The sequence below is a fragment of the Callorhinchus milii genome, unplaced genomic scaffold, assembly GCF_018977255.1.
Source record: "Callorhinchus milii isolate IMCB2004 unplaced genomic scaffold, IMCB_Cmil_1.0 Scaffold2, whole genome shotgun sequence".
NCBI classification, from domain to species: Eukaryota; Metazoa; Chordata; class Chondrichthyes; order Chimaeriformes; family Callorhinchidae; genus Callorhinchus; species Callorhinchus milii.
The window spans coordinates 66,913,866-66,985,954 of NW_024704743.1; the positions used below are offsets into that span (position 1 = coordinate 66,913,866).

At 42.9% G+C, this 72,089-nt stretch overlaps 1 protein-coding gene across 2 annotated transcripts; it reads right to left on the reverse strand.

Annotated features, from left to right (window-relative positions):
* Positions 1 to 24,636: 24,636 nt before the first annotated feature.
* On the reverse strand, positions 24,637 to 51,721 carry LOC103187008 (receptor activity-modifying protein 3). 2 transcript variants are annotated; one of them, XM_007906323.2, is made up of 4 exons: positions 51,411 to 51,721; positions 50,477 to 50,506; positions 49,116 to 49,290; positions 24,637 to 26,074 (listed from the first exon to the last, which is right to left on the reverse strand). In XM_007906323.2, the coding sequence occupies exons 1-4, from the start codon at positions 51,499 to 51,501 to the stop codon at positions 25,819 to 25,821; spliced, it is 552 nt and encodes a 183-aa protein (XP_007904514.1). In that variant the 5' UTR covers positions 51,502 to 51,721; the 3' UTR covers positions 24,637 to 25,818. The 2 variants fall into 2 exon arrangements, with proteins under 2 accessions (XP_007904514.1, XP_007904515.1); XM_007906324.2 differs by lacking the exon at positions 24,637 to 26,074 and adding an exon at positions 45,708 to 45,730.
* Positions 51,722 to 72,089: the final 20,368 nt, after the last annotated feature.

Genomic DNA, 72,089 nt, shown 5'->3' on the forward strand with positions numbered 1-72,089 from the left:
CAATATACCTACAAACTACCCAGACTACACTTCATAACAAATCCTGTGTTTCCAGACATTCTCCTGACAGGAATGGCACTATATCAAATGCAAGGTTATTATTATCATGGTGAAGGGAGGAGCTGGGGAGTCTGGAAAGCAGGAATATTGGAATACGATACAATACAGTTACAATAATATAGTGCCTTTCATAGCTGAACGACATGAGGAAGAACTTTACACAGCTTGTTGGGCACCTAAACCCAAGGGAGATGAAGGGGTAAGAGGGGAGGGAGGAAGTAATCCCAAAATAAACAGAATTGGGCACGAATGTCAATTACTACTTTAATTTAATAGTTATGTGTCATAAATATGTTTTGCTCATATTCTTAAGAGTTTGTGACATTGTCATTTTACAATTAACATATTTGAATTAACACCTACCTTGTGCCAGGGCTCTTCCTTGGTCCTCTCCTCTTCAATATCTATATGCTCCCGCTTGATGACATCATCTGCAGACATGGGGTCAACTTCCACATGTATGTGGATGACACCCAACTCTATCTCTCTGCCTCCACCTTTGACTCCAGGACCACTGCTGTCCTGACAGAATGTCTGTCAGACATCAAGTCCTGGATGAGAGCTAACTTTCTTCAGTCGAACGTCAACAAGACTGAGGTTCTCCTGATTGGCGCCCGTCAGTGCCTCCTCACCTCAGGCGCCGACAGCATCACCATCCATGGCTGCACATTCCACCTCACTAAGCCAGTCTGGAACTTTGGGGTCTTGTTTGACCCTCAACTATCCTTTCTCTCCCACATCTACACCATGACCCGCGCTCTCCCACCTCCGCAACGTCGCCCAGCTCCGCCACTGTCTTACACCGCAGGCCGCCGAAACCCTCATACACACCTTCATTACATCGAGGCTCGACTATGCAAACTCACTACTTGTCGGCCTCCCCAACTCCTCCCTCCACAGACTGCAGATCATCCAGAACTCTGCAGCCCGTGTCGGGGAGGGTGGAGGGCAGGGAGTGCCCAACTCCACTGACTTCCCATCACACAGAGGATACAGTTCAAGATCCTGGTCCTCACCTTCAAAGCCCTCCATGGGCTTGCTCCCCCCTACCTCTCCGACCACCTAACCCCCTACCATCCTGCTCGCTCCCTCCGCTCAGTGGGCTCCGGTCTGCTTCACATTCCCCGCCTCGCTCACCCCATTATTGATGGGCGGGCCTTCTGCCACTCTGTCCCCACCTTCTGGATCTCCATCCTGCAGTTCCTCTGCTTCACCACCTCCCTTACCACCTTCAAGACCCATCTCAAGACTCTCCTCTTTTACCCTGCTTTCGATCTCCCTGTATCCCCCCCTACCCTCCACCCTCCCCGACCTTGACCCCCAGCTCGGGTCTGTAACTCTGTCTGTCCAGCACCTTGGGACATCCTCCCAACTTGAAAGGCACTGTACAAATGTAATTTTGTTGTTGTTGTCACCACACAAAGGTCAAAAGGCTCATTTTCTGCCTTTTAAGATTCTGATTGTTACAACTAATCTTGGATCTACATTAGATGCTGAACAGAGTAGAGAAATAAAGTCAACACAATACTTTGAGGCAAGCTAAGGCACCAGGACAAGGGGACATAGACAAGTTATGAAGGGAAATTTTATGATGGATGTCAGGAAGTAGCCCTTTACTCTGAGGGCAATCAACAACAACAACCTGCATGCATTGCATATGAGCTTATGTTCTTCTGCAGTGTAACCAGCTAAAGCAGCACAGCTTAGCATTGAGTACAGTGGCATTGTCTGGCAATGGGACATCCTCCCGACGTGAAAGACGTTCTATAAATGTAATTTTGTTGTTGTTGTTGTGGCAAGCTTCCTGCCGCTTGTCCAGCTAGGACCACCTTAGCCATTAGGGTTTTGGCTTGCAGGAGCCAAATGGGAAGAATCTTTGCCGCAGTGCCTGGTCTGCCACTCCAAGTCCTGCTAAGCATCTAGGCTTATTTCCAAGGAGACCCCTGTTTACCTTACCCCTCCCCACCAGCACCAGTGTTTTGAAGGCAATAAGAGAAGGTACAAAGCAAAAGGATTTTGGAAGCGTTCCACAGTTATTGAAGGCTTGACAGCTGATGGATGGAATAGATCAGAATTGAAAGAGCAAAGGGAATAGGCAAATAACCAACAATTGAAACAGATTACAACTTGCATTTATATAGCACCTTTCACATGGGGAGGATTTCCTAAGGCACTGGCACTGGCAATGGTTTGCACCTCAGCTGGTGGTTGGAGTCAAGAGTGGCGAAGGGCAAAGGAGGGTGGAGGTGGGAGGATGACCTCAGGCACGGTCAAAGAAGAAGGGTCTTGAGAAGAGTCTTGAAGGAGGCAAGGGAGAGTGCACAAGCCTGGTCAGTGAACTCATTTAAGAAATAGATTGATCAAGGAACGGGAAGAAGGTTGGGTGGTATTCTGGAAAGATGAGATCAAAGATCACCTCTTGGACTCATACTTACCTTCTGAGTGGCTTAACTTCCCATTGGCAGAGAATGAGTAAACAGTACCAGTGGGTGAGATAGCATCAGCTACAGATGGGTCAAAGGACTTCCTGTGTTGTATGTAAAATTCTGTGATTCTGTTTAGAAAACAAATTCATAAAAAGACTGAGCATTCAAAAAACCTCCACCAATATTTGAAACATTTTGCTCAAAATATTTATTGAAAATATAAAGATTACCAAATGTGTTTGAATATTGAAAGTGAAGGAAAGAATAGCTGAGAGGTATTAGACACAGCACTAGCTGAAATCTCCAAATTGTTACTGCTGCTGCATGCAGAAAAGGAAGCAGTAAATTTTGCAGCAAGGAAGTTTGATGTTTATACTAAATACTTTCAAGTCTTTATTATAAATCACCACAAAATAAATTCAGGGTGAATTAAAATCATGCTGGAGTCTAATTTGCGGGATTTGTAAATAACTTTCTGGAACGTCTTTGACATTGAACTGAAGTTGGACTTGAGATCCAGATGAGTTGGCCCGTGAGACACAGAAACAGAAAACATAGATATTTTCCACTCTTAAGGGAGTCATTTGGTCCCATGGTGCTAGTGCCACTGGTGTCTGTTTTCTAAATTACCATTTTTAAATGAATCCCATTTTCCAAATCTTTCCCACTCTCCCTTAATATTTGTTTTAATATCCAGAAACTCACTAGCAATAATTTAATAATCCTTGCATTTAATATAACGAGTTTCAACTTTTGAATAGTGCCAGGGGATCTTTGGTATTCATCTGAACAGACAGCTGAGACCACGGCGCAATGTCTCATCCGAAGGATGGATTTATTTTGACAAATCCTTTTGCAAATGTCAGATTTTAAATCTGATGCTGGCACATCAAAGTGGAAGGCCATTTGAGAATGAGCCTAGGTTGGTGAAAGCTGTTAGTACAAGCCTTAGTCAAGACACCCATTTGAAGAGGATAAGTTAGGGAAACTGTCAGGGGATGGACAAGTTGATGAAGGAAATCACATGGGAGCCATAATGAGAGACCCTCTGATTTGGCACATTGTAATGGAGACTGGAGCAAACTTAGTTTTATCGAAGGAAACCAGTGCAGGAAGTTAGTGATGGAAAGTCTGGAGCAGAAGGCTATCATCAGAGAAAGGCTAAAGCAGGAAACAGTAAGTGCTCCACACTTTCACATTTCATTCTTTCAAAACTAAAACTATTTAAACTAAGTCTTTATGTTCAGCCAGAACATAAATCTCTTGAGACACACGCATTAGTGAGAGGATACCTTCATTCTCCAAAGATGTAAACCCAAATCCCAGAGGAACCATTTGAAGCACATGCTCAATTCTGCTTTAAGCGAGCCACCCATTAACTAGAAAAGCTTCTGTTTATTACACCAGTGTCATTTTTGTTAACAGTGGATACTCAGTTACTAATTACATGTTTTCCAGTCTCAAGTAGTTTGTTCATTCAACTAAATTGATAGTCTTTCATACAATTGAACAATATTTTGAGATTTACTGTCATTTCGCCTACATATACTTGTGAATCCTGATGTGAAAGGCACTATATCAAATACAAGGATTATTAATATTTATTTATGTGAAATAAACGTCAAATTTATAGTACATATTTCTTGATAGGATTCCTTAAGAAGCAATTTTGTTGGAATTATCATCAACCTGCTGAAACTGTACTCCTCTGGGTGTGGATCCCATCAGAGCAGCGATCCCACAGGTCGATGTGGGCTGCATCTGTTTACCAGAAGAGTCTCCGTTTGCACGACCAGAATTACTTAGCCCGTTAGGAATTACCGCAAATTAGATATAAAATCAGAAACAATGCATGTGGTTAGTAAATCCATCACCACTTGGAAAGAAAAAGACAGATTCATGGTTTAGATATGGTCTTTTTTCAGAGATGGTATAACTAGGCTAGAGAGGTGTGCAACATGGGATTGAGAAAGCAGACTCAGAACAATACATTCAGATGCACCAAGGCAGTAAATCATGGGGACATTGATTTAGAGTTGCAAAGAGCAATTTTGTGACAGGTACCAGGAAGTTTTTTCTTTACTCAGAGAATAATTAACGACTGGAAAAGTTTACTAAGAGGCTTGGATGCTCGACTCATTTAAAGAGCAACTGGATGCTGTGAGGAGAGATCAATTTGTCTAGGGTGGTGTTCTGGAAGGATAAGATCAGATGTGAATTAAAACATATAGTAGAAATAAGATTAGTTTACTGAATTCTGGAAATCTGCATTAAAAGCAGAAATTATAGAAATGTACAGCAACTAATTCAGCATTGATTGGGGAAGATGGGTTAACATTTTCAATGTTATCAGAACTTCATCAGAACTGGATGATTGAGTTGGAAAAATGTTGACCGTTGCAGTTATTTGACCTTGGATCTTAACCCAAATAGTTGATGGTGTGGATGTTTGTACAATGTGCGGGACTTCAATGATATCATATAATAGGGTGGTAAAATAAAGGTTGGGGCCCATGATTGCCCTAATGTTGAGTTCCCAGTTTCAGCCAAGTTGGAGGAAGGGATACACTGAGCAAAGGTTACATCCCACCACCACGAGGGAGATACAATTGGTGTTTGAGTCGCCTCTGCTACATCTCTTAGCACAAGACGGAAGAGCAACACTGGTGATTGAGTTGTTGCAAACTCATCTGGGACATGACATCTCCAAACAAAAGAGAGGGCAAAAAAGTACAGTGTAATACAAATTAAATTTAAAAATATGGATATAACATTAAAATGTACATTAACTTATCAGAAACGTCTCATAGACTGAGACACTGGACAGTGTTGAATCAGAGTTAGTGGAAAGAAAAGCTCAACTTATGAGAGTGCACTAAGCATCTATGATTAAGTGTTTATATGTAGGACTTTTATTTGTTCATGGTGTGAAAAGTTCTGGCAGCTGATGGGGAAACTGCAGCTGGCAAAACCATGATTTAAAACAACAGGAAATGGCTCAAGTCTAAGAGCTGATACAAACTTTCCGAGCATCAAGGAAATCACTGTGACATTCAAAAATCACATGCAAACTGGTCTCAGGCCTGTTTAAAAACATTCAAGGATAGGTGGGTTTATTTGGGTGAGTGTTGATAATGCGCTCTACCACATAGTCTTTTCTTTTGCAATTCCTAAATCAGAAATCCAAGTGAGTAATCTTAACAGTAACCAGAAGTAGTTCACGCTGACCCAACGGGAACACCGTTCTGAAAGAATATTGCATCAGAGCGTAATTCCAATCAATTGATCTGACGTACTTCTGGTTTCCCTATAAGGAACCTCATTAGAAATTGCCACATATTGGGCCCCATTAATATGTGACAAAGCAAACAGTAATCACACTTTACAGTATATTCTAAGAGGCGCTTTGAAACGTCCTTCCAACGTGAAAGGCACAACATCAAATTTAAGGATTATTATTTTTTTCTTCTCTAAACCTTGATATTGGTTTTCAAACATCAGGAAAGTAGTATCAGAATTATAACTTTGGTTGTTAACTTTGCCTTTTGTTTATCAAGAAAGTAATGTTTTGTCAAGAAGTGTTCATGACTACAATTTGGAAACAGTTTCAAGGAGTTTCTTAAATGAATTTACACAAAACTGGTATCCACACTATGAGAAGGATATACTGTAGCAGCACCGGTTCATGAGGATTTATACTGGGCTAGTAGGTTACTGCTTTCAGGATAGACTTGGATAGATTAGCCTATTTTTACCTATGGATGTGTTTAAAATTATAAAAGGTATGTAGAATTAGATAAGGTTAACATAAATAGGCTGTTTCCACTGGTTGTGGAGTCCGTAACGAGGAGACACAAACATATGATACTGACTAGAGGATCTAAAAGAGAATTTAGGAGGAACTACTTCATGCAGAGGATAGTGAGATTGTGGAACTTGTTACCTAAAGTAGTGCTTAAATCAGATAGTGTTGAAACTTTCAAGAGGAAGCTAGACCTTCAGATGAGAGAGAGGGGAATAGAAATGCACAGGAGGGTGTAAAAAATTGGTGAAAGTTTGTGTGGAGTATAAACACTGGCACAAACTGGTTGGGCCAAGTGGCCTATTTCTGTGCTGTACATTCTTTGTAGCGTTAATAACATTGTTTGGTCTCGGTTTTATTAGGTTTAGTTCTTTGTTGATTCTCACTTGTTAGCATTTGGTCTGTGAAAAACTGTAACAATAATCATGTTGGAAAATAATAATGTGGAAATATTATTAATATTAGCACAAGAACCACCAATAACTAAACTTAAACACTTAAAGACAATGTATCCCTTATCTAAACAGGATGCTGTGCTATATTGCCAATCAATTGAGTTCAGATCCCCAGAGCCATGCACAAGCTGTACAGTATTCTGGTCAGCCTGCACCTAGAGTACTGAATATTCTGGCTGTCATAGCACAAGAAGCCTGCCCAGATCTGAGATACAAAGAAGAACGTTGAGAATGATTCTCACTGCAAGAGGATTGAGCCATAAGCGATTCTTTGACAAGTTAGGGACAGCAGTCTCGAAAGAGACATTTCAGAGGGGCCTTAATAGAGGTATACAAGGTTCCCCAAACCTTGTCCTCCCCAATTAATTATCTACTTCTCTCTTTAAAGTTGTTATCAAATCAGCTTCCACCACCCTTTCAGGCAATGCATTCCGACCTGAACAACTTGTTGTGTGAAAATATTTCTCCTCACCTTCCCTCTGTTTCTTTCAACAACTATTTTAAATCAGTGTCCTCGGGTTACCGACCCATCCACCAGGAAAATAGTTTCTCCCTTTTCATCCTATCAAATCCTCTCATAATTTTGAAAATTTCTATTAAGTCTCCTCTTTACCTTCTCTACTCCAATGAGTATAATCCTAGCTTCTCTAGCCTCTCCTGATAACTGAAGTGCCTCATCCCTGGTACCATCCTGGTAAATCTCCTTTGCACCCTCTCCAATGCCTTGACATCCTTCCTGAGGCCTAACCAGTGTTTTGTAGAGGTTCGTGATAACGTATTGACTTTTGTATTCTATACCCCTATTTATAAAGTCTAGTATTCCATATGCTTTTTTTAACAGCTTTATCTACCTGTTCTGCCACCTTCAAAGGTTTACTTATATGAACCCCGAGGTCTCTCTGTTCCTTAACACCCTTTAAGATTGTACCATCAGCTTATATTGCCTCTCCACATTCTAACTCCAAAATGCATCACTTTCCATTTCTCCACATTACTTAATCTGCCTCATGTCTGCCCATCTATGTTCTCTTGCAGTCTGCTACTATCCTCGTCACCATTTACTACTTTTCCTAGCTTAGTATCATCTGCAAACTTGGAAATTGTACTTCCTATACCCAAGTCCAGGTCATTTATATAGATCAAAAACAACAGTGGTCCCAATACCTACCCCTGGGGATACCACTGCACACTTCCCTCCAGTCAGAAAAACAACCGTTCACTACCACTCTCTGCTTTCTGTCTGCCAGTCAGTTCTGTATTCATGCTGTCACTGTCCCTTTAATATCATGGGCTTCTATTTTGCTTACGAGTCTCTTATGTGGCATTTTATCCAACGTCTTGATTGAGAAAGTAAATTTTGTATTGTTCTGAGACAGGAGAACAAGAGGAAATTGCTTTAGGGTTGCAAAGAGCAATTTCTGGACAGACACCAAGAAATATTTCTTTACTGACAGGTAAATGATGATTGGAACACGCTACCAGAAAAGATGGTTGAGGATAGGCTGCTGGATTTCTTTAGAACAAAACAGCTTGATGCTGCTTTGGCAGTATGGTAGAATGGATTTTCTGGAAGGATGGGATTAAATCTGCCGAAGGGACTTCTTCATCTGAGCCTCTCCTGGGAATTCGTAATCTGTTGGCATAATCTCCCCCAAATTCTGATCCTATTTATCTATATGTACTTGGTCGCTAAAATTAGCACAGGAATGATGGGCGGTTTTCGGGCGGGTCTGAGGGGGCAAGGCGGAGGAATTGAGGGAGAGTGTTCCAGAGTTTGGGGGCATAGTGGCTGAAAGCGCGACTTCAAATGGTGGGGCAGAGGATGCGAGGGACGAGCAGGAGGCTGGTGCCAGTCGAGCAGAGTCGCAGGGTGGTGGATTGGGGACTGAGGAGGTCGGAGAGGTAGGGAGGTACCAGAGAGCGAAGGGATTTGAACCAAAGTGTGAGTATCTTGAAGTCTATCCATTCAGTGATGGGGAGCCAGTGGAGCCTGGTCTGAACTGATGAGAGATGGGTACAGTGTTTGGTCCGGGTCAGTATGCAGGCGACAAAGTTCTGGTGGAGCTGGATCTTTTGAATAATGGATACCCAGCTGACCAATAAAATAAATAAAAACAAATAGATAGTATTTTCCAAGGTAACCCTCAGCTTCATTTACTATTGCAAACCTAAGGGAATATTAGGTGCAACTTGAACAGTCAGCGATCAATATCTGGGAACACAGAAGTGTTCAGATGATTAGGATGAGTTATATACATGAACACTTTTCTAGGTACACAAAGAGCTTTGGGGGGAGAGGGAGGGAGTGGTTGAGCAAAAAAGATTATCTGAAGATGCTAGAAGCCTGGAAATGGAAGAATGCTACAGGGGCTGAGAAAGGAACTGCAGCTGAAAGGAGAACTGAAATTGAATAAAAGGGAAAGAAAACCGGAATGAGGCTGCTGAAGACTGAAATTGAGGAAGAATGATAATAAGGAACAAAGCAAAAGGAGACATGTTACAAAGGTTTAACGGTATGCACTGAATAAAATAGTTTTCTGGTTCACATTAAATGCACTAACAAGTATTGCATGTTTTCTTCTAATATGTTTTCTTTACAAACCTTTTTCTTATTTCTCTATAAATTACTGATAAGTGCCATGGCTACAGTGCTGCAAGACCTTGCAGGATAACTTATGGCAGTGTACTAGTAGATAAGAGCTAACTATATAGAGATCTGTTGCTAGCTTCTAGTGCACTTCCAAAATATTGTACCATATATGCAGTAATTAAAGATGCTCACTTTATTCCTTACAACATGTTTTTCTCTCGTTTTTTTCAGACAAAGAGGAATGATGAATTTTAACACCAGTTCTCTAAATTGGATCAAAGTAATATAATATGATCTCTTTCATCAAAATGAAGATTAACTGATCACAAGAGCAGTTCAGTTTCTCTATAATCTGCTGAGCCCAGGATCCTAAGTGGAAAATTAAACAAATATTGTTGTTCTCTTTGCTTGCAAACTCTGCTGATCTATTCATTCATAGCTCAACATTCTCTTCATCACGGTTAGTTTATAGAAATTAAAATGTTATATATCCTAAGATTGTAATTGTCCAATTACTTTTATCCATAGGAAATTTTAAATTCTTCATATCCTCACTACATTAAAGAGTTAGTGGAATTGTATTCCATCGCTGATGAATCCTAGCTCAAGGGATTGAATGTCCAATTCTGTTTGTTTGAAATCCTGGGAGAAGGAACATTCCTTTTTGCTTTGGTGTCTAGGCTTAAAGTAGCTTGTAATTAACTGTTTTGTATATCCTGGAGTGGCCACCATAATGCTTTGCATTTTGAAGATTGACGTGATCATCACCGGCAGGCATCTTCCTCATTAGAGTACATGGGGTTAGAAAGACAGAGGGAGTAAGGGAGGTAGGGAGGGAGGCAGAGATCTGCTGCTTACCTTCATATAGCTATTATGCCGGACATTGATGTGCACAAATTGGTAGCTGCATTTGCCCATAAATATGCAGTAACAGTTTGATGCTGCAATAGGAAGATGGTAGGGGAGGTATTCCCACAAGTGAAGTAAGGTGTTGCATCTATACACATATCAATAGGTACATGTGTCTTGGTGAAAAGTATTTTGAAAGGTTTTTGAGGCACTTACTTCTGTTGCTGTGACTTCAGAAACATTATTTTCTTTGAGATGGGAAAGTTTTGTGCCGCTGCAATAGACCCGCTTGTTTTACGTGTAAGTCTGCTTATTGGTAATAATACTTGCATTGATATTATCCCTTATCACGTCAAAACATCTCAATTCTCTTAATCACTTTTCTTTTTATGGAACTGTTTTGTGGACAGATATGGCAGATTAACTACACCAGCAAGTTTGCACAAAATGGAATAAAATCAAAGACCAATTAATCTGTTTTTCAGTGAATTTTGCAAAAGGGATGAATATACCTCCTCTTTAACATAGACTGTCTCGTTTCACTCACAAGATCTACAGTTAATTCCTTTCATAGTGTATTCTGTGAAGCGTTTCGAGATAGTCTCGAAGATGTGATAAAGCGCTATAGTAAATGCAACGATTATTATTATGTGTATTTCCGCGTGTGTCAGATAAATTTTATTGGAACACAGATGGCTGCTGACCAATAAAATAAATAAAAACAAACAAATAGATAGTATCTTCTAAGGTAATCCTCAGCTTCAATTACAAGTGCAAACCCAGAGGAATATCAGATACAACTTGAACAGTCAGCGATCAACATCCTGGAACACACAACTGATTTGGATGATTAGGACAAATTATATACATGAACACTTTGCCAGGTACTAAAAGAGCTTTGGAGGGAAGGGGGGCGGGGGAGTGGCTGAGTGAAAAAGATTATCTGAAGATACTAGAAGCCTAGAAGAATGCTCCAAGAGACAAGAAAGGAACTGCAGCTGAAATGAGAACTGAAATTGAATAAAAGGGAAAGAAAACTGGATTGAGGCTGCTGAAAACTGAAATTGAGAAAGAATGATATTAAGGAACAAAGCAAAAGGAGACATGTTACAATGGTTTAACAGAATGCACTGAATGAAATATTTTCCTGGTTCATATTAAATCCATTAACAAGTATTGCATGTTTTCTTCTAAGATGTTTTTTTTACTAAACCCTTGTTTCTCTATAAATTACTGATAAGTGCACAAGTGCTGCAAAACCTTGCAGAAGGATAATTCATGAGTTATGAGTAGAATGTACTGGCAGATAAGAGCTAACTATATAGAGATCTGTTGCTTTTAGCAATCTGTGAGGAGTCAGATAAGCTAAGTGAAGAATTGTACATTACAGCAGATTTAGCAGGTTCTATGAATCAAGTATTCAATGAAATCATACTAAAGTCAAAGTGAGAAACTTCTACTCAAGTTCACATTCCCTGCTCCGCTGAATTTGTAACACAATAGAGTCTAATAGGGTGTCAGCCTTGTTCAGTTGATCGCACTCCCATCTCTGAGTCAGAAAATTGTAAGTTCAAGACCCACGTCAGGACTTTATAATAATAATAATAGACTAGGCTGACACTCCGAAATGGTACTTGGGGTACACTATCTTGTTCGCAATGCCAATGTCCTGTCCACCTGCTCAGGTGGGCATTAAAAGATACTTTTAATATCGTTAGATTTTTGACACGCGTAAAAACGGCCTTCTACTCCAACATCATCTTGGAGGCTAAACACAACCCTAAAATCCTTTTTTCCACCACCCACTACCTCCTCAATGCCCCCCCCCTCAGGCCTCCTCAATCTTCAATGCCAAGTACGAGGAGGTCATGGGCTTCTTCTCTTCTAAAATACATAACATCCGCCAGGCAGCCTCATCCACCTGCCCCTTGTCACCCACCTCCACACCCTTTCTGTTCCCCTCACCCTCCCCATCATCTGCTCCTACCACCACCCCCATCCTACATTCCTTCCTCCCCATCTCTCCCTCCTCCCTCTCACCCACCATCACCTCCATGAAATCCACCACCTGCTGCCTCGACCCCCTCCCCACCAAGTTACTGGTCACCCAGCTCCCCCTCCTCTGCCCACTACTGGCTGATGTCATCTTTCTGATCTACATGCTCCCTCTTGGGGATTCATTCGCAGATATGGGGTACATTTCCACAGGTATGTAGATGACACCCAACTCTATTTTTCCACCTCACTTTGCAACCCCCAGTACCCTGATGTTCTGTCAGTCTGCCTGTCAGACCTCAGGGGCTGGATGAGCGCAAACGTCCTTCAGCTGAACGTTGACAAGACGGAACCCATACTCTTTGGCTCTCGTAACCGTCTAAAATCTCAAGGTTTTCACCTCCTCCACCTACCCGACCTTCCCCTAAAACTCTCTGAACCTGTACGCAACCTAGGCGTGCAATTATCTTTCCTCCCCCACATCCAGTCCCTCACCAGCACCGCTTTCTTCCACCTCCGACGCATCGCCCGTCTCCGCCAATACATCACTCCAAAAGCCGCTGAAACCCTGGTCCATGTCTTTGTCACCTCTCGGCTGGACTATTCTAATGCCCTCCTCGCGGTCTCCCATCCACTACAAAATCCAGATTATTCAAAACTCTGTCACCCACATTCTCATCCGTACCAAACTCCGTTCCCCAATTACCCCAGTTCTTGCCAGACTGCACTGGCTGCCTGTCCCAGAGAGGATTGACTTTGAGGTCCTCACCCTTGTCTTCAAATCCCTCCACTCCTCTACACATCCCTACCTCTCTGACCTCCTCTTTCCTCAAAACGGTGCCCCTTTCCTTCGTTCCTCCGGGTCTGGCCTCCTCCTTGTCCCCCGAGTCCTCCACTCCACCCTCAGCGGCCGTGCCTTCAGCCACTATGCTCCGAGGCTCTGGAACTCCCTTCCTCATTCCCTTCGTCTCGCCCCCTCTCTTCCTATTTTCAGGTCTCTGCTGAAGACCTTTCTTTTTGACCGGGCCTTTGGTCACCTTCCTCCCCCTCCCCCTGGCTCGGTCCCAGGATCCGTCACTGTGAAGCGCTCTGAGACGCCATCTGGCGTGGAGGGCACTATATAAATCCAAGTTGTTGTTGTTGTACTTTATACTTTTTGGGGGTCAGCCATGTGTCTGACACACGCGGAAATCCATCACAATGCTTAATAGTATCCCAACCAAACTGAGAGTTCCATCCATCCCACTTACACATGAAAATTTCCAAGATATTTATTGGAATGGAATGCACACTCTCTCTCTGGAAGGACACATCCTGCTTCCCCAATTCCAGAGAGTATTAGGCGCAGGTTGACAAGAGCCAAGGATAAATTTACTAGTGTCTCTTAGGAAAACCACTATCGCAATTGCAGAGCTTTGCTGATTGGCTTGGATTTGAATTAATGCCTTTTTAAGTTGATTCATGCAACACTTCTAACTTGAGTTCAACATGAAAGTCGTCACAAAGCAAAGCGTGCTTTAAAAATAAGGAAATCTTTGGGTAGATTTTGCTGCATTTCTTAAACCATTCCCTTGTGTTCATTTTTAAATTCAATTATTAAATGGAAGTTGTTGTTAATTAGCAATGAAGAGTTTTGACTCAGAACTTTTGTATCCTGTGTTAAAACTCCTTATACGGAATTTATAACTGCCTCAGGAAACCAACTATAATAATTACAATCCTTGCATTTGACATAGCACCTTTCACATCAGGAGGGTGTCTCGAAGCACTTCACAGGATATACTGTAATATGTGATGAGTTTGTATTTTGTAAGCAATAGTCTTAACTAATTAAGGTTAGTTTCCTACGAAACTTTTCACACCAACAAGGAACTGGCTGATCAGAAGGAGCTAGGTGTGGAGGAATAGAGGCTGCAATCAACCGTGAGTGTTTTAAGTGTTGATTGAGGAACAGTAGCGCTGATTAATTTATAGGAACACATTCATAACGTTTCTTGACTCATTCCCAATTCAAAAAATACCACAAATGTTACTCCAGGAATTTTATGTTATATCAGAGCTTCTGATGTCCAAAGCAGGCCTAAAAACAGACCCCACTGTTCTTCAAACTCCTACTACAAAATTTCTACTATCAAAAAAAGTTCTTAATTCTAAGTATAAACTAAATACCCCTCTTTCCCCCAACATCAAACTGAGGCAGCAGTACATTCTGAATTTTAAGAGCTATTGAGCAGCATTCAAGATTCGTGCAGGATTTTGATCTGCTCTCCTTATCAGTGGCAGTGCAAGGCGTGAAAGGCAGAGTCATTATTAAAGCAGAATTAATAACAGCAGCAATATTTTATACCTGCCTGTCAGCAGTTGCCTAACACATCATGTGGGATCTTAATCTTGTTGCTGTGCTGCTATTGTCATGCAAATATTCACTAACAAAATATAGGACCTGCACAATCTGACACATTCAGTTTATCCTGGTTTTCATCAAGTTTTATTTTTCAGTCCTGCAAACGGGAAGGAAATTACCTTTTAAATTTCCTGAAACATTTCCTTCCTGCTGCTCTGTTAGAATTAGACTTGGCAAACATAAATGTAACATGTAACAGTAACCAGGTTAAAGTTGAACCAATTTTTCATGGCTTGCTGAAAATGTAAATATTGCAAAAAGAACAAAACCTTTGGCTTGATTATTGTCCATTTTAACGTAGTAATGGATTCTAGCATTAATATACAATCGGCAAAAGGTTCCCACTATCTCTGAGTGAAAATATGGTATGTAAAGTGAAGTTTCCAGAGGGTTTTGAATGCAGAGACGATTTGCAAACAGTAATTTCTTACAAACAGCCATGAAGTGAATGACCAATTTACTGTGGGCAATGTTAGATGCTAGATTTTGATTCGCTCATTTTATCAGTGCAAGACTTGAGGGGAAAGGCAGTTATTATTATTACGGAAAAATTACAGTAGCAATGTAACTCACGATATCTTATACCTGCCTACACCACCCCTCCCCATGCTCGGGCCCCAACACCTGACTGTTCAGCACTTTGGGACATCCTCCCAATGTGAAAGGCACTCTATAAATATCATTTTGTTGCTGCTGTTGTTGTTGTCAGTGATTGCCTTCACAAGCTGCAGATCATCCAAAACTCTGCAGCTTGTGTACTCTCGTGCACCAGGCTCCATGACCCCATCACTCCCACCCTCGTCTGACTCCACTGGCTCCCCATCCTCCAGAGGATCGAGTTCAAGATCTTCGTCCTCACTTTCAAGGCCATCCATGTCGTTGCCCCCTTCTACCTCTCTGACCTGCTGACTCCCTACCAACCTGCCCGCTCCCTCCATTCAGCTGGCTCCAGCCTGCTTCATGTCTCCCGCCCGACCCGCCCTACCATCGGTGGCCGGGCTTTCAGTCTCTCTGCCCCCACACTCTGGAACTCTACTTCACAGTCCCTTCGCCTCGCTTCCTCCTTGCCTCCTTCAAGGCCGGTCTCAAGAACCTTCTCTTCGATCTGCTTTTGGTCGCCCTCCCACCTCTCTGTCTTCCCTGATCCCTACACCACCCCTCCCCCATGCTCGGGTCCCGACCCCTGACTGTTCAGCGCTTTGGGACGTCCTTCCAATGTGAAAGGCACTCTATAAATGTAATTTTGTTGTTGCTGTTGTTGTTGTTGCCTAACAATGTCAACACCAGCATGGAGTGTATCAGGGGGATTGGTGGACGCTTTTTAAATAGTGCAATGGGATATTTAACGTTCACCTGAACAGGCAAATAGAACTTCGGTTTAACATTTCATGCGAAGGGACCTCTGACAACGCAACACACCCCATGTGTGGGGTGTGCTGCGTTGGGTTGAGCACTGGGTTGAAGATACTTTGACTAATAGGAATTCATCGAATGGTGTCGTGCGTCTATGCAATACACGAATACTTGAGTGCTTTCAGGCTATCTAAGGATACAAAGTTAAAAAAATTTTGGGAAAAGATGGTAGTATACTTTCTATGCTCACTATCAGCAGAAAATGTGTTACAAGAGGAAATTCTAGAACAGATTGCAAGTTCACTGTAATACATGCATGTTTGAATGTATATATATGCAAATAAATTATATCTCTAGTCCTGTTTTGTAACCTAACAACAACAACAACAACATTGCATTTGTGTAGCACCTTTCATGTAGGGAGGATGTCCCAAGGTGCTAGATAATCAGTGTTTCAGACCTGAGCTAGGGCTCAGGATTGGGGCGGGTGAAGGGGAGGGTGGGAAGGAGAGTGACTGAAGGCACAATCGAAGAGGAGGACCTTGAGACGGGTCTTGAAGGAGTAACAGAGGGGGCGAGGCTGAGGAACTGCTGGATGGAGTTCTAGAGGGTGGGTGCAGAGTGACTGAAGGCGCACCTGCCAATGGTGGGGGGGGCAAGTTGGGGGACATGAAGCAGGTTGGAGTCTGCTGAGCGGAGAGAGTGGGCAGGTTGGTAGGGAGTTAGGAGGTTGCAGAGATAGGGGGGAGCAAGGCCATGGAAGGCTTTGAAAATAAGGACCAGGATCTTGAACTGCGTCCTCTGTGTGATGGGAAGCCAGTGGAGTTGGGCAAAGATGGGGGTGATAGGGTTGGGGAGCCTGGTGCAGAAGAGGGTACGGGCTGCAGAGTTCTGGATGATCTGCAACCTATGGAGGGAGGAGTTGGGGAGGCCAACAAACAGGGAGTTTGCGTAGTCGAGCCTGGATGTTCTAAACGGGTGTATGAGGGTCTCAGCAGCCTATGGTGTGAGACAGTGGTGGAGCCAGGCAATGTTGTGGAAGTGGTGGAAGGCAGAGCGGGTCATGGCACAAATATGAGGTAAACAACAACAACAACAAGATTTCATTTATAGAGCGCTTTTCACGTCGGGAGGATGTCCCAAGGCGCTGGACAGTTGGGTCAGGACCCGAGCAGGGGGGAAATGATCAGGGTGAGGGGAGGGAAGGCAGGGAGCGAGGAGGGGGTAGAGAGTCGAGAGGGGAGCTGAAGGCACAGTTGAAGAGAAAGGTCTTGAGACCGACCTTGAAGGAGGAAAGGGAGGAGGCGGCGAAGGCACTGGGGGATAGAGTTCCAGAGCCTTAGGGCTGAGAGGCTGAAGGCCCGGCCACCGATGGTAGGGCAGTTGGGGCGGGGGATGTGGAACAGACCGGAGCCAGAGGAACGGAGGGTACAGGCAGGTACGTGGGGGGATAGTAGGTCAGAGAGGTAGGAGGGAGCAAGGCCGTGAATGGCCTTGTAGGTGAGGATGAGGATCTTGAATTCGATCCTCTAGGGGATGGGGAGCCAGTGGAGGCGAGCGAGGGTGGGAGTGATGTGGTCGCGAAGTCTGGTGCAGGACAGTACACGAGCTGCAGAGTTCTGAATGACCTGCAGCTTGTGGAGGGAGGTGCCGGGAAGGCCGGCGAGGAGAGAGTTCCCATATTCCAGCTTTGAGGTGACAAAGGCGTGGACCAGAGTTTCAGCAGCGTGAGGGGTGAGGTAGTGCCGTAGTGAGGTAGTGTCCAGCCTTTATCACCTCAAGACTGGACTATGGGAACTCTCTCCTCGCCGGCCTTCCCGGCACCTCCCTCCACAAGCTGCAGGTCATTCAGAACTCTGCAGCTCGTGTACTGTCCCGCACCAGGCTTCGGGACCACATCACTCCCACCCTCGCTCGCCTCCACTGGCTCCCCATCCCCCAGAGGATCGAATTCAAGATCCTCATCCTCACCTACAAGGCCATTCACGGCCTCGCTCCCTCCTACCTCTCCGACCTACTATCCCCCTACCTACCCGCCCGTACCCTCCGTTCCTCTGGCTCCGGTCTGCTCCACATCCCCCGCCCCAACCGCCCTACCATCGGTGGCCGGGCCTTCAGCCTCTCATCCCCGAGGCTCTGGAACTCTATCCCCCAGTGCCTTCGCCTCCTCCTCCCATTCCTCCTTCAAGGCCGGTCTCAAGACCTTTCTCTTTGACCGTGCCTTCACCTCCCCTCTCGACTCTCTACCCCCTCCTCGCTCCCTCCCTTCCCCTCACCCTGACCATTTCCCCCCTGCTCGGGTCCTGACCCAACTGTACAGCGCCTTGGGACGTCCTCCCGACGTGAAAGGCGCTCTATAAATGGAATCTTGTTGTTGTTGTTGTTGTAGTCTGGCAATATTCCGGAGGTGGCGGAAGGCAGTGCCAGTTGTGGCGCAGATGTGGGGAAGGACAGCTCAGGGTCGAACAGAACGCTGAGGTTCCTGACTGTCTTTGAGAGGTGGAGAGTGCAGCCTTGGATGCTGATGCTGTCAGCGCCTGAGGTGCAGAGGCGCTGACGTGAGCCAATCAGGAGGGCCTCAGTTTTGCGCTGAAGAAAGTTATCTCTCGTCCAGGACTCGATGTCGGACAGGCAGCTGTCAGGACATCGGTGGTTGTGGAGTTGAGGGTAGAGGAGGAAAGGTAGAGTTGGGTGTCATCCGCATACATGTGGAAGTTAACCCCATGTCTGCGGATGATGTCACCAAAGGGGAGCATATAGAGGGTGAAGAGGAGGGGACCGAGAACAGAGCTCTGAGGGACACCGCACGAGACAGTGCGAGGACTGAAGGAAAAGCCATTAGTGGAAATAAAATGAAGACGGTGGGAGAGGTAGGATCTAAACCACTCAACAACAGGGCCTTGAAGGTTTGAGGTGGGAGGACAAGCGGTGGAGGAATATAGTTTGGTTGACCGTATCAAATGAGGCCGATAGGTCGAGGAGGACGAGGAGGCAGAGGGAGCCCTGGTCGCAGATGGTCAGGATGTCATTGGTGACCTTGACCAGGGCAGTTTCTGTGCTATGGGCAGCACGGAAACCCGACTGAAGGGGTTCGAATAATGAATGGGTGGAGAGGAAAGAGCGCAGCTGGGAGGCGACGACTCTTTCAAGGACCTTGGACAGGAAGGGAAGGTTGGAGATGGGCCGGTAGCTTGATAGCTGCGACGCATCAAGGGAGGGTTTTTTCAATGTGGGAGTGATGGTGGCAATTTTTAGGGGAATGGGAACAGAGCCAGAAGAGAGGGACAGGTTGATGATGTCTGTGAGAAGTGGGGCAAGGAGGTGGATCTGAGAGATAAGGAGTGGAGTGGGGATGGGGTCAAGGGAGCAGGTGGTGGGTTTCAGGGACAGGATGAGGTTAGTGACAGAGGGTGGGGAAACGGGTTCGAAGGTGTGTAGGGGAGGATGGGTAGGAGTCGGAGTGTGGGAGAGAAGGGATGGAGGGTGGGTGGAAGTTGGAGGGGCAGTGACCGCGGAGCGGATTCCCTTGATTTTGGATTTGGCCCGCACCTGGCTCTTCAGTGAGCGGAGGTGGGTGGTGAGCCAGGGGGAGGAGCGAGAGTAAGAGACAGTGCGGGAGGTGATGAGGGCAAGAGTGTCGAGTGTGGAGGAGAGGGTGTTGTGGAGGAGGGTGAGATCAGAAGAGGGGTCAGTGAGGGATGAAGGCCAGAGGAAGAGGAGTTCAGAGGACTCTAAGGCAGCAGTTACAGATTGTGGGGGTAACTTCTTCCAGGGGCGGTAGAAGATGGTGGTGGGTCTGGTGGAGGTGGGGAGGGGGGTGGAGGTGGTGAAGGAGATGAAGTGGTGATCAGAGATGGCCTTGTCGGTAATGGTGACATCCGAGACACTGAGGCCCCGGGTGATCACCAAGTCGAGTGGGTGGCGGTGACTGTGAGTGGCGGAATTGATGTGGAGGGAGAGGTTGAGCGAGGAGAGGAGGGAGGAGAAGTCTGAGGAGATGGAGCAGGAGGGGGTGAAGTGCAGGTTGAAGGTGCCCAGGATGATGAGGCGATCAGAGCAGAGGCAGAGAAATGTTAGGAGGGTAGAAATATCGGAGATGAAGGTGGGAGAGGTTTTAGGGGGCGGTAGAGGAGGAGGATTTTGAGTGAGAGATGGGAGGGGTGGGGTGCTCAAAAGAGCGAAAGAGCCAGAGGAGTAGGGGGATAGGGCAAGTGGTGTCCTTGAGATAAGGGCTACACCACCGCCATGGCGGTTGGGGCGAGGAATGTGGTGGGAGGTGTAGCCGGGTGGTGTGGCCTCCGTGAGGGGGAGGGTGTCGCCTGGGGTGAGCCAGGTTTCAGTTAAGGCCATGATGTCAACGCTCTCATCAAGGATGAGATCGTTGATGACCAGGGCCTTGTTACAGAGGGAGCGGACGTTTTGTAGTCCGATGTGGAGGGAGTGGTTGACAGAAAGGTGTGTGGGAGGGGAGGGGGGTCCAGGTTGTGGGGCAGAGGTGGGGGAATAGAGATGAGGGAGGAGAGGTTGGTTCCCCGGGTCTGTGTCCGGGGTGGGTGGCGAGTGTGGTGGGTAATGGGGCAGTCGGTGTGGCTGCTGCTGGACAGCCAACACCGGGTGCCACGGTGAGCCCGGCGGAGGATTCCCAGGTTGGAACAGAGGGAAGTTGTGGGAGGGTCAAGTGGGGCTAGAAGGCGAGGGGGACGGGGAGAGAGAAGGACAGAACGGGAGAGATGCAGAGGGGAGTGGGTTTGGCGGGAGGGAGGAGGGGGACAGTTGAGGGTCAAACAAGGTGCCAAGGTTCTGGACTGGCTCGGTGAGGTGGAGTGTGTATCCATGGATGGTAATACAGTCAGTGCCTGAGGTGTGGAAATGCTGAAGGGAATCCTGTAGCTCAGTGATGAGAGCACTTGCCTCGCAAGCGAGAGAACTGAGTTCGATTCCCAGCAGAGCGAAACCTTGGACAAGTTTCCTTTCTCCACATGCCTGATAATAATCCTTCAAAAAACAATTGGTCACTTCAATTCACGACTGTTTGTGGGTCACTGCTGTGCACAAGTGTCTGCTGCGTTTCGCCCACAAATATACAGTGAATTCACTTTACAGTCTATTCTGGGAGGCGCCTTGAGAGACGTCTAAAAGACATGAAAAGCACTATATCAAATGCAAGGATTATTATTAATATTAATCAGGAGAACCTCGGTCTTGTTGATGTTCAGCTGTAGAAAGTTAGCTCTCATCCAGGACTTGATGTCTGACAGACATTCTCTCAGCACAGCAGTGGTCCTGGAGTCGAGGGCGGAGGCAGAGAGGTAGAGTTGGGTGTCATTTGCATACATGTGGAAGTTGACCCCATGTCTGCTGATAATGTCACCAAGAGGGACCATATAGATATTGAAGAGGAGGGGACCAAGGACAGAGCCCTGAGGAACACCACAGGGGCTAGAGGAGAAGCCGTTTGTGGAAATGAAGTGAAGATGGTGTAACCTTGTAACTTAAATTTTTACAGCAGTTATTGACATGTATAATAATAAATAATAATCCTTGCATTTGATGTTGCTCCTTATCACGTCGTTGAGACGTCTGAAAGCACTTCACAGGATAAGCAGATTGACTGTGCGGTTTGAGCCATGTCCCACAAACAGCCATGGAATGAGGAACCAATCTTATTTGTGGGATTGTTGGCCGGGCCATATTAAATATAGTAACTGAGCTATGCATTGATTGTCTCCAATAATGTTTGAACAAATTAATACCAGGAAAACTGAAATCATACTGAAAGGTGAACCGTTGTAAATTGGAAAGATGTCCAAGGCTGCATAACTGAGAGGCAATAATATATTATAGGGCGGCAAGTCCCACACTCATCTTATTGAAACATTTCAGCAATTTTGTCTGATAACTATCATGCCTAGAATCATTGTAAAGTGGGATCTCTCTATAAATAAATGGATTGAAAGGAGAAACAAATAATATCTGCATTGTCCATTAATCGGCAACAATTCACAATTTATTTCAAAACTCCATTTATAAATACAGTAATACAAAGCTGGAGTGCCTCATTTGATTGTACTACATAAGCTTATATACTGAAAATCAACGATGCACAGCATCTCTTTTTAGATAGCTCAACGCTTCCCAAACCACATGATTATCTTTTTACCAGAATCTGCTATTGAAGGTCACAGAGTTGGAAAAACACAGGGATTACTAATAGGATTCCATAATAAAGACTCCAAATGGAGACTCTTTCGAAAAGTACTTCACATGGATTACATTAAGGTTCGAAATTACATCATGTAGGAGCAGAGTTCCTATGGGTCACTGTGTCCAGTTATTGGAAAGAATTCCTATTGTGGCTTGGATTCTTTAATAAGGAATTTGGTTAGCAATCACTGTGTTTTACACTCCAGTATGCACATAGATATTTCCAATCTATTTTTCAACAACAAATCAAATTTTTCATGATCTTGTATAATATATGTAATGTGAAACATTTAACCAATTATAAGCTTTTCTTACACATCAGAGGGTGTGCTGTGCTTCAGAAATACTGTTGTTTAAGATAATGTACTGAATTATAATGCAGAAATTGGCAATTTCAATCACTTATTTACATTATAGTGCAAAGTGGAGTATATTTACAAAACATATTCTATGCAAAATAAAGGGAACCTAGTTAGTTTAAATTATATATTATCACGAGGAATTTTTGGGTGCAAGTCAGAAAATTTGTTGTTAAGAATATTGACAACAGCCTTGTTACAGGGGGATCTGTATTAATGTTTCAAAGTTTTGAGGCTGGTGGGTCATTTTGGGTCAGTGGATAAATGTAGTACATGGTGTGGTACTGAGCCATACCATCCAGTTAGATTCCAGCTAACCTGTGCTCTGCCAATTGATCTCACCTGGGAGGGAGCTGTGACTGGCCTAGGTATTCTCAGACAAGTAGGAAGGTAAAAGCTTGGACTGTAAAGGTATCCATTGCTGCCAAATGCAAATCAATAATCAGTCAGCAGGTACTGAAGTGTAAAACTCTTTGCCCCACCCCTCCCATCCTTTAGGTAGACTCCAGGTCATTTTATCCTTACTCCTGGCAAGATTTCTTCTCCCCACTAATTTCTGTACCTATATCTGCCAATATGTCTAATGGCAAAATTACTCCGGAGTTAATCTATCTTCTGCCATCTCTGATTCTGCATGTGTGAGTATCCAATTACATATGACGTGAATCAAAGACATACGCAGCAACAGCGTAGTCCTATTGGAATCACCACAACAAAGACATTGCATACTTGTGTATACGAATGTCAAACACTGGGGGTTTTGACTTTTCTACCTCAATTCAAATTTTCTGCAATTACACAATAATTTGTTAATTTTCAGACAGAATTTTGTAAACAAGCCATTGACTCTTGCACATTTGCATGTGCAAGTAGCTAATAGTTAACTGACATATATTTACATACAAAGAGAGTGGAGACATCATGAGGTGCAAGTTGTATTCATTTAAATACATGGAAAACAGTTCCTGGGAATTATGAGTTTAATCTACAAATCCATGTCATTATATTCTCATGCAAAAATGATGTCTCAATTGAGTATACTCGTTTTGTTTGATTATTCAATTTCAATTGAATATTCAAAAAGCCTGACTAGAGAATTGTATTCCACACACGTATAGTGCTTTAAATAGCCATCCATACGTCTCTGTAAGCAAATTGTCAGCGGGAAATATCTGAGACATATGCTTTCTGCTGAATTGCAGTGGCTGTAACCCACACTGAGACCCTTCATGAGTCACGTGTTTATTGGCGTCTAGGGTTTGACAATGCTGGTCAAGACTATGATCTCAAAGTCCTGATGTGGGATTGAACTGACAACCTTCAGTTTCAGAGGTCAGAGTTACCAACTGAGTCAGGCTGATACTCTTTGAATTAAAAATCATTATGTGGAATTGCAATAGTAATCAAATGGCCTACGCCAGTGAACTATCTACTGTATATAAGATTAATTTTGTGCTTTTTCTTTATTCACTGGCAAACAGCGTGAGCGCTTGGGTGTGTGGGAATAGATGCTGAGAGCAGCACTGAGTCCAGGTCAGTGTCAATTGAGGAAAGGGGGCACTAATGAAGCCATAGGAACAAATTTGTGGTGTTAGTACAAGGAGTGGGTTAAGAAACGTTACAAACTGTACCCTATATCAAATTGTTTTTTGGCACTGAACAATACTGTATGTACTCACTTAAATTCATTGTCCCATTTGTCATTTTGGGGTTGGGGAACTTTATAAAACTCAAAGTTGGTATCCTAGCATCTCTGCCCTACTCAAGTAAAACTGTCTTGTACCTGCTTCATCCCAGAACAAGTAGAGATTTTTTTTTTTTTTAAAGTATTATTATTGGTCCTTCTGAATTAAATCCAAATATCATTTGCTTTCTGGTAAGATCGTATTTGTCTTCTGTTTACAATTTTCAAAAACAATTATTTAAAAATCTCAACAAGTCAAGATCATTGAATTGTAGTTTCAAAATATGGATGTGCATTCTCTCAATCAAATGGCAAAACATACATTTTCATCCACAAAATATACAGTCACATCACTTTACAGTATACCATATGAAGTGCTTTTGAGTTGCCTTGATGACATGATAAAGCGCTATATCAAATGCAAGATTATTATAAGGATTCTTATTACTTTTGCTTCAAAACGTTGTGAAAAAGATGCAATCCTTCTTTAAGAAAGCTATCATTTGCTAAATGGGATGTTGTACATCACAGTCAGCTGATGGAGGTCAGTGAACTACTTAATGCTTGCATAGCTTTAAATGGAACAATCTAATTTCCTACCATTGTTTCAGGTGGTCAAATTATAAACAAGCACAAGCAGTTGTTTGAGACAGACAGGACATCTCTCAATAATCTTCACTTATAAATACTAACACAAGGGAGAGGGGAATAGAAGGGTATGGGAGAAGAATAGGAGAGGAATAGGATGGGCGGAGGTTCATGTGGAGTATAAACACTGGCACGCACTAGTTGAACTGAATGGTTTGTTTCCGTGCTGTACAGTATATGTAATTATATGTAAATTTTACACCACAGGAATACACTGAGAGAAAGCAAGCTGGCTGTGTTCTATTGGTCAAGGCAATGTTTTGAAATGTTTGTAAAATGACTTATGGAATTGGAGCTATAATGGCATCACATTTGTCACACAACCATCTGTTATAATTTCTCTCTAGTCACAAAATCCACTGGGAGTAGATGAGTAGCACGTTCAGATTTAGATGCAACAAAACGTTTAGGGAATGCAGAGCACTTGTCAGTTCCCGTACCACTCCTGGTGATATCAGTCAGCCCCGTTTCCTATCATTCTTCTCCCTCTCTGGAAACCACTCCCACATCCTTCCTGGAACTCACTCCATACCCTCGAGCTCCAAGAAGTCATCCTGAAATGGATTAGGAAAAATTTCTTCAGTAAGTGTCACTGTCTTTGTCACCTGAACGCCTCCAGAAACCTCTTTTCTTGCCTGATTTCATCCTTTTGTGCCGTAAGATGGGTTAGGTGGTCGTGCTTTTTTGGGTTGAGGCTGGCTTGTGAAATGAATTAGTTATCCAGTAAAGTGTACCTGACGCCTGCTCCAGCACTTTAAAAACAAATCTACTTCGCTCCATGTGCTCGCCCGCTTGTTACAGTCTATAGCAACTTCTGTGCTGATGTTTGACTTTAGAAGTGAATAATGACAATTATTGGAGGGTGTCCCTCCACCAACTGAGGCAGCTAGACAATAGGCCACAGACTTTGTCAGTGGGATTCACATTAATGTACAGCAAGACAAATACTTGCAAAGTTGTATCTTTGTGCAATATACATATATTTATATCTACACCAGTATGTCGTTTCTCTTACTGCACCACACCACTAGTGCTATCATCACTGTGGTTAGAAAGACAGGCACAGCGATGAGGATTATCAGAGTGCCTTCAGGAGGGTCCTGCAATATTACAGTCTCCAAAGTACAGTTTGAAAAGAACATTTTGTGGACTGAAATAATGTAGTTCTCCACTTGTGGATTGGGCCAATAGCAATTCTGATTTTCAGTCCCCATTTCTGTACAAAATGAGAACCGGCTGTAATGGCTGTGGAAAAAAAAGAGAAAAATTAAAATTATTTATGCATTTTTAGAATTAATATAATGATTAAATGCAAGACTTAGCAGAAGCTTGGACCGCCCGAAATAATCTTTTTCCAAATCCTTTGACGGCTTAGTAGATAAATGCACCAAAAGATGTAGAACTGAGACAAACTGATTATTTCAATCCTTTTTTTGATCTATTTTGGGTCCACCAAGTCTGCAAGTACATTTGTGGGTTGCTAACAGATAACAAAAGGGCTAGCATTGATTATGATTTCACCCCACCCCCCCAACAAAACCATATGTGTCCATTCTGGCTCAGTTGGTGGCACTCAGGATTTTGAGCTTGTACAGTCCATGCTGATACTCCAGTGCAATATTGGGGGGGTGCTACATTATCAGAGACAGCATCCTTCACCACTTTACAATATCTTCTGTCAATCCACTTTACAATATCTTCTGTGAAGCGCTTTGAGATGTCTAAACAACGTGATAAGGTGCTATATAAAATGCAAGGATGATTAGTATTATCCTTCAGATGAGACATTAAATCGCCAGCAATTTCCCAACCCCCATTGGCAATCAAACTTTCAGTGCATCTCTCGGAAACTCCATCCCCAAGTCCCTTTGACTTGTCCCTTCCCCCAGCTCAGGTGCAAACCCTGGACTGTTCAGCATTTTGGGACATGCTCCTGATGTCAAAGGTTCTATATAAAGGTAAATTTATATTGTATTGTAAATCGTCTGCCTGTTCATTAAATATCTCATGAATCTATTGGAAAAGAGGAGGGGATCCTTCTGATGCCTTGACCAACAATCCTTCAAGCAAAATTGATCATTCACTTCATGGCTGTTTGTGGGACATTGCTGTCTGCAAATTGGCTGCCGTGTTTGACTACAAATACACAGTCACCATACATTTTTGGGGGTCAGCCAAGTGTCCAACATGTGTGGAAACCAATCATCACGTTTAAGAGTATCCAAACCAAACTGAGAATTCCATGCATCCCATCTACACATGGAAATCCCAGAGATAGATTGTTGGAATGGAATGCACACTCTCTCCCTGGAGCGATACATCCTGCTTACCTAATTCTGGAAAGTATAAGGTGCAGGTTGGCAAGAGCCAAGGCCTGGGGACCCCAGAGTGTGTGGTGGGGTATTGCTGGAATCTAACCAGCTAAAACCGCATAGCTTGCCATTTATAGCTCTGCCTGGCAAGCTTTCCACATAGCTTGCCATTGTCCACCCTACCAGTTAGGGATAGAACCACCCTACCAGTAAGGACTATGCAAACATGAATCCTCCAGGCCCATTAGGGGGTGCTGTGGCCAGGAAGACTATCAGGGCACACTGCATCTGCACAGAGCAAGCAGCTGTCAGTGTGACAGAGCAACTCTGCCCTCCCCCACTCTCACCATGTTAGTTTATTCGTTAAAATTCATTTCAGTTAAGTACAGTATAAGTTTATGTATAGGTCAATGTGCCATATGTGCCATTAATTTATATGTGCCAATAAAGAAATTTTGTTAATTTTGCTCATTTTAACAACTTGAATCACTCAGACTTCAACAATCAAGCAGAACCTCACAGAAGGCATTGTCAAAAAAAAATCCTTACTCCCAGAGATCTTACCACAACTGCAAGTTTCTGCCTCAACCACGTTTCTAGATGGGTTATTCCACATTCTAACAATCCACTGTGAGTGACAATAAGAAACAAATTCACATACACTAATTACTCTGCTATGCCTCACCCAAGTGGCCAAATATCATGTTTGAGGTTGGACAAAGATTGTCATCAGGCTATTTGACTATGAGAAAAACTAACCCTTTGTCATTCTTTACTTCCTCCCATAAAAACCCACATACCTCTTCCAGCAGGGATCGGTAAAAATAATCAGCAGTGGGACTTTTCCAAACCTAACATGGGGCATAGAGAGCAACTACAATACTCTTAACGTTCCCATGCAGGTCAATAGACTCACAATTCAGTATAAGTTCAAAAGCTTTTTGAGCTATTATTGACAAGGCAGAACCAACAACCACTTACGAGTGTTGCAACCAGTCTTCAAACAATGCAATTAACATTTTCTGAATAATCTGTGGGTTTTATATAGGAATGAGCTAGGGAGTCCAGCGAGCAAAGCATTGGAATAAGCCAGCTTGGACATGAAGGTATGAGTGAGGTACTCAGATGCCTGGTGGGGGAGAATTGGTGGCAAAGGTAGGCAATATTGTGGAGGTGAATGAAAGTGAGTAAGTAAGAGCACACATGTGGAGCTTGAAAGACGGTTGGGGGGAAGCATTTGTGTAGGTGGATGCAGTCAAAGGTGTGACAGGAGTCAAGCAGGAGAGCCTCAGTCTTGTCAACATTCAATTGAAGGTAGTTAGAGCTCATTCAGGACTTGATGTCTGATAGACAATCCGTCAGAACAGCAGTAGTCCTGAAATCGAGGGTAGAAGCAGAGAGATACAATTGGGTGCCATCAGCCTACATGTGGATGTGGACACTTATAATAATAATAATAATAATAATCCTTGCATTTGACATAGAGTTTTTCATGTCTTCTAGACGTCTCAAAGCACTTCACAGAATATGCTGTGAATTGACCGTATATTTGTGGGTGAAACGCGGCAGCCAATTGCGCACAGCAGTGTCCCACAAACAGTCGTGGATTGAAAATGACCAATTTATTATTGTCTTGTTTTTTGGCGGGATTATTATTAGGCGTGTGAAGTAAGGAAACTTAGTCACTATGTTTGCAATTGATGTCATTAAGCATACAGATAGTAAAAAGGAGAGGACCGAGGATAGAGTCCTGAGGACCGCCACATGTAACTGAACAGGAGTGGGAGGAGAAGCCATTAGAAGGGACAAGATGAAGATGCTGAAATAAATAGGAATGAAACTAGGAAAGGACAGAAATGTGAAGGTGGAGCTGTGAAGAGAGAGGATGGAGTAGTTAATTGTGTTGAAGGGGCAGAAAGGTCAATGAGAATGAGGAAGCAGAGAAAGCCTTGGTCACAGATGGAGAAAGTGTCATTGCCAACCGTAACCAGGGCACTTTCAGTCGTGGAGAAGCCAGAAGCAATTGAGCCGATCCATTCAAATTTTCGGCTCAAGGAAATGTATTACCTCCTTGCATTTAGAGTTGCAGGTAAGAATGAAAGGAGCATGGAAAGGTTGGTGAAGGAAGTGGTTGGTGTAGAGAAAAAGGTCTAGGAGTGTCTTTGGTTATCAGGGTAATCTTGGAGTAGAAACAAGTTTTGGCTGAGGCGAGGGCAAAGCAATAGGCTTTGGTTTGGTCCATTCAGATTTGATAGACCCTGAAGCTGGATTTGAGCCACGTGCATTTGGTGGCACTGGTCTGGGGTTTGAGGGAGTTGAATAATAATAATAATCCTTGCATTTGATATAGCGCTTTTCACGTCGGGAGGACGTCCCAAAGCGCTTCACAGAACACACTGTAAAGTGAATTGACTGTATATTTGTGGGCGAACGCGACAGCCAATTGCGCACAGCAATGTCCCACAAACAGTCGTAGATTGAAAATGACCAATTTATTATTGTTTTTGGTTTTGGAGGGATTATTATTAGGCGCGTGGAGTAAGGAAACTTGCCCAAGGTTTTGCCCTGCCTGGAATACCAGGGATGGCTGGCAGTATGGGAAATGGTGGAAGTGTTGAGAATGACAGTGAGGGAGTTGTGCCTGAGGTTGGGAGAGGAGGTAAGGTGAAGGTGAGCAGATAGCCTGAGGAGCAGGAGATCAAAACATTCCATAGCAGGGAGGTTAGTTTGTTTTACCTTCTTCAGCTGGAGTATCCCATTACAGTACCGACCCCCAACCACCACGTCCCCATCCGCCACATAGACACACACTTTGTTTTTAAGCAAAAAACATATATTTCAAGTATCTAAATTAAAAATATATATAAGAAACAGAGGGCCAGAATCAGGAATTAGTTTGCAGGAAGTTCTTGATGGTTTTTTTAAACAAACTGTCTCAAGCAATCAAAGACTGTAGAACAGAAAGCAGGATTAAAAATATGTGTAAGAATGAATTTGCTGAGACATATGGCTAAAACCACTGGCTTTGACCAGTTTTAAGTGGAAGGAAGTTGCTGTTCTTTTCTATTTATAGAGGGCACATCCTGATGCAGGATGAACTAATGAGAATGAATGAGCGCCCTCCTCCTCTCAGATATTTCTCTTAAATATAAACATTGCAGTGAAAAATCCAAGGTTTTGATTAATGTTTTGTATTAGAATTTTCTCCACTTCATGCTTAGGTGTTAGGTACCAACAGCCCTCCACTGCCTCAACCGAGTGCTGTACTCCAGGTGTAAGGTTAGATAGTATTCAACAGCAAACTCGTTCAAATGTAAGGGTTATGACAACCAAGCCTGATTTTGTCCTCATGTGCCAGAGGTACATTTTCAGCAGGATAATTAAAATAATAATAATTTTTACATTTGGTATAGCATCTTTCACAATGGGAGGACATTCTAAAGTGCTTCACCAGTTATATTGTAAAGCTCAGTGACTGATGTTTAGTGGAAGAACGTGGCAGCTTAGTTGCACACAGTAATGACCCACAAACAGCCATGAAGCGAGTGACAATTTTATTTGGGGAAGTCAGGAGTGAGAACTCACATCAATTTTTCCAGGAACACAAGTTAATTGTATTTCGTTCAAACTTTGTTTGAAGTTCACTCAAACACATACCTCGCCGGTCTCCCCAGCTTCACTATTCAAACGATCCAGCACATTCAGAGCTCTTCCACCCGCATACTGACCGGGACCAAACTCCGTACCCACATCTCAACAGTTCTGGCTAGGCACCGGCCTCCTGCTTGTCCCTCGCAACCTCTGCCCCACCATTGGAGGTCGCGCTTCTAGCCATTTCGCGTTGAAACTCTGGAACACTCTCCTTTAATCCCTCCACCTTGCCTCCTCTCTCCCTCCTTGGAAGTCCCACCTGAAAACCTTCCTCTTCAACTGTGCTTACGGCCACCTCCCCCACCTCCCGCTCAGAGTCAGGCTCCTCCACTGTTAAGCAATCTGAGATGCTACCCTGCATGGAGGGTGCTATATAACTGCAAGTTGTTGTTATTAATTCCATTGTCACCCTTACCAAACTTAAATTACTCAGCACATACCCTGGAACAACCCCAGAGGCTTAGCTGCTCTACATGGCTCAATAATCAGCTTGATGCTGTCATGGGAGGACCTTCTTCATCCGAAATGATCTTGTGACTATTACAACCAAATCATTGTTATCCAATGGGAGGGATATAGTGGCTCATAACCTCTTATGGTATATTGACATATGCAGTAAAACTCACATTCTTTATAAAGCGTATAATTACCTAAGTCATACATTCACCCAATTTCCATTCAGTTTCCTACCAAAACTGCTTAGATTTATTTGCACTACTCGTATTAATCGCCTCCTAAATCGTAATGCAGCTCCCTTACCCTCCATTACTCTCGCACTTACCGGCTGCATTGAATCACGGGAAATGACGTCCTGACCCATCGACACATGTGCACTTACCAATAGGCTGAAATGAATTGCGGGAAACGTAGCTAGATCTGTCGATACATGCACAGAAGAACTTCATTTCCCGCGATTCACTGTGATTCCAACGGTTGCCGAAAAGTGTGCATGCAGTGACAGGTCAACATGCATTGAATCCCAGTGAATGTAGTCTTGACCCATCACTACATGTGCACTCACTGGCTGCTCAGTTACCAGGTGCAGTGACGAACTACTGCATGTGCACTTACCAACTGCGTTGAATTACACATGAGCGGTGTAGATTATTGGTTAAATTGGATTTTATATGATTTATACAGTTGCCTGCAACTCAGACTTCGCGTCACATTAAATACATTGATCCCAACTGATATAATTTTTGTGAGGTTTACTGTATATGTGGGTGATTCGCTACAATGTTTTGATATAGCATTTGATATAGCACCTTGTCACGTCATCAGTGTCCCAAACTGTAAAGTGTAGTGACTGTGTATTTGTAGGCAAATGTAACAACTTTCATTTTGCACACAGCAATGTCCCACAAAAGTCATGAAGTGAATGACCAATTCTTTATGGAATCTCTTAACGAGAACACCAGGAGAGACTCCCTTCTCTTTTTGAAAAGTATATTGGGATCTTTAATATCCATCTGAACAGGTAGATCGTATTTAACATTTTCATCCGAAAATTGCACCTTGACATAGAATCATAGAATCGTACAGCACAAAAAGAGGCCATTCGGCCCATCGAGTCTGTGCCGGCTCTTTGAAAAGAGCAATGCAATATCAATCCACTCCCCAGCCCTTTCCCCATAACCCTGCAAACCCATTCTCCTCAAATACCCATCCACCACGTTTTTAAAAGTTGTTATCAAATCAGCCTCTACCACCCTTTCAGGCATTGTATTCCAGATTCGAACAACTCGCTGCATGAAAACATTTCTTCTCACCTCCCCTCTGCTTCTTTTAGAAACTATTTTAAATCTGTGACCTCGAGTTTCCTAGAGGAAACAGTTTCTCCCTTTTTAACCTATCAAATCCCCTCATGATTTTGAAAACCACTATTAGGTCTCCTCGTAACCTTTTCTTCTCCAATGAGAATAATCCCAGCCTCTCTAGCCTTTCCTCATAATCAAGGTCCCTCATTCCTGGTACCAGAAAGCATATACAATGATGTAGTCCTGCTTATGGGATTCCCTCATACACACAGAATACAAACTGTGTTCTATTTATACCAAGACGACAAAACAAAGTGCACATTTCTGTTAGCCACACAAGTATTGAACAACTGTTTTCATTTAGACTCTCTATTGTCCCTACGGGTTATCAAATAGGCCGACTTATAAATAGTTTATTTTAATGAGCAGTCTATGAAAGCCCTGATCCAAGCATTATCTTGATCCAAGTACAACATTTCTTGGAAAAGTATTCAATTGCCTATTAGGATTTAACTGTATTTTTTTAAAAATATAGAGAAGAGGCTCCCACAGAAATGAAAAGGGGAAATGACTGGGTAGTGAGTAACAGTATATTGCTTTAGGATTTTATGAGCCTGATTCAGTTAGCCTTTTACAGAAACTGCTGTTTAGTTCTGGAGCATTCAGGAAAACTAATTGCAATACATTTTAACATAATACCTACAAGTGATTTTCAATAGGTCTATCATACACCATTTACTAAAAATGCTATCTTTCTGCTATTTTTTAGACAAGGAATCCCATTAAAAAGTTACAGCGGTATGAAGAAAAGACAAGTAAATGGGGCTAAATGAAGTGAGCATCAACACAATGGGCTGAATGGCCTTCTCCTGTCCTGCACTTCTTCATGGTTCCATGGGTAATATTTGTGGCATTCCTTATTTAATGCTGATAGAAACTACCACCTACCACATAAGAGGTTGAATCCTTTCAGCTCCTGATGCCTGTCTATTTTTTTTTAAATTGGAGGCAGGCAGTTTCCATTTTGTGAATTTTAGGCCCTCACTCACTCACTATGTGATATTTTTTGCTAATTATTATTTCTCAGCATTGATCTGCCAAGATAGGCTGAAATCCGCACAATCAAGTAAAGTGTGATAATGCCTGCAGAGTATTTAATTTAAAAACCTCTAATCTTGTAAACTGGGGAAATATCTTCAGCACTAAGTGATTTTAAAGTAAAATATTCGTCACTATATATGTCCCTTGCAACAATTTATAAAATTGGGTCTAAAATATATAATTAATATGTGTTCTGGCCAATAATTCCACAAATAAAATTGATAATTTGCTTCATGGCCGTTTGTGGGGAATGGCTGTACATGAATTGACTGCTGCATTCACTCCTCAAATACACAGTAGCTGCACCTCACAGTAAATACTGTGAAGCATTTTGAGGCACTATATCAAATGCGAAGATTATTATAATACAGTATTAAAATCTCTTCTGAGAACTTTGTAAGTCCCCAATTTGCTGTGTGAAACAGGGAAGTGCTTTAAAAATCAACATTTTCACACACACATTTGAAAAGGGAAACTCCAATGTGGAGTTTTTTTTTAGATATTTCACAATCTTTTATTAAACTTAAATTCCCTCAGAACCTTTGCCAATTTAGCTGGAATTTAGCCTTAGTTCTTAAAAAAAGGTTTTGACAGATCAAAATATATGCTTGCATCTTTTCTCAAATATATGCTTCATATACTGAACAACAATATAATTAATCAATACAATATATCCACATCCACAATAGAATAATTGCTGAGGAGTTATTCTTAACTTAAAAATCCTTGCACTTGACATTGCTCCTTTTACAAAAAGGAGGACATCTCAAAGCACTTTCCAGGGTTTATTGTAAAATGTTGTGCTTTTGGATTTTATAGGTTAACACAGCAGCCAATTTGTGCTCAACAATGTCCCACAAGAAGCGAAAGACCAATTTTATTTGGCCATGAGATCAAGAGGATATGAAGGATATCCAGGATATCAACTCCCTTCTCTTTTCAAATATTGCAATGGGATTTTTAACATCCACCTGAATAGGCAGACAGGACTGTGGTTTAATGTCTTATCTGAAGACGGCACCTCACACAATACAGCGCCTGCCAGCACTGCACTGGAGTGTCAACCTAAACTATGTGAATTCAAAGTCGTATTCTTAACTTTGGTTTGTGAAATGAAACATTTTAAACGTTGGTTTGTGAACAAAAAAAAATCCTAAGCATGTGCTGCTAAAATTGAATTAGGAATGTAAATGTGTTCATCATATCCTGAGATTGGGTTTGAATGTCAGAGAGACCTGGGTGGGCTGAATCTACTCTTTACCTTTATGTGAGGAAATCCATTCTGTCACAATTTCTTTTTCAACAAGGGAAATTCATTTTAATGCATTCACTTCATATCAGTTGTAAGGCTAACGGCAGTTCTAACATCAGTTGAAACCAATGACTCAAAATAAAATTTCTATATAAATAAATATACTTTGTTGTTGTTGCTTAGTAAATGGTGTAAATCTAGACCCAGCTGGAATTTCTATATTTCTAAGGATTATTATTTTATTGTTATTATTACATTTGTACAGTGAAAGGACTCTGGGGTAGAATTCCAGACAGTGGGGCAGAATGGCTGAATGCGCGCCCACTGATGGTGGGGTGGAACGGGTGGGGGACATGAAGCACACCAATGTTGGCCAAGTGAAGGGAGTGGCTGGGTCTATAGGTCGCAGTTCTCGTGATCTTCTGATGACATGATATTCTTCAATATGTTTGTATTAATCAACCCTTACTGTGTCATAGGCAGGTTTTCTTGTCAATATGTGTTGTGTTCCAAGGGTCACTGACAAATACAGTAAACCTCACATAAGTCGTATCATTCAAGTCCATGATTTAATATGATTCCACCTGGGTCTAGATTTACACCATTTACTAAGCAAAAAGGCTAAATTTAACTAAGGCTAAATTCCAGCTAAATTGTCCAAGTTGCAGGAAAACTAGAATTGCAGCCAATTTTGCACAGCAGTTTCCCACAAACAGTCATGGTTTGAAGTGACTAATTTATTATTATTATTTTTTTGAAGGAATTATTACCCCTGGAAAAGCGATCCGCCAATCGACTAACAACCGGGTTCCTTTTTTTAAAAAAAGTGTTTTTTTTAAATTAGAATTATATATTAAGTGCTTCCTTGAGCATCTTAACATTATTATTGCAGCAATAAAGCCAGTCCTAATGTAGAACATTACATTAAGCATTAAACATTACATCACAGAAGACTATTCGGCTTTGTGTTGGCTGACTGAAATCACAACCGAATGAATCCCATTTCCCAAACTCTTCCCCATATCCCTACAAATTGTTCTTTTTCAGATATCTATGTATTTTTTGAAAGCTGATGTGGTCAAGATACTCCCAGCAGAGTGATGGTCTCGACCACGTGCAGCTCATTCCACATACTAACAACTGTGCAAAAAAAATCCTCCTAATCTTCCCCTTTGCCCTTTGGTAACTATTTCAAAATAATACCACCTCATCACTGCCTCACTGACCAGTGGAAATAATTTCTCCCTACTGACTCTATCAAAACCCCTCATAATTTTAAAGACCTCTATCAAGTCTCCCTTCAATCTTTTCCCTTCAACCAAAATGAAACTAGGTCCAGTTAATCCCCTCGTCCTGGATGCAGGGCAGGACAATGAGGTTGACACCTTGCTCTGAGAGCCAGTTCAGAGACAATGAGCTGCATAGCCTCCTTCTGCACTATAATTGTCTATGATTTTATGAACCTATTCTAAGAGAGAAGAAAGTCAAAAGTAAGGCAGCTGCTGGGCAGAAATTCTCTTTTGTAGTAAAAGCCTTATATTTTACAGATGTGGCCTCTGAACTGAGCATCATTTACACTAGAAATGCTACATTCTTGACAATCTTGGTTCCATTACATATTAGAAATCTGTTCCTTCCACCAGTCAGTTCACAAACTGAGGTTTTGACAAAACAGATTCCTAAACTGTGGCAATCCAATGTCAATATAATAACTAACGCTTTCCCACACAAACCTTGTGCTCCACAATTCTTGCTCCATGCAGTCAGCTAGCAATCATTAATTTACTAATCCTTCTCATTAGTATTTCAAAGCATTGCAGTTAGCTAACTTCAACACTTTTGTAAGTCTTTCATGAAAGATCTCAGTTCATGTATCAGTTGGCTCAATTGGTGCCAAACCTATGTGAGAATGTTGTGGGTTCATCCCCATTCCAGATGTGCACCATCACCTAGATTCCACTCCATTACTGAAGCAGTACTGAAGATTGATTGGTCATGCATCTCATTGAAGGGAATTTCTCCCAGTGTCCTGCCCGAGTCCCCCAAATAAAATTGGTCATTCATTTCATGTAGGACATCTCTGTATACAATATGAATGCCAAGTTTGCCTACAACAATACAGTCACTACTTGCTGACAGTTCCCTTTGAAGTGGTTTGAGACATCTTCTTGACCTGAAAGTCACCATATCATATGTAAACATTATTATTATATTATTATTGCCCTTTGTCAGGCTAAGTTTGTTTTCATAAAGCAGTTACTTCAAAGTAACTTTAAGATGTTTTGACATCATAAGAACATACATCGAATGCAAGCATTATTATTTCAAATTGTTGCAGAAACTGAAATCTAATAGAAATCTAATCAAACTGAAATCTGATATCTAACTGTCTTAAGGAGTTGAAAATAAGTTAGATTAAGAAACTGAAAATAAAGATTATTTGAGATTGTTGAGCAGGAAAGGGTCATTATAATCAAACAAACTGTGTTAGAGTTCACAGATTATTGTTCATATGGAATTTTGTTTTAAAACAGACTGATATCATCACTAAGATCTCATTTAATAATAATATTATTTACATATAAATAGCCACTGAGTTAGAATCACCATTGAGTTAGAATTGACAATCAGAAGTTTCCTTCTGAATTCATGCTGATCAAAAAGTTATATCCATACTACCAAGCAAAGGGTAATAAAGGATGCTATCATTTCACCATTGAACCTGGGATTGCATCCTATTCTGACTGATGGGATGGAAACCTTTCTTTGTAGCTCTAATGATCCCAAGTTTAATCTGTTTGAATATTCCCAATTTTTTTCTTATAATAATAATTTAATAATAATAATCCTTGCATTTGATACAGAATGTCATGTCAGGAGGATGTCTCAAAGTGCGTCACAGGATTAAAGGAATGATGTCCTATTTGTGCATCGTTCAATGTGAAAATTGCACCAAAGAGATGCAAATAAAAACCGAGTATGAATCTTGTCTCAGTCACATTGAAGAACAAAATGTCAGTGCTCCGAATTACGGAGAGGATAAAGGCTTCAATTCATAAAATATCTCCTGCATAACTTATTATCCAGTTTGCTGAAAAACATAACCTTGTAATAACCTTCTGTTTTGTGACTGTTGTAAATTACCTAACTCTGACACATGAGATTTATTTGTTACATTGTGTTTCATGCAGCTGTAGGTTGATTTCAGCCCACAACAATTCACTCAGATTTCATTATCACTATGTGTTGTGTGGTGTTGTGAGTAGGCACCAGCTTTGGGGAATTCATTCTCCACATTCAGTGTGTTCAATATGGTGCTGTCAGCCCAAAACAACTCACTCACTGAGATGGTATTATCAGTGAGCAGCATGTGCTGAATGGGCCATCTGTTCACATCATCTCAGTTTAATATTAATGTTAAAAAGGCCCTACTGTACATAAACTAAGGCAGTTCAGATTATGTTTGACATTTGAAGCTTTGCTTGCTTGCACATGATCTCACTTTCTTATCCTCTTTATTGCGTAGCTGGTATCAAGAAATATATCGTTCCAGGTTATATCTGGTAGGTTCTGCGGTTTAAATATCAAGTTGATAAAATTGAATAAGAAAGGATAAATTATATTTATATCCTTCTTGTATGATTACTTTACATCTTCAAAGTCTAGAATTGATTCCTCCTCCTGCAATCTCGCCTTTGTAAAGCGCTCTGAGACACTGAGAAGGATGCTAGATAAATGCAAGTTGTTGCCTGTCCAAAGTACAGCATGGACTCCACATATGAAAATAACTAACAGAGGTAACACAAGTTTTGGGGCCCAAACTCTTCTTTCTTCTGCAATCTCATTGAATTTTGAATTAAACAGGCAAGTGCATAACAAATGAAAGTGTAAAAGTCAGAGATTCCACATTAGCCATTCAAATATATGAGGAAGATGTGTAGCAACTCTAATTTAAGGAAGAGGCTGTGGGATGAAAGTTGCAGAATCACAGAATGTTACACCCCATTAAATCTCATCGGGCCTATTAAATCTCTGTTGGTATTTTTCTTCACATGAGCCATCTAATCTAATCCCACTTTTCTGATCATTCCCCATAAATGTAATATTTCTCGTTTTTTCAAACATCAATCTAATTTTGAATTTTAATCTAATTTTGAAAGAGCTTGTGTATTTTGCTTTGTGATACACATTCCAGTGACCCTCTCTATGAAGACTATATTTCTAACCTCCCATTTAATTGTTTTGGGGGATTTAAGATGCATGAAGCTTTTACTCGTGACCCCTTTGTCTTCAAGTCTCTCTGCTACCTGCACAAATGCCTGACACTGGGCAGTCACTGAATAGTCACCCTGGAGAGTGGCCAAAAAATTTGTCTCTTTAATTTCCCTCTGTATACAAACTAGTATATTAAAGATGAGGAATACATAATGTGGCATATCCCAGGTGCAAGGCATATTCTACCAGCCAGTTGCACAGTATAGAGAAGGTCCAACCTGCTGGCCCACTACCCTACCCATTTTAGAGGGAACATTTCTATAAATAAGTAATATAAAAAGAAAAAGGTATTAAAACCTAACCATTTTATTTTATAATGTTCTAGCTAAATGAATTACTAGTACAAACACTAGGATTGTGAAACTAAGAATGGGGTCTTTCAGAACCATTCTGTCAATTCTATGTTTTATTATTTTGTGCATGACCTTAAACATAATAAAATTTGGCACTGGAATTGTGTGCAACTTCCTAGTTTTGTTACAGCATCGGAACAGAACTGTTACCAGTTACTCTGCACCTGAATTGCTGGCACTCACATTTTTAGGAAATGCAGCAGAAGGAGCCAGTAGATTTCCAGATTAGTATATTAATAGTCAAAGTAAAATCAGTGAAAGCAACATGTCATTTTTTGCGGTCTCACTGTGCTGAATTTTGAAAGCTTTCATTGAAGTTTGCTTGCAAGTCACAATTTTTGTTTGGTCAGCCGGGTGTCTGTCACATTCGGAAACCCATCACCATGCTTAAGAGTATCCAAACCAAACAGAGTTCAATGCATCCCACCTACACATGGAAATTCCAGATAGATTGTTGGAATGGAATGCGCACTCTATCCCTGGAGGGAGGCTTCCTGCTCACCTAATTACTAAAAGTATTAGGCGCAGGTTGGCGAGAGCCAAGGCCTGGAGACCCAGAGTGTCCATTCGGTACTGCTTGGGGTGGCGGTAAGCGGGGTCTCTTTGGAGCTGAATTGGCTCCAATGTGACATGTTTGGCAAGTCACAGTAACGTAGAAGTTTTAGTTGCTCATAATGTGATGGAATTCCACAGTAGTCTAACTACCCATATTTTTAACACTCTTGCTCTACCCCTCCCATCTCCAAGTCGCGCCTGAAAACCTTCCTATTCGACCATGCCTACGGCTACCTCCCCCAACTCGGAGTCGTGCTCCACCACTGTCAAGGGTGCTATTTAAATGCTAGCTGTTGTTGTACCCTGACCACCTAGAAAGGAGTGACCATTGGCAGGGCATAAATTCATAACACTGCAGTATAAATGCAGGCAATGCAAAATAACTCAAGCTCCACTGACATAAAAACAAAAGGCTGATGCCAGAAATCTGAGACCTAAAATGTTAACTCACTTTCCTCTCTCCATAGATGCTGCCTGACTTGCTGAGTGTTCCCAGCGACTTCTGTTTTTATTCCACTGATATATTCTCCCTGATAAGTTCATGGGTATTTTTCAATGTACTGCCCAAGAAGTTTGAAGGGACAGTTTTTAAATGGTATTAAAGATCCTATCAACTGATAGAAACATTGTTAAACATTTATATCAGCTTGTGCACTTAGTTGCATATACCCAGCATTCTCTTGAGTCCTCAGCAATATATTGAAGGCTCTAGCAGGAGCAGTGGTTGAGGCAGAATCTACACTAGCTTTCAACATGGAACTAGATTAATGTCTAAAAAGGAATAAACTACAGGGGTTTGGGTAAAGGACAGGTAAGTGGGGCTGAATGCCCTTTTTCTGTGCTGTAAATGTCTATGGTTTCTATGATGATAAGAGCAATTGAGAACAGTAAGAATAATTCAAACTTCCCACTATATATCATATGAACAAGGTATAAGTGTGCCACATAGTCAAATAACTCGATTTCATTCTTTTATCAGTCCTGAGGTTCCAGTTTTTTTTTGGTCAGCTGGGTCTGACACATGCAGAAACTCATCACCATGCTTAAGAGTATCCAAACCAAAAATGCCATGCATCCTATCTACACATGGAAATCCCAGAGCTAGATTGTTGGATTGTAATGCACACAGTAAAATGTCTATTAATTGGCGACTGCACAATACAAAAATGATTATTAACTCAAAATTTCCGGGTACTCTATAAAAATAGCACAGCACTTCTAAATTCAATCAAGTTAGGAATCTGTGGTATTTCCTATTTGCTTATTTTTAAAATCAGAGGAAATAGAAGAAATACATTCAACTTTTGCTAAATTAGAAGTAAACGAGAGAAAGATTTGGCTAAACAAACAGAAGTTGAAAAGCAACTCCATTCTCTACCTATGTATATTTTATTTATTTTATTTAACTGGATAATTCTAACTGTTGACTCTTGCAAACGTTTACCTTTTATCTTTACCCTAAGTAACTTTTCTCCTGTTTTGCAGCTAACCTACTTACCAGGTCACCTACTTACTGTACAACACAGTGTTTCAATAATAAATCAGTTAATTTTTTTAAATTGCCAAATAACCAAAATTAATATCCAAGCTAATGAAGGGACCAGATTGCGAAGCTGAACAAGATAGGTTACAGGAGGATTTGAACATACTTGGGAATTGGGCAGATCGGTGGCAGATGAAATTCAATGTGGAGAAATATAAAGCTCTTTATATTTATAAAGTAATATAAATATAAAGGACAAAAAATCCTGGACAGGACTATTATTTGAACGGAAGGAGAAATAATATGTATGGAAAATTAAAAGGATCTGGGGGTCCTGATCGATAATAAATTGAAGCTCTCCCAACAATGCTCTGTGTCACCGATGGTATGGTATCAGAAGATCAATAGCAAGTCAAAATAGTGGAATAATCCTGCCACTGTATAAATATTGGTGAGACCATGCTTAGAGTACTGTGTGCAGTTCTGGTGGCCGCAATACGAAAAGGATATTGGAGAAATTGCGAAGATGAAAAGGAGGGCAACCAAAATGATTGAGGGAATGGAAGGACTGGAGTATGAGGAGCAACTAAATAAATTGGGCATCTTCACGCTGGAAAAGAGAAGATTGAGAGGCGACATAATTGCTGACTTTAAGATTCTAAAGGGACAAAGCAATACATATCATGACAGGCTGTTTCAACTTGTTCAGAATAGTAGAACCAGCGGACACGGCCTGCGATTGAAGGGGGGAAATTCAGAACGAATCTACGCAAACATTATTTCAGTGAGCGAACAGTGAACCTATGGAACAGGCTCCCTAGGGAGACGGTTGAAGCAGGAAGTGTTGATTCTATCAAACACAGATTAGATAGTTTTGTTTCATGAAATAACATTATGGAATATAGTACATAGGTAGTTTTGAAAATGTGAACTAGATGGACCTCGGTCTTTTTTCGTCTAGCATTTTTTTATGTTCTTGTCTAATATCAATAACATATTTGACATCACAACAAATCTGTAAAGAAACTATGCTTTTTCACCCTAATTTTTCATACATTCTTCAGTTACAATAATTATATAAAACCTGTAGCAACAGAAAAACTATTATTAATATTTTGCTGATAAGTCCTGAAACCAAATATCATACTGGATAGAACAATGTCTATAGAAGTACACTCCTGATATCGTAGGAGAAGTTCATATGTCCCACAAGCAGACATAAAATGAATGATCAATTTTATATGGTGGATTGTTGTACAACCCATGGGGAAAACTCTTTTTGAGTAGTGCCATGGGTTCTTTAACATTCATCTGAACTTGCAGATCCTTGATTTGATTCCTCATATGAAGGACGACACTTCCTACAATGCAACATACCCTCAGCAATGCATTGGAAAGTCAGCCTAGACTTTATGAGTTCAAGTCCTGACATGGGGCAAGAACCCACAATCTTCTGACTCACGGGCAACTGAGCCAGGCTGATTGTTGCTCATTTATATACACAGTATATATATATATATATATATATGTGTATTAGTTGTACAGTTCTTTGAAAATAAGAGACATGAGTAGTGATAGATACATAAAATAAGACACAAGCAGAAAATGTAACCACCAACAACAAAAGGTGGAGAAATCCAGCCCCAAATTTTTATACTGTCACAAACCAATAGTTTCATTAACTATTGACTTTGACTGTAATAATAATAATCCTTGCATTTCATATAGCGCTTTTCACACTTTCTAGACATCTCAAAGTGCATCATAGAATATACTGTAAATTCAATTGACTGTATATTTGTGGGCGAAAGGCGGCAGCCAATTGACCACAGCAGTGTCCCACAAACAATGGTGGATTGAGTGGCCAAATTATTATTATTGCTTTTTTGTTTTGTCTTTGGAAGGATTATTACCCCCAGAAAAGTGATCCCCCAATCGACTAACAACCGGGTTCCCACTTACTGCTAGGTAAACAGAGGTGTGTGGAGTAAGGAAGCTTGCCCAACATTCTGCCCTGCTGGGAATCGAACCCAGGTCTCTCGCTTGAGAGGTGAGTGCTCTACCCAATGAGATACAGGACTCCACTTTGCCCAAGGATTGCATCTGTTATACTTTCACGCTCTTCTGATACAATTTTTTTTCAGAATTAATGCAAGCATAAACTAACAAAATCTGATGTGCAGGCATCGACATGAAAATAACAATATTATAGATGGATAATAATGACAATTGCAACATTACTCTGGTGTTAGTAAAAGCAAATATTTCATACAATGCACAGCGATGTCTTAGCTGGACAAGCAGTTGGAATCTTGCCAGTGTTCATGAATGGCAAGCTGTGTGCTATTAGCTGGTTAGACTCCAGTACCCCAACACACACTCTTGGGATCCCATGCCTTGACTCTTGCCAACCTGTGCCTAATATTTTCCAGGATTAGGTGAATAGGATGCTTCCCTCTGGGGAGAGAGTACTCATTCCATTTCAGACAAAAGAAAATATCCTTACCTCTCAGTATTTGTAGCTTGGATACCCTTTAAGCATGGTGATGGGTTTCCAAAGCTGACTCTAAAAAAAATTGCTACATCTTTGCCTAGAGAATGCAATGCAATTCATATTGTTCTATTGTTTATCACCTGAAATATATTAAGATTCTGTATTTTCTTTGGCAATTTTGTTTTAAAAACTAATAATAGGAAGCAATAAGAATGGAAATAAACTGTTTTCCAAACCCTAGTTCCACCTCAACAAATGGGCAGCAATCATGTGGTTTCAAATTATCAACAGGTTTTGTTAAATATCATCAGCACTTAAAAAATAATTTCTGTATTTAATATAGTGCCTTTCATGTCTCAAATCTCTCAAAATTCACTATGTAATTTTATATGAAACAAGCAGGCAATTTACTGGCAGCAATGTCCCCCAAATAGCCATTCAGTGAATGACCAATTTAATCTGGAGAACTTTTGCCATGACACCAGAGAAACCTCTTTCTTTATTCAAATAATGGTATAGGATCTTTAACATCCACTTGAACATCTGAAACTGAACTTGTTAACCTTCCTTGCCTATCCCTCAAACTCACCAAATCTATACACAACATTAGCATCAATCCCAGTAACCTTTTTTTACCTAACTCCAGTCCCTAACCAGTACTGCCTTCCTCCACCTCTATCACCGCGCCTGCCTTTGACCTTATCTGATTTCAAACACAGCTGAAAGCCTAATTTTTGCTTTCATTACCTCCTGCCTCTAATTTTCTAAAGCACTACTCGTCAGTCTCCCCTGCTCCACTCTGAATAAGGTCCAAATGATTCAAACCTCTGCCAATCAGGTCTTCATCTGTACCAGGCTCCGCACCCCATCACCTCAGTTCTTGCTAGACTCCACTGGCAGAACAGTTCAATTTCAAGATCCACACTCTCACTTTACGTCCTGGAACCTCTCTACCTCTCCAATCCTCTCACACACCACTCCTCTACCTGCCGCCTTCATTTAGCTAGCTTGGGTCTTCTGTGCATCTCCATCCCCTCCGCTCCACCACTGGCGGACGTGCTTTCAACCATTATGACCCAAATCTCTGGAACTCCCTGCCTAAATCCTTGCCCCCTCTTTGCCTATTTTCAAATCACACTTGAAGACTTTCATCTTCAACCATATCTTTGGTCTAATAACTACACTGATGTTAAATGCTCCGAAATGCTATTCGCATGAAGGGTACTATATAAATGCAAGTTGTTGTTGTCGTTGAACAGGCTTATGGATTGTTTTAGCATTTCATCCAAAGGAAGGCACCTCCTACAAAGCAGCCCATCCCTATCACTGTATTCCAGTGTCGCCTTAGACTGCGATTTCAAGATGGTCAATGAGTTGAACAGATTTACCAGGAAGTGACAGATGTAGAAATGCAATATAAACTGGAACAAAAAAAACTGTATACACGTACAGCGAAAGGGTGGCCTTGAGGAAAAAGTGGAGAAGGAAAAGGATTTGAGCGTGACAATTAATCACTGACTGAGGCCCCATCAATGCTGTCAACAAAGATTACATCTCAATGTTATTTGACTGTAAGGAAAATAAATTGGTCTAACCATGTACTCATCATTGATGAGGCTACAATTGAAATATTGTGTGTCGCTTTGGTTCTTCTACCTTCAGCTGGGCCTAGAATATAATGTATACAAAATAAAATGACAGGAATAATTCACAGTCTTAGAGCTCTAAATTACAAAGGAGTCTCACAGGGCTGGACCAGCAAGGTTATAAAACAGCCATGAAGTGAATGACCAATTATTCTGGAGGATTACAGTCCATCTGGGCTGTGTGAAGTACCTGGTTTAGTTTGGATCATGTAAGTATGCTTGTTATGATGTTATATGGGCCACATGCTAGCTATAAAACATATCAAAACCACAAATAATGAATCCCTAAAAGTCAATTTTCGCTCTCTGTATTCTCAGTTCTGACATTACGTAATAGCAATTGTTAAAGTGTTTTGCACTATGCTAAAATACCTCCTTTCTACAAACACAAATAACTGGACATATTTTCTTACATACAAGTCTGACATATGTGATACACCTGACTCTAGATACAAACCACTGAAAGATACAACATTCAAAGTATTCGTGTAAATTTTCTTGATTGAAAATTAAATATGTTACGGAAATATGTTATTGCATAATAGAAACTGGCATTGTAGTTACCTCTACAAATTCCTAAACTATTCCTGTTATATACTGGTTTGGCTAAAGAGCTTCTTTTAGTTTGTTCTTACTTGGCGCAGAACCATCATTCCAATCTTTATGACTTTAACAACAAATGAAAACACATTCTTATGGAGTTGTGCACGCAGGTCATATCACTGAAAGATTATCTTATTTCTGCTGTAACCTTTCCAATCGTATCCATTCAGAAGTGTTGACACCCAATTGAATTTAGATTAACAACTAGCTGTGACTCTACCGTTCTGTTAATATTAATAATCTTTACAGTTGATTTAGCACCTTTCACATCAGGGGGAATGCCTCAAAGTGCTTCATGGGATTTACTGTATAGTGAAGTGAGTGTATTTTTATGGGGTGAATGTGGCAGCCAATTTGTGCACAGCAATATGTCACAAACAACCATGAAGTGAATGAGCAATTTTATTTGGCAGATTGTTGGCCACGAAACAGTAAAACTGCCTTCTCTTCTCAAATAACACCAAGGGATCTTCAATGTCCACCTTAACAGACAGATGGGACCTGTATTTAACATCTCATCTGAAGTACCGCAACTCCAACAATATGGAAACACTACTTCAGTGATCGAGCAATAAACATATGGAATAGACTCCCTCGGGAGATGTGGAAGCAAAAAGTGTCGATTTTTTCAAGACCAAGTTAGATAGATTTCTATTTGGAAATAACATCTCGGGATACAGTGTATAATTTGGAACACGAACGTCATGCGTGGATGGTGGAAGGCGAACTGAATAGTTAAATAATTAATTGATTAATTAATTAAGACATTGGTCTTTCGCCTAGTAAATTCTTATCTTCTTATGGTGCACCCCCAGCAACAACAACAACAACAACAACAACAAGATTCCATTTATAAAGCACCTTTCACGTCAGGAGGACGTCCCAAGGCGCTGCACAGTTGGGTCATGACCCGAGCAGGGGGAAATGGTCAGGGTGAGGGGAGGGAAGGGAGGGAGCGAGGAGGGGGAAATGGTCAGGGTGAGGGGAGGGAAGGGAGGGAGCGAGGAGGGGGGAAATGGTCAGGGTGAGGGGAGGGAAGGGAGGGAGCGAGGAGGTGGAAGAGAGTCGAGAGGGGAGCTGAAGGCAGTGTCAGTCTAGACTGTGAGTTGAAAGTCCCAATGGTTGGTCTGAGCTGAGTGCTACCATGTGAGCCAGGCTGATACTCTCCTGGAAACAAACTGAAATATAGACTTTTATGAGATGACTCTATTGAGTTTATCTATACTAATCTTCTGTGTAAATAAAGATGTAATGTCTGTGTGTCCGTCCGCCAAGAACTCAATAACTGATTGACGTAGAGACATGATTCATACCTCACTGGAAAGGTCTTGTATTGGGGAGTGTCATGGGCATATTTTTTTGGGGGGGATCTCCTATCGTTGATGAGTTATGACCTAAACAAGCTCATCACACATGTATGGCAGTTACATGTAGATTGCAGTTACACCCGGTGGCCGCTCCAACTCCCAGTGGTGCTATGACATGCAGCACAGCACGCGCCCCCTCAGACGAAGCCAAGTGGTGGCGAACAAGATGGCGGTGATGAGATGGAAGTTGCCTCGAGCGGCGCTGACGGCAGCCGTTTGGTTGCCTTTCCCATTGTTCCTGGGTGGCCCCTCGGCTGGGCATTGCCATGTCGGAGTTGGGCCGGTGGTAGGTGACGGTTGGCTTGTAAGGCCATGGGGTTTCCGGGTTCTTCTGTGCCGCAGTCTAGCAGCGACTAGCGGGGGAGGGTGAAGGCCAGATGCTCACGTTGGGGCCTCACCCGGGGCTGGGGTTTAGCCTCTCCCCCTTTGCATATAATTTTATATGATAATCTATAGTAATAAAGACAAAATGTCTGTCTGTGTGTCTGTCCGCCAATAACTCAATAATTGGGGGTATCTCCTCGTGCTGATGAGCTATAATAATATAAAAACATTCCTTGCATTTGATATAGCGCTTTTCACGTCTTCAAGCCGTCTCAAAGCGCCTCACAGAATATACTGTAAAGTGAATTGACTGTATATTTGTGGGCAAAACGCAGCAGTGTCCCACAAACAGTCATGGATTGAGTGCCCGAATTATTATAATTTATTTGTTTTTTTCATGAGGGATTATTATTATCATTAATAATATTATTATTATTAGCAGGCATTTGGAGTAAGGAAACTTGCCCAAGGTTTCACCCTGCTGAGAATCAAGATGACCTAAACAAGCTCATCGCACACTTATGGCAGTTTTGCTTAAGTTGTGCCCACAGGGTTTATGGCATATAAAATGGTTTGTGAGTGGTATCACTGAAAATGCCAGCTCTAAAAACGAGTATACAAAAAATACAATTGTTTTGCTTAAGATGTACACACAGTGTTTATGGCATGTTAACCGGTGTGTGAGTGGTGTCACTGAAATCTATATTCTATATGGGGTCCTTTGATTGCAACAGTAGCTGAAACGGGTACAGCTATTACTATACACTGTGCTTATACATAATGCCTCTCCCTTTATTTACTCTGAAATTTGTCCTAATTCCTCAGGATTGATGGGTTAAACTATCAACACAAATGCTGAAACAAGAAACTAAAAAGGGTTTAAAAAACAACTGCACAAGTTCATGTCAAATAATAATAATTCTTTCATTTCATGTAGCAATTGTTCATGTTGTTGAGACATTTCAAAGTGCTTTGCAGTATTTTACCTCAAAGTGTAGTGACTGTGATTTTTGTAGGCGAACAAAAGCTTGTAGGTATACAGAATAGCTAATCTGATCTAATGTGATGACTTGAACTGTAGTAAAGAAGGTCTTCACAAATACATACACTCACCTGACAATGTGTGTGAAGTTACACCAATACTTGGGATGGATCTGGTTAATCTGTTCTTCAAAGGACTTTCCACAAATTTGCATAACTTCTAATATAGCAGTCTCATTGCAGAGCTTGTTTTTATTCACTGCCTGGCTTGATTGTGACTCATTATATAGATTGGTATGTTCTTTGGCTAGAAAATTGAACAGAAATAAAATAATGTGAACACATAAGTATTTTGAATGTCTGTTTTTTCCCAAAAAATCAAAGTGACAGTACAATAGTTCCTTTTGTTGATGCCAAGGTCTTACTATAAATTAGAAACTGTTTTTGTTGCAATATCCAACATTTAAAATTGTTGCATGCAAATGCAATCTTCAGGAAAAATCATGGTGTAGGTCACTTCCAAATTAATAATAATAATCCTTGTGTTTGATATAGCACCCTATCACATCGTCGAGGCATCTCAAAGGCTATACTAAATGCAAGGAATATGATTATTATAAGGTGGATTGATTATGTATTTTGAGGGCGAATTAAATTAAACTTAGTTAAACACGCAACTTGTTTTTTTTTCAATTTTTTTTATTGTCCAAGTTTGCTCCCCTCTCGCTCTCCATTTTCTTTCTCTTATAGTATATTTCCATGGGTGGTCTGGGCTACCTCACTCAAGTGGCTGTTTTTCATGTATGTCCCTAAACAGTGAATACAGTATGAGACAGCTCCGAACAGGTGAAAAGTAATAATGATTTACTTCCCATTTCAAAGCATTCACCTAGATCATTACAATGCATACAAGTCTTTCGGAACAACCAGTTGAAGAGACATGGATTTTAATTAAACCTGGGGCAGATTGTGTTTAACGATAAATGCATGAAAGTCTTTGAAAACGTTGCTATCTATCCCCACCGTTTACCTCACACATAGAAAACAACATCTTCACCTCAGCAATAAGCAGCTGATTGAAGCTAGATCCAGCGCTTTCATGCCACTCAAATTTTCTGCTTTCTAATTTTGAGGTTTTTTAAATTAAAATTTGATATGAACTTGGAGCAATATTTGATGCTTAATAGTATTGTGGGTCCCTGCTACCAGAGGCAAACATTTTGCATTAATGGCAGTGTCTTTTATTATTATTGGCATTAACCTTTAAAAAAGCATTTGAAAATATTAAACTGTACCCTGTACTAACTGTCTGCTGGCTTGCAATTTACCAATGTAAATATACACAAAGAATATGGGTGTACCTATTTGGACACCCCCAGTAAAATGACAACAGACAGACCATGTTGTGAGACTGAAAGGGTAAGGGACACAGCAGAAATGTACGAGATCAGGGGTTCAAACCCTTCTATTTCCTAAGGAGACTTTGCTCTTACCTGACAGCGCAGAAATCAAACAACTGTTACCTAGAAAACACACAAAACCAGAATGTAAGAACAGATAGCAAAAATATTACTGGACTGCTAAGCAATTATCAGCAGTGGCCAAATAATTTATAAAATTGCCAAGCGATATATATTTACTGTGAAATCAGAGTATAAAGTGAAAGAAAATAACAGTGATCCTGATATTTTGAACCAATTGTGCTCAAAAGATTTTTTAAAATGTTCTTCCTCAGTACCTTTTGAAGAGCAACAATGATCCTTTATGTGGGGTCTAGTGAGCTCTAGTGCCATTTATATGTGACCAGTGAGCATTGTTAGTGACCTGACACAGTCACTGTCCTTAAAAATTCAGAGACCTGGGATTGGGGTTCTTGCAGTTTAAAGTTTACATTGAGTGAGAATGAGAGAGAGAGAGAGAGGAAGCAATGAGTGGAAACAAAAAGCAGAAGATTGACACAGGCAAATGATCAAAACTGATCAAACTTCTGAAAAGTAAAATAGCCAACCAATGAAAAAAAACAAACGGGAGAGAAAATGTTTTAGACATTTCATGTTGTTTTTTTTTAACAAAAGACAAAACACACACAGAAAAGTGGCCAATCCATCCACACACACACACATATATATATATATTGAGATAAGAAACGAGAAAATCCCAATTGACCCCATGATGGTTGAAATGAGAAACTGGTGTCTGGTTTAGTGTGTTTTTGAAGAGGAGGAGAGTATTTGAGAAATGTTTTCCGAATATATTTTTTTTCTGAAACAAAAAACAAGACACTCTCTCTCTCTCACACTCACTCACACTTTCTCTCTCTCTCTCTCATGCTCTGCGTTACACAGATCCGATCAACGTGTGGGGTGGGAGACACCAGGTCGCTGCAGTGCATTGGATAGAGATATTATACATAAATTCACTACCTACCCCACACAGCCAAAAGCAAACAGTGAAGAAGAAGAAGAATAAAAGCATCTTTCTCCATCACGATCCACTGGGGTTTGGGAAAGCGTTGCATCCAGAGGAGGGATCCTCGCCTTCAGAACATCTGGAAGAACATCCCAGAGATACCTGTGCTTGGGATGCACATAGCAGGGCAGGGGGTTAGGTTAAGGTGAGGTTAGGGTACCCTGATGGTAAGTTTGCAGCCTTCTCCCCCAATTCCAGCCTCACAGTGGATTAGCAAAACCTCTCCAAAGAGCACATCTCCTTTTTTTTTCCAGTTGCTCTCCTTCTCTGTCCTGCGATGCTCCTGTCCTCGGGCTGGGGGAGCACTGGGTGCTGGGGGAGCACTGGGTGAGCACTGGGTGCTGGGGAGGCACTGGGTGCTGGGGGGGCACTGGGTGCTGGGGGAGCACTGGGTGCTGGGGGAGCACTGGGTGCTGGGGGAGCACTGGGTGCTGGGGGGGCACTGGGTGCTGGGGGAGCACTGGGTGCTGGGGGGGCACTGGGTGCTGGGGTGAGCACTGGGTGCTGGGGGAGCACTGGGTGCTGGGGGGGCACTGGGTGCTGGGGGAGCACTGGGTGCTGGGATGCTGGGGGGTTGGTGGGGGGGGGGGGGGAGTTGAAGTGAGGTTTGATGGTGAGAGGGGGTTTGCAGATCTTTGCGATCTCTCCTCCTCCCTCTGAGCCACTGCTCTCCAATCGCTCTCTCTGCAGTGAGATCACATGGTGCTCAAACACACAGCATCACCTCCGTGTGAGCACCACCCGCTCTGCTCCCCTTCTCTTTTCTTTTTTTTTGTTGGGGAGGGGGGAGGGAGGGGGGGGGGGAGGGTGCTCTTATGTAATAAATGAGAGATGCTTTTAGGAAGGAAAATGCACTGCGATTTGTCGTGCAATTCGTGGGGTCTGACCAGGTCTGCGACTGGGATCGTAGCAAAAGAAAGCCACGAACTGCAGCTGCTTTTGCCCCCCCCCACCCCCCCCCCCCCCCACCACCACCCCCCACCCCCCCCCCCCCCCCCCCCGTGAAGTTGTTATTGTGGGTTTTGCATTATGCACACAGTGTACCGAAAGATCACGGATTGCATTCATTCCTCAGTGATCCAAACAGGACACTGAGAGCAAAATCTCCGTTATACCACCAGCACCACCAGCACCACCAGCACCAGCACCACCACCAGCACCAGCAGCACCACCAGCACCAGCACCAGCACCACCAGCACCAGCACCACCAGCAGCACCAGCAGCACCACCAGCACCACCAGCACCAGCAGCACCACCAGCACCACCAGCACCAGCACCACCACCACCAGCAGCACCACCAGCACCAGCACCAGCAGCACCACCACCACCAGCACCACCAGCACCAGCACCACCACCACCAGCACCACCACCACCAGCAGCACCACCACCAGCAGAGTGTTGATCAAACAACTGCTCAACATCACACGGGTATGGCTTCTGACTGCGACGATTGCTGACAACTTTTATTTTTGCAAAAAAAAAATCACTGTCCAACTCTCCATTGCATCAATGAAACTGCGTCGCTGTGAACAGCGTCGGGATTCGTGCAGGGAAGATTTATTGCATGGGGAGTTGCCCACCCTCGGGTAACCCTCTCCCAAGCCTGGCTTTGCAAATATTACGAGGTGTTTTCAAATAATAATTTCACCAGGAAATTGCCTTGGTGCAAAGCCTGGTTTCCTGGGGATTCAGTGGCATTAGCACAGCAAACAGCACAGCACATTACCAGATGGGTTGACAGCCCTGAGCTCCACGACTGGGACAGAGCAGCTCTGAAGTATTAAGGGTCTCAAGCAATTTCCCCAGAGAAATAAGATGGACCAGCAACTTCTGTTCAAAAAAAAAGAGTAGGTTTTGGCTGCTATAGGGGCCGATTCCAGACTGTTTCTCTGTCTACAGTAGTTCTTAAACGAAATCTCAGCCAAAAAAGCGTGACCCATCTCCTGGTGATAAATACATGTCTGTGGGTTGTCTTATTTGAGTTATAACTGAGATGCAACAAGACACAAGGATCTCTCTGGACATGTGGACATTTCTACGCCCTCTTCACTTTATACTGCAGTCTGTGAGTTGTATATCACACCCAATTCTCCCCATTATTATTATTATTATTATTTCCCCTTCCTTCTGGGGCATTGAAGCCTTTCCTTCCCAACCAGATAATGAATTGAGCGCAAAACAACAGTGACACCTCACGGTATGAGCATTTCCATTCAGAGATGATCTGCTTTTACTGATATCTTCATCGGATCAATTGCAAGTCAGTTTATTCCAACCAGTCGACGAATGAATTGGTCATATCGATCCCGTTTCTCAGCAAAGTGCACAAAAACAACAAACTTGAATCCATTGCAATTGAAACAGGATTTTTTTTTAAAGTAGGAATATCTAAGGCAGTTTAACTCATACCTGGGGTCTTTAGTTGCTCTCTCCTGTGTGAGGTTAAATAAATATTGTAGTTATTTTTTTTGCATGCTATTCTATTCATATTTTTATATTTATAGTGGAGGTGTCCTGGTTTCATGCAATATTAATCAAGATCCAAAAGAAACTTACCTTTAAATCATGAAGCCCACAATGCTGGTTGTTCTGCTTCTTGTGCAGAGCAGAATATTCTCAAGTGGTCACCACCAGGGTTGCTGACCAGTGAGGGGGGGAATCCTCAATGATATTCAGAAGCAATGAGAAGAGTGTCTCACAGCTGTCAGCTGTGGGAGTAAGTGGGCTCTGGTCTTTATTGCCACATAAACTGCAAGGTGGCTATTAGGTGCCATTCACTGCTGAAGCTGCTGGTGATCAGCTGACCACCACTGAGTGAGTGCCCACAATTTTTTAATAATAATAATCCTTGCATTCAATGTAGCACCTTATCACATTGCAGAAACGTCTCAAAGCACTTTACATGATAAACTGTAAAGTGGATTGACTGCGTATTTTGTGGGCAAATGTGGCAGCCAGGTTAGCGCACAGCGATGTCCCATAAAACAGCCATGGAGTAAGTGACTATTTTTTTATTTGGGGGGATTGTTGGCCAGGACACCAGGAGAAACTGCTTTCTCTTTTCAAACAGCGCCATCAGATCTTTTACATCTGTCTGAATAGGTAGACAGGACCTCGGTTTAACGTCTCATCCAAAAGATGGCCCCTTCGACAATGACCCCCCCCCACCCCAACACTGCATTGGAGTGTCATCTTAGACTATGTGATTCCAAATCCCGATGTAGGGCTTCAACCCACAACCTTCTGTCTCAGAGCTTCTTGAAGATGGGAAGGAAGGATGGTTCAAGTTGAAGTAACTATAGATCTTGGATCCTTATTCCATTCATTGAGGTAACATATAAATATCACATGGTGTCATCTTATAATACCATAATCTTTACATTTTGCATTGGTCACTCTCGGCGATGTCATCTGCAGACGTGGGGACAACTTCCACACGTATGCGGATGACACTCAAATCTACTTCTCCAGCTGCGACTCCCAGTCTGCCGATGTTCTGTCACTTTGTTTGACAGACATCAGGCCTGGATGAGCACATTTCCTGCAGCTGAATGTCAGTAAGACAGAAGCCATACTCTTTGGCTACCATCAACATCTTTTCTTCTGCAGGTCTGAACTTCTCAACCTCCCCGGGCTCTCCCTTAGACTTACCAAACCCATGCGACTGAGGTGTCGGGTTCAATCTACACCTTTTATTTCTACCCTACATTCGTTTCTTGACCAGGACTGCTTTCTTCCACCTACATCACATTGCCTGCCTCCATCCATATCTCTCAACCAATGCAGCCGAAACCCTTGTCCACGCCTTAGTCACTTCTTGGCTGGACTATTCCAATGTCCTCCTCGGTGGCTTCCCCACCTCCACCACAAACAAAATTAAATTAATTCAAAACTCTGTCACCTGGATATTCACCCGCACAAAACTCTGTTCCCCTATCAACAAAAATATGTATATAGCGCCCCTCACACAGGGCAGCAGCCTAGAGTGCTTGGGATGCCAGTCCTCGCCAGGCTTCACTGGCTCCCAATTACCAAATAGATCGATTTCAAGATCCTCTCATTCACACCCTACCTCTCTGATCTGCTTACACCCCACTCCATCACCTGCCATCTCTGCTCGGCTGGCTCCGGCCTCCTGTTTGTCCCTTGACCCCTCTGCTCCACCAATAGTGGCCGTGCCTTCAAATATTATGCCCCTCTGGCACTCTCTCCCTCAATCCCTCCCCTTGCCCCTTCCTCCCCACTTTTAAATCCCACCTAAAAATCTTCCATTGGGTTAAAAAAATCTTCCATCCTCAAATTTCCCTTTGTAACTTTAAATCTATGTCCTCTTGTTCTACGGTCTTGGTGTATCCTAAAGTATTGTTCTGGGTTTACTTTTTCAATCTCATTTAAAATATACATTTCTATGAAGTCCCCTCTAAGATGTCTTCTCTTATGACTGAGGAGTCGTAGCTTGACTAATTATGTCCTTGAACAAGACATCACTCAGGAGTTTATCCCTGAACAAAATAGTGAGCATTCATGGTTTATGTGATGCAATAAATTAGAGTAACGTGTTGTATCCAGTAATTAATCCAGAGAAGCCTGTGAAGGTGAGAAAATCTCTGCCCTTTTAAAGAATTCAATATCACAGATAATTAGTAGTTTCTAACAAACATACACTTTTTTCTTGTATAGAGAATTTTTTTCTATTTAGCTGTAACAACCAATTCTGTTATTAAACACTGACTGTCACTTCATCTGATGTATCTATGTATCTATGAGCCTTGGGGTTTCATTTATCTCATTCTTTTCAATTGAATTTCGAGGTCAAAATGCACAAGCACATCTCCAGTGACTAATTTTGACCATCAGTAAATTACATTGCGATTTCCAATTACTATCACTAATTGAAATCACATTGAAATCCAACACTTTATTTCAATTAAATTCAGGCTGTTAATGATTTTTAACTGAATGGGCAGCTTTCTGGATGACAACCCTGTACCCATGACAGCAAACAAATGTGTTGGACAACATTCATTTAAATTTACATTTATCCCACTTTAAAAAAACAATAAGATTAGGGTATTGGTCTTCCTTAATTTAGTTCTCATAGAAGCCAATAGGCCTACTGGTTCATAAGTCTATAACCAATTGATCAAACATTAGTTCCTGAAATTGTTCCATTATGGACCAAAAACTGAAATCTGATTGAATGCTCCAATTAATGTAGCATGTTCATTTGACTAACTGATATTTGTCAAAAAAAGTAGTAAATTCCCTCATAACAATACAACAATAACAACAACTTGCATATATGCAGTGTGTTTCATGTAGGATAATGTCTCAAAGAGTTTCACTGTGGCAGGGTTGGATGCCAAGTATGGGAGAAGGCAAGGAGGAGCATGACCTCATTTGAAAATGTAGGTTTCGAAGTGGGTTAAACAACAACAACAAAATTACATTTCTATAGTGTCTTTCACATCGGGAGGATGTCCCTAGACCCTGGACAGTCAGTGTTTTGGACCCGAGTTGGGGGTCGGGATCGGGGAGGGTGGAGGGCAGGGGGGGAAGCAGGGTAATTGAAAGTATGGTCGAAGAGGTGGGTCTTGAAGGAGGCAAGGAGGGGGCAAGGTGGAGGGACTGCTGGATGGAGTTCCAGAGGGTGGGGGCAGACTGGCTGAAGGGCCACCCATCAATGCTGAGGGGGCGAGGTTGGGGACATGAAGCAGGCCGGAGCCCACTGAGAGGAGGGAGCGGGCAGGATGGTAGGGGATTAGGAGGTCGCAGAGGTAGGGGGGGAACAAGGCCCAGGACAGCTTTGAAGATGAGGACCAGGATCTTGAACTGTATCCTCTGTGTGATGGGAAGCCAGTGGAGTCGGGCGAGGATGGGGTTGATAGGGTCACGGAGCCTGGTGTGGGAGAAGACACGGGCTGCAGAGTTCTGGATGATCTGCAGCCTATGGAGAGAGGAGTTGGGGAGGCCGACAAGCAAGGAGTTCGCACAGTCAAGCCTCGGTGTTATGAATGCGTGTATGAGGGTTTTGGCGACCTACGGTGTGAGAAGGTGGCTGAGCCGGATGATGTTCTGGAGGTGGGGGAAGGCAGAGCGGGTCATGGCACAGATGTGGGGTAGAAAGGATGGTTGAGGGTCAAACAGGATGCCAAAGTTCCGGACTGGCTTAGCAAAGTGGAGTGTGCAACCGTGGAGGGTGATGCTGTCAGCACTGAGGTGTGGAGGCGCTGATGGGAAACAATCAGAAGAGCCTCAGTTTTGTTGACGTTCATCAAGTCCTGGATGACAGTTTACTTTCTTAAAGACTGATAAGAGAAATATTGAAGAGTTGGGATAGAGTCAGGGAGTTCCAACGTTTATGAGCTTTGTGTCATAGTTATTAATCTATTTTAAGAATGTTCTACAACTTTCTGAATAGGATGTTTCAGCATAAGCAGAGCTACTGAAGGATCTTAATTTGTTGTTCTGCAATGTTGCTCATGATAATTTGAAGCTGTGCATAATACCTTTCACATGTTTAGTGACATGTTTGGGTAAATTCTTTAGAAAGAAGCATGGCTACATCAGTTGAAACAATGAAAAAAGAACCAGAACATTAAAATAAATACATTTGCAGTAATTAAAGCTATTGCTTTGATGAGTATAACTAGATGGATCTCAATGGAGTCCTGTAGCTTAGTGGTTAGAGCACTCGCCTCACAAATGAGAGACCTTGGTTCGATTCCCGGCAGATCGAAACGTTGGGCAAGTTTCCTTACTCCACCTACCTCTGTTTACCTAGCAGTAAGTAGGAACCCGGCTGTTAGTCGATTGGCGGATCACTTTACAGGGAGTAATAATCCCTTTCAAAAAAAGAAAGAATAAATTGGTCACTTCAATCCACGACTGTGTGTGGGACATTGTGGTGCGCAATTGGCTACCACGTTTTGCCCACAAAATGCACAGTAATTCACGTCACAGCATATTCTGTGAAGTGCTTTGAGACGGCTTGAAGACATGATAAGGTGCTATATCAAATGCAAGGATTATTATTACAATAATTTTTTTTCTAGTCCTGCACATTCCTCCTATCTAAGAAATGTTTTGGCCACTCATACATTAGAGAAGAGAGTTGCCTTCAACGTATCTCTACCTCGCAAACAAGAAGAAGCAATATATGAACAAATCAACACTGTTTATTATGGTATTGTCAGTGCACAGTGACTCCCAGGATTTTTCTCAGGTTCTCATCAAATGGGTTTGACGTACAAGCTGGTCTTCATATTGTGTGTGTGCCAAAGTCATTGCTCTTTGTTAATGTTGCAGTACCATCTGGTGGCAATTCAGTGCAACTATTTATTTTAAAGTATTGTACTGTTCGGCAGATCTATGTGTCAATAGTGACAATAAAGTTCCTTATTTTTTTNGTTCAGTCGTTAGATATTCAGAGCACAGCCAAGTTTTTTTTTTGCAAAATGTGTGTTAAACGCCTCTTGGCATTAAGTAGGAACCCGGTGATTAGTCGATTGGCGGTTTCCTTTCCAGGGTAATAATCCCTCAAAACAACACCAAAAAATATGGTCACTCAATCCACGACTGTTTGTGAGGCACTGCTGTGCTCAATCAGCTGCTGCGTTTCACCTACAAAATACACAGTCAATCCACTTTACAATATATTCTGTGAAGCGCTTTGAGACATTTCAATGACATAATAAGGCTCTATATCAAATGCAAGGATTATCTGTGTATTGATAGAAAGAACAGGATTAAAATAGCCTGATGGATAACATGTGAAGTTTAAAATCCATCACTTGCCTTGGTACCTTTGATTATTTTGTACTAAAAAGTGCTCAAAACCTCACGATAGCCTAGTGAGTAAAGACACTGACTGTTGCAAAAGATCATACAGACCAGAAATTTAAATAATCATTGCATTTGATGTAGTGCCTTATCACATCTTCTAGATGTCTCAAAGCGCTTCACAGAATATACTGTAAAGTGAATTGATTGTATATTTTTGTGGGCGAAACCTGGGAGCCAATTACTCACAGCAGTGTCCCACAAACAGTCCTGGATTGAGTGACCAAATTATTATTATTATTGTACTGGTCACTGGTTCAAATTTTGGTCTGTATAATATTTTGCTGCATATAACTAATCTTATCTGGGGCAACAGCTGGACATAATAAAAATAATAATAACCTTTGCATTTGATCTATCACCTTTCATATCAGGAGGACATATCAAAGGGCTTCACCGAATTTACTCTAAAGTCTAGTGACTGTTTTTTACACAAACAATTGTTTGTAGGCATCACAATTGGCCTCAGTGTTCTGCATCAGAGAGCCTCAAAAAGCATTAGAAAAATGTTTAGCATTTAACTGAAATTCAATTTCAACTCAACCAATAGAAAGCTATTCCTGCTAAAGTACTTCTCAAAACACATAAAAATTTTAAAACACATAAAAAGATTTAGCTGTACAGTGGCTCTAAATCTGCACAATCTTTTTTATTTCCAATTCCATTCATAGATTGGAAGTTTATAAAAATAAAAACAACAAAATGACAAAACAGTTTAAAGTAAAAATGAAGTAAGATTACAACTTATTCAGCGATTAAAAATATATCTTTTGATACTGAATAGACCACAAAATTTTAAAGTCTCTAACCTATTTCTCGAAAAAATTAGAAATTGATGTATTTGCATTTTGATGGAAATCCCAGCAGTACTAACCTTCAAATGTCCTTCACTTGAAATAGCACAATGTTATTTAGCTGGAATTGCCAATGAAATTCTTTGTAGATAGACAATCGTGTCTGCAAAAAACTGATAGACTTTAGTATTTCTTCTATTTTTAGAAAGAGAATGATTCAGAGTACAATACAACACAAAATTTTGTAGAGAACCTTTCACGTCGGGAGGACTTCCCAAGGTAAGGGACGGAAGGGGGGATTGGGGCAAGAGAGGGTGGTGGGCAGGGAGGGTAGGAGGGTGGCTGAAGGCAGTGTCTAAGAGGTAGGTCTTGAGGCGTGCCTTGAAGGAGGCAAGGGAAGGAGCAAGACAAAGGGAATGTGGGATGGAGTTTTAAAGGGTGGGGCAGAAAGGCTGAAGGCTCGACCGCTGATGGTGGGGCAGGCCGGGTGGGGGGACGTGGAGCAGGCAACAGCCTGGTGAGCAGAGGTAGCAGACAGGTTGATATGAGGTCCAGAGGTAGGAAGGAGCAAAGCTGTGGAGAGCCTTGACGGCAAGGACAAGGATTTTGAATTCTATGCTCTGAGGGATGGAGAGCCAGTGGAGCCGGGCCAGGGTGGGGGTAATGGGGTCACAGAGTCTGGTGCGGGAGAGGACAAGAGCTGCAGAGTTCTGGATGGGAATATTATAGCACATTCAGTCCTTCAAGTCTGGGTTGATATTTTTTACCACATGCCACCTTATTTACTCTATTCTCCTGATTGCTCCCATATCTTTTCAAATCTCTTCTTCATTAACATTGGCCAAACAGTTACTTTTCAACATCTCCGCTAGAAGTGTGTTGGGATTCTGGGAAAGGGAAGGGTAGTAGGAGATGGGAAAGGAAAATGTGGTGTTCCCCAAAGAAGCAAGGGGTGGGTAAAAGGAATGTTTTCCTTTATATTTTGCAATCAGTTAGCTGTCAGCATTTTAGGTCACAAGTTAACTGCAAAGTAAACCTACTCTACACAAAAAATGTTATTGGTTCACAATATTCATTCTTTGTATCAAAAAAAATCAATTCTGCCAGACTTTTCCAAGACATACATAAGTTTGCCTGGATGATAAAAATTGGTAAACATCTATATCTGTCATTTTCTGCAACGTTCTGTGATTTAACGTAAATAGATTTTCAGCAATAGCATTCCATTTTGTTTTATGATGGCAGAGGCGAAGTATTGAGAAAAAGCGAGTTAAATGAATGGAACCATAGACGCAGTGTGCGGTAGGGTCAAAGGTGAGTAAGGAGAAGGTGTTATTGCCTAAAAACAGACACTTGGAAAGAGAATGATTCAGCAATGGGGCATCCAAAACTCACACTTAGGGTCACCTACATTCTTTCTGCTACTGAAGCAGCAGGAAGAATCTAGTTGCCCCCAAAGGCTACACTATATATAGTTCCACGGGTATCAAAATTCACCAGTTAACTAATCCACATGGCTAGTCTTCATGTGGAAGTCTGGACAATGATGAACGTTGGTAAGAGTTCACCCAGCCAAACAAATATGCTTCCAGCAGGGTTAACTCCTGTATCTGAATATCACAACACATCACACACACCGCATCACACATTTAACCATTGAGCCATTGTGGGTGACAATTAATTTTACTTTCCATTTTAATCTTCAAATTAAAACATGTTACAGTCAAAAACGTAAACAATTAAAATACTGTAAAATAGGAACTCTGGAATATGTACTGCTAAATCCTTTTCTAATTGATATAATAATTGGCTGCATGAATTAAGAATTTAAATTACAGTGCATATTATTTGTAATTCTTTGTATTGTCCTACATTAAAAGTAGGAGCTTCTGAGTTGCAAATTTCCTTTGAAATCAGATCCATTTATTTTGAATCTTTCCGCAAATAGAGCTGGAACATTTTCAAAAATGATCAGAATAATTTTCCACATTTCAGTTTAATTTGGGACAATGGCTATATTTCATTCAAGACAAATGCATTTGTATTCATTGTAAAGGGCCGAAAATTCTGTTTTGTTGGTGAAGCAACTCTACCAGGAACAGGAAGCACTATTGTGATACAATTGTTTGTTATAAGTAATTTTGAGCTGAACCCCAGAGAATATTCAATTGTTATTGTTACTATTCCCATTTGTTTCATTCATCAATGAACTATGCTTGCAATTTCTCGTATTTTTATTTTCTTATTGAACAGGGCTGTATTATAACAAAAGCAACTAGCTATAAATTCTTAAAATAATAGTGAAATGAGGTCCAATTCACAGTATAGCAAGTCCAGGAACTTGATGGACACATATCAGGATAAGCTCATGTTAGAGGCTGCACATCTAAGGTTTTACAACTCCCCTAACAAAAGGGAAGGAAGGCTCAGTTTCCCAAGATTTAAACATTAATACTTTGTGGCACAATTGTAGGGAACACTGCCTGAAACCTGACCTCCACACAGAGTGTTTTATGTTAAACATAAAACCTCAATGGGTGATGCATAGCCTCTGCCTAGAGCTGGAATAGAGCCAAGCAATATATGTTTCCTACCAGAAGCCAACACGATATAATTCCCCCTTATAAATGTGTCAAGTAATCCATAATAGATGGAGAATAAACCCTGCAACACATAATTATAGAAATTACAGCACAGAAGAAGGTCACTCAGCTCATCTACCCTAAGGTTGTATAAGCTCAATCATAAGATAAAACTACTGTGCTTTAATATTCCTATAATAATCCTTTATTTGATATAGCATTGCTCACGTTGGAAGAACATTTCAAACTACTTTACAGGATATGCTGTAATGTAGAGTGATTATGTATTATATAGTTATTGAAATAACAGTTTTCCAACCTTATCCCTTTTTATTTTTCTCAAGTTAACTGTGATTTATCATGCCCTCCAATGGCCATTTGTTATATTGCAATATTATTTCCTTTTAAAAAAAATCTTTAAATAATTCAGAATACAGCCTGAGTCACCATGAGAGAGATTAGGTTTATCCAGAGAAATTTATAAAGACTTTGTGCCATTTGATCTCATCTTTTCTTAATATCAACTCTAACATTTCCCCATCGCTCGGCCTCAACCACTCTTTCTAGTAACCTATTCCAGCTGTTAATTATCCTCTGGATAAAATAAAATAAAGAAATACTTCAAGATGCTTGACAACAAAATCCTCTGTGGTGGTTTTGGAAGTCAGAAAGGTCCACGGTACTCCAGGGCACTGCTGATGATAGACACGCCAATATGGGCATCAGCAGGACTTGGAGGGGAAGACCAGTGACTGGGGGTAGGGATTTTTCCCAGTCAGCTCCTGCCAAAATCCCAGCGGGTAGGGTGGTCCTAGCTTCTGCAAGTCAAAACCTAACAGATAACTGGATAAACAGGAGAAAGCTTGCCAGAAAATGCTTTCAAACTATGTGGTTTAAACTGGTTAGACTCCAGCAGTACCTCAACTTACACTCTGGGGTCCCCAAGCCTAAGCTCTTGCTAACCTGCACCTAATACTCTCTGGAATTAGATACACAGAGTGCACTACTCCAAGGAGAAAGTGTGAATTCCATTCTAGACACAAACACATTTCCTGGTGTGGGTGGCATACACATGTGAACTCTCAGTCTGGTTTGGATTCTCTTAAGCATAGTGATGAGTTTCTGCATTTGTCAAACACCTGAATGACACATGCAGGTGTCTGATACATTTCAGCATTATGCTCCCACCCCTAGAACTCCCTCCCTCAACCCATCCATCTCACCGACTCTCCATCTGTCTTGAAAAGCTGTCGAAGATTTAACTCTTCAACTATACTGACCGGCACCTATGTCCTCCTCCCCACTTCTCCCGCCCAGCCACTCGGTGTCAGTGTACATCACAGTCTCTTTAAAGTGCTCCAAGATATTACTCTATGTGAAAGCCACTATATAATTGCAAATACAGTAATAGTTTTTAAATACTTTACACTTTACTCCTCTCTTGCCTCTTTAAGTCTCCTAGGGAATACTTGATCTGTCTCTGTGGATTTGTTCCTTTTGAGTCGTTTGTGCTTATCTAAAATGTGTCTCATTCAATGTCACAGGTCAATACATCAAACAGAAGTTAGATATTGGCAGCATATTGTTAATGAAGTCATTTTGTATGTTCACTCTCTTCTACTTATAATCCTTAGGGTCACAAATTTACTGCAGTCCGGCTGTATAGGTGGTCGCTGGCATTATAACTGAAATATAATTCAATCTTCTGACTAATTATTTCTAAATTAGTTTGCAATATTATATTATATTATTTGATTGTGTCAAGGCCTTGGAGCAGTTATTTTGGAGATTAATAGCTTGCCGCTGTCACAGAGTTGGATAAAATATTCTCACATTCTTATTCTTAAAACCAATGCCTTAAATGTTAAGAGCATACAGAAACATCCTTGTTCAAAAGTTGGTTTTCCATAGTTCTGAAAAACACCTTCAGGTATTCATCTTCAGGTATTCACAACGCTAACAAGCTAAAGTTACATTTTAGTCTAAACATATGTGAGTAAAATTGGATTATGAAGTAGGAGAAAATTATTTCCTGTGTTTTAGAAAGCTATCTGTAAACAAATACAAACAGATTACATGATGGACATCAACAGCTCCCTCAAGAGGTTTCCAAATTGTAGTGTGCTGAAGCATACAACATCAGTGAGATCTCAACTGTGCCATGGGAAAAGTTGCCAAGCAAATGCCAGCTGCTTCCTCATAGGAATGATAGAAAAACAGAGGACAAGTTACTCCTGTCTGCTTCAAATACCAAATACCATCTGCCATTTGAAATCAGTTGTTGTGACAACAACAACAAGATTACATTTGTTTCATGTCGGGAGGACGTCCCAAGGCGCTGGACAGTGTACAGCATTTTAGATCCAAGCTGGGGTCAGGGAGGGAGAAGGGAGGGGAACGGGGATGACCGATGGCATGGTCGAAGAGGAGGTTTTGAGCTGGGACTTGAAGGCGGCTAAGGAGGGGGCGAGGCGGAGTGATTGGGGGATGGAATTTCAGAGTTTGGGGGCAGAGTGGCTGAAGGCTCTCCCACCAATGCAGTCAATATACGGTCAATTCACTTTACAGTCTATTCTGTGAAGCGCTTTGAGATGTCAAGACGACGTGAAAAGCTCTATAACAAATGCAAGGATTATTTATTATATTATTATGATGGTGGGGCGGGTGGGGCGGAGGACGTGAAGCAGGCCAGAGCCGGCTGAGCGGAGGGAGCGGGCGGGTTGGTTGGGGGTTAGGAGGTCGCAGAGGTAGGGTGGGGCGAGGCCATGGAGGGCTTTGTAGGTGAGGACCAGGATTTTGAACTGGATCCTCTGAAGGACAGAGAGCCAATGGAGTCGGGCGAGAATGGGGGAGATGGGTTCACTGAGTTTGGTGCAGGATACCTGCATTACTTTTGTAATATTATAAGGATTAGGATCACAGGAATGATCTGAAAACTCAAAAGACTGGCTTGTTTCACAGTCCAGAATTCAATGGGGCTTCTACAAATTTGAATGTTAATATGGAGAATATTCTCTATGTTAACATATATTATGAGGTTCTGATTTTATATGTATTTCTTCATCAGAATTTTCAACATTAAATATTCAAATGATACTATTTCATACAGATTGTATTATATGTGGATTATTGAAAACTACACAATTAAGATTCTAATCATTAATGTTCATGAAATAAAGAAATCACAGTACAATTATCCACCCAAAATTACTAGCTATGCACTAATTTCTGGACAAACTGCTCTGACACTCTGGTATTTGACTTACTCAAATTCTTTTGATGTCTGGAAAAAAGAACTTTCATTTTTCTAGCAGTTTATCATGCTGAAACAGCTCAAATTACTGATTTGATTTGTAGGCAAATGCATATTTAATAATAATAAGCCTTACGTTTGATATAGCGCCTTATCACGTTGCTGAGGCGTCTCAAAGTGCTTCACAGAATATCCTGTAAAGTGAATGGACTATATTTTGTGGGCGAAAAGCGGCAGCCAACCGTGCACAGCAGTGTCGCACAAACAGTTATGGATTGAGTGACCAATGTTTTATATATGTGATTATTACCCCTGGAAAGTGATCTGCCAAACGACTAACAACCAGGTTCCTAGTTACTGCAAGGTAAACAGGGGTGCAGGTGGAGTAAAGAAATTTACCTAAGGTTTCACCCTGCCCAGGAATTGAACCTGGGTCCTCTTGCGTGTGAGGCAAGTGCTCTAACCAATATGCCACAGGACTCCACAATCTTTGTTTGCACCAATGAGGTCCCCAAAACAGGCATAAGATGAGTGGCAGATAAATCTGATGGATTATTGGACCTTATTTAGCAGGAGGAATATTTTTCAAAGGCGAAACTATCTTGAACAGGATATAATATGACCATGTTTAGATAAACTGTGAGAAAATAAGATCTGAGACAATACAGGGAGTAATAAATCACAGGTGGGAAAGATTTAGGCAACTCTCATCTGAGCAATACAACACAAATACAATTTACATTTATATAGCTCCTTTCATGTCAGGATGGCTGCGTATGCTGTGCACCTCAAGAACACTGTCAAAGCATTTGTGAGAAACCTGAGTGAACTATGATTGATCCAGCAAAACATATAGAATTCTGTTTTACTGGCACTCAGAAACCAAATTACTATTTTATATTGTCATCTGCCAGAGTGCCATTTCTATATAGGAAATTGTAATCAGAATCGACTGTTTCAAGGGCAAGCACAACGGAACTCAGTGGAGTCCCCGGGGATGGTAAGCCATATGCGTTTGACGCCAATCTCTCATATCGTAAGCAGTTCTGATGAAGGGCTTCTTCCATAATATTAACCTATTTTCTCATTCGGATGCTTAAATGATTTGCTGTGACTTTCGAGCCTTCCTGTTTGAACTCCTGAATTGAACGTTTCTCCAACAGGGAGGCAATAATGAGTCAATCCCATGTTTTGCTTTCGTTTTGCCGTGACTCGTTCCGCCTTTCCACACCTCCGCAACATTGCCCGCCTCAACCACTGCCTCTCACCGCAGGCCACCGAGACCCTGATCCAAGCTTTCGTTTGTTTCGCCCACAAATATACGGTCAATTCACTTTACAGTGTATTCTGTGAAGCGCTTTGAGACGTCGAGAAGACGTGAAAAACGCTATATCAAATGCAAGGATTATTATTATTATTATTCATTACGTCCCGGCTTGACTACACCAACTGCCTGCTCACTGAACTTCCCAACTCTTCCCTCCACAAGCTGCAAATCATTCAGTACTCTGCATTTCGTGTCCTCTCCCGCACCAGGCTTCACTGGCTCACTATTCTTCAGAGAATTGAGTATAAAATCCTCATTCTTACATTCAAAGCCCTCCACAGTCTTGCTCCCCACTACCTCTCAGACCTCATAACCCCATATCAGCCGATCCGCTCCCTCCGCTCGGCAGACACCGGCTTGTTTCAGGTCCCCCGCACTTCGCTCCCCATCTTTGATGGTCGGGCATTCAGCTTCTCTGCCCCCACTCCCTGGAACTCTATCCCACAATCCCTCTTCCTATTCGATCATGCCTTCGGCCACCCTCCCACCCCACCCCCCTACCACTCCACTCCACCTCCCCACCCCATCCCCCTGCCACTCCACCCCACCTCCCCTCCCCATCCCCCTGCCACACCACACCCCCTCCCCTTCTGACCCCCAACTCGGGTCCAAAACCCGATTGTCCAGCGCTCTGGGTTGTTTTTCCAATGTGCAGGTGCTATACAAGTGTAATTTGTTGTTTTCACGGAAGAGGTTAATATTCAGAAAGAAGGATCATCAATGATGGGTGCAGTAGAGGTTAGTATTCAGAGAAATGATACTAAATAATGTGTAGCAGTGCATTAACAGTGCGTAACAGGTGACACCAACGACACTTCCTTGTTGATTTTATTGCAGGAACCCAGCCCATGATGGAGTGTAGAAGTGCTCTGCAACTCAGTTATACGCTACGTCTGGAACTAGTATTGCTGGGGAAGCTCATCTCCTGCTGAGATTTCTGAACCAAATCTCACCCATCAACTGGTACATTATGGGAAAGATTGAGCTCCCAGCTGCAGCTGTGCTTTCAGCCCTATATGTTGGTTGGGATCGGTATTGCAGTACTTCCGATCCAAGAAGGTTGATCTGCTCTCACAAAGAGGAAGCAGAGATACTGGAACTCAGAACGCACTTGGGCCCTCGGTCACTCGGCTCAGGCCGGGCTTGCCCTGCCGGAGAGGCCATTCCGTCACCAGACTTGCTCGAGCGGTCGTGAAGACACGGGTCGGAGGTCCACATGGTCCTTTGACAACTTGGGGCCGAGAAGGGTTTGGGGATGAGGGTTTGTCTGCGGGGGCGCAGGCCTGGTTCTCAAAGTGGGACGTTGCGGTCTAATTGGGTTAAGGGAGGAGTGCAGGTCTCACCTCCCTCACCAACACACACCTGGAGGTCCACAGGAGGGCCACAGAAAAACCCTCTGAACCCTTCACCTCACTGATACCCACAGCTGTACCCGTCAGTCTGACCCCTCCCCAACACAGTCCCCATCACTGACACCTGTGACTGTACCCCTCCCCAACACAGTCCCCATCACTGACACCTGTGACTGTACCCCTCCCCCACACACCCCATCACTGACACCTGTGACTGTGCCCCTCCCCCACACACCCCATCACTGACACCTGTGACTGTACCCCTCCCCCACACACACCCCATCACTGACACCTGTGACTGTACCCCTCCCCAACACAGTCCCCATCACTGACACCTGTGACTGTGCCCCTCCCCAACACAGTCCCCATCACTGACACCTGTGACTGTACCCCTCCCCACACACCCCATCACTGACACCTGTGACTGTACCCCTCCCCCACACACCCCATCACTGACACCTGTGACTGTACCCCTCCCCCACACACCCCATCACTGACACCTGTGACTGTACCCCTCCACCCACACACCCCCATCACTGACACCTGTGACTGTACCCCTCCCCCACACACCCCATCACTGACACCTGTGACTGTACCCCTCCACCCACACACCCCCCATCACTGACACCTGTGACTGTACCCCTCCCCCACACACCCCATCACTGACACCTGTGACTGTGCCCCTCCCCAACAGAGTCCCCATCACTGACACCTGTGACTGTGCCCCTCCACCCACACACACCCCATCACTGACACCTGTGACTGTGCCCCTCCCCCACACACCCCATCACTGACACCTGTGACTGTACCCCTCCCCCACACACCCCATCACTGACACCTGTGACTGTACCCCTCCCCCACACACCCCATCACTGACACCTGTGACTGTGCCCCTCCCCCACACACCCCATCACTGACACCTGTGACTGTACCCCTCCCCCACACACCCCATCACTGACACCTGTGACTGTGCCCCTCCCCCCACACACCCCATCACTGACACCTGTGACTGTGCCCCTCCCCCACACACCCCATCACTGACACCTGTGACTGTACCCCTCCCCCACACACACCATCACTGACACCTGTGACTGTACCCCTCCCCCACACACCCCATCACTGACACCTGTGACTGTGCCCCTCCCCAACAGTCCCCATCACTGACACCTGTGACTGTACCCCTCCCCCACACACCCCATCACTGACACCTGTGACTGTGCCCCTCCCCCCACACACCCCATCACTGACACCTGTGACTGTACCCCTCCCCCACACACACCCCATCACTGACACCTGTGACTGTGCCCCTCCCCCCACACACCCCATCACTGACACCTGTGACTGTGCCCCTCCCCCACACACCCCATCACTGACACCTGTGACTGTACCCCTCCCCCACACACACCATCACTGACACCTGTGACTGTACCCCTCCCCACACACCCCATCACTGACACCTGTGACTGTGCCCTCCCCACACACCCCATCACTGACACCTGTGACTGTGCCCCTCCCCACACACCCCATCACTGACACCTGTGACTGTGTCCCTCCCCCACACACCCCATCACTGACACCTGTGACTGTGCCCCTCCCCCACACACCCCATCACTGACACCTGTGACTGTGTCCCTCCCCCACACACCCCATCACTGACACCTGTGACTGTACCCCTCCCCCACACACCCCATCACTGACACCTGTGACTGTATCCCTCCCCCACACACCCCATCACTGACACCTGTGACTGTACCCCTCCCCCACACACCCCATCACTACCTGTGACTGTACCCCTCCCCCACACACCCCATCACTGACACCTGTGACTGTACCCTTCCACCCACACACACCCCATCACTGACACCTGTGACTGTGTCCCTCCCCCACACACCCCATCACTGACACCTGTGACTGTGCCCCTCCCCAACAGTCCCCATCACTGACACCTGTGACTGTACCCCTCCCCCACACACCCCATCACTGACACCTGTGACTGTACCCCTCCCCACACACCCCATCACTGACACCTGTGACTGTATCCCTCCCCCACACACCCCATCACTGACACCTGTGACTGTACCCCTCCCCCACACACCCCATCACTGACACCTGTGACTGTGCCCCTCCCCACACACCCCATCACTGACACCTGTGACTGTGCCCCTCCCCACACACCCCATCACTGACACCTGTGACTGTACCCCTCCCCCACACACCCCATCACTGACACCTGTGACTGTGCCCCTCCCCCACACACCCCATCACTGACACCTGTGACTGTGTCCCTCCCCCACACACCCCATCACTGACACCTGTGACTGTACCCCTCCCCCCACACACCCCATCACTGACACCTGTGACTGTGCCCCTCCCCCACACACCCCATCACTGACACCTGTGACTGTATCCCTCCCCACACACCCCATCACTACCTGTGACTGTACCCCTCCCCCCACACACCCATCACTACCTGTGACTGTGCCCCTCCCCCACACACCCCATCACTGACACCTGTGACTGTGCCCCTCCCCCACACACCCCATCACTGACACATGTGACTGTATCCCTCCCCCACACACCCCATCACTACCTGTGACTGTACCCCTCCCCCACACACCCCATCACTGACACCTGTGACTGTACCCCTCCCCCACACACCCCATCACTGACACCTGTGACTGTACCCCTCCCCCCACACACCCCATCACTGACACCTGTGACTGTACCCCTCCACCCACACACCCCCCATCACTGACACCTGTGACTGTGCCCCTCCCCACACACCCCATCACTGACACCTGTGACTGTGCCCCTCCCCACACACCCCATCACTGACACCTGTGACTGTGTCCCTCCCCCACACACCCATCACTGACACCTGTGACTGTGCCCCTCCCCCACACACCCCATCACTGACACCTGTGACTGTACCCCTCCCCCACACACCCCATCACTGACACCTGTGACTGTGTCCCTCCCCCACACACCCCATCACTGACACCTGTGACTGTGCCCCTCCCCCACACACACCCCATCACTACCTGTGACTGTATCCCTCCCCCACACACCCCATCACTACCTGTGACTGTACCCCTCCCCCACACACCCCATCACTGACACCTGTGACTGTACCCTCCCCCACACACACCCCATCACTGACACCTGTGACTGTATCCCTCCCCCACACACCCCATCACTACCTGTGACTGTACCCCTCCCCCACACACCCCATCACTGACACCTGTGACTGTGCCCCTCCCCCACACACCCCATCACTGACACCTGTGACTGTACCCCTCCCCCACACACCCCATCACTGACATCTGTGACTGTACCCCTCCCCCACACACCCCATCACTGACACCTGTGACTGTGCCCCTCCCACACACACCCCATCACTGACACCTGTGACTGTACCCCTCCCCCACACACCCCATCACTGACACCTGTGACTGTACCCCTCCCCACACACCCCATCACTGACACC

Excerpts from the sequence above, each read along its gene's own strand:
- LOC103187008 (XM_007906323.2), bottom strand. The coding sequence starts at position 51,501 with ATGCAACGCTTTCCCAAACCCCAGTGGATCGTGATGGAGAAAGATGCT. Across the intron at positions 50,507-51,410 it reads TTTGCTTTTGGCTGTGTGGG|GTAACAGTTGTTTGATTTCT; the intron begins GTAGGTAGTGAA and ends TGTGTTTTCTAG. Across the intron at positions 49,291-50,476 it reads TTTGATTTCTGCGCTGTCAG|CCAAAGAACATACCAATCTA; the intron begins GTAAGAGCAAAG and ends TCAATTTTCTAG.